The following is a 71,303-nucleotide window of genomic DNA, read 5'->3' on the forward strand; positions in this document are numbered from 1 at the left end:
AGGATCAAGGTCAAGTCTTGTCCTATTTGATTCTAATCAGTTTATGTTGTGTCCTTGGGCTATCTCATTCTTTCAAAACTTGTGCCCTGCCCCTTTCCCTCCTGTTACAGGTCTGCCCAGCCACAGGAGAGTGGCCAGGAGGGCTGGGCTGGGGGCTAAGGAGGGAGACACTGGCATGTGTGCATTTGTCAGTTCACAGCTGTGCATCTGGGACCAGAAGGAAGAAAGCACATCTCCACCACTCTCAGAATGAGTACCTGATCAAGTCTTTGTGTGAAGCAGTTGGTTTGTTAAGTCCTGTCTGACTCTTTGTGACCCCATGGACTGCAGCACGCCAGGCTTCCCTGTCCTTCAACATCTCCTGGAGCTTGCTCAAACTCATGTCCATTGAGTCAGTGATGCCATCCAACCATCTCATCCTCTGTCATCCCCTTCTCCCACTGCCCTCAATCTTTCCCAGCATCAGGGTCTTTTCCAGAGAGTGAGCTCTTTGCATCAGGTGGCCAAAGTACTGGAGCTTCAGCTTCCACATCAGTCCTTCCAAAGAATATTCAGGATTGATTTCCTTTAGGGTTGATTGGTTTGTTTGATCTTGCAGTCCAAGGAACTCTCAAGAGTCTTCTCCAACACCACAGTTCAAAAGCACCAATTATTTGGCACTCAGCCTTCTTTACGGTCCAACTCTCACATCTATACATGACTACTAGAAGGAGACAAACTTTTAAGTGAGGAATTGTAAATTATTGAACTCCAGGTCTGGGAACAGACCCTTGCCCTGTTAGACAGCTTCTTCTGACAGTGGGGAGTTGTAGGGCCTTGATTCAGCCACCACATGGTTCTGCCAGTCCTCCTACATACCTTGCATGGTTTTGAGAAGCTGTGTCACTTCTGAACATGTGGCGGTTGTGGAGTGGATCTAAGGTGCAGACCCTGGAGCTTTAACTTTAGAAAACAATGAGGAATAAAGTGTCTTAATCCTGTTTAGTTGTGATTAAAAAAAAAAAAAAATCCAGGAAGGGTGACAGCTGATCATCGCTCCAGCTCTTGTTACCACCAGTAACAATATCCTAGTAGTACCACTCAGGTTTAGGGCCCCCTTCCCTCTTCAGAAGCTGAAAATGCCACATCCTCATTTTCCAAGTCTCTTTTGCAGCTTGGGCCTGAGCACAGCCAAAGGTTCCATCAAGCCAAAGACTGAGCCCAGACTTTGATGCAGTGGAGCGTCGAAGCAGAAGGCGGGCAGCCACCTGCCTTGACTGGCTGGGCACAGAGGAGGTGGGTTTGTGTGGCCAAGCGGTGAGGTGACTCGCCCGCAATGGCTCAAGCATTGCCTCCTCCTTGGCTCCTTTTGGACTCGGACCATTTGTTCTGGTAGCTCAGCCTCGCTGCCTAGAACACTCTGGACCCAAGAACTCTTCTTGCAAATTTCTTTCACCCGCCCTTCCTAAGCCCTTCAGCAGTCAGCATCCTTGCCCCAGGGCAGCCTCTGCACTTAGTCAGTGCAGAGTCAGACACCGATGGCCCACATGTATACATCTGTTGCTTAGCGTTCACCATGCCAAAAACTATATGATGAACAAAGCACTTCTTATGAGAATCAGAAAATGAGCCAAGAGAGTTGAAGATGAAAGCGATCTTAGAGATTAGCTCTGCTTCAGAAATGAGGACTTCATGGTCCAGAATGATCCCACACTTTGCTTGAGGTTTCCCTTTATCATGATTTCTGCCACACCCCACTGCCTCTCGTCTTACTAAGGACATTTATTTGGCAAACACAGTAACTTATTGTAAAATTCAATGAAAAGTTCCTTGATCATTTGGAGTAATTGGAACTCTTAATTTGCTGCTAGTGGGAAGGTAAATTGGTACAATCACTTACCAAAACCATTGGCGGGATTTATTAAGCCATAGCCTATGACCCAGCAATTCCATTCTTGGCATTACCAACAGAAATGTGTACATGAGTGCATCAAAAGATGTGCACAGTGTTCATAGCAGGGTAATCCAACAGAACCCCAAAACCCTGGAAACCACCAGAATGTCCAGCAGAGGGACAAATACATTGTGGTGTATTCTCACAATGGAAAATTATACAGCAATGAAAATGAAGCACAGCTGCAGGACTGAACCTTTGAGTAGTGGGGAGTAGAAGGGGTTGGCAATGGGCATAAAACAGAGGGCTTTTAAGGCACTGATGATGTTCTACTTCTTGAATCAGATTGCCAAAATTCATCTTGCTGTACACTTAAGATCTGAGTAATTTTGGCATGTGAGTTATGCTTTAATAAAAATGCTCACTTTTATTTTAATCTCTCAAAACTCAGACAAACAGGATTAGCTAACTCATTTTAGAGATGAAGTCAAAAAAAAGTTACAAGACTTAAAAAAACAAAGTCCTTGATTCACCAAACGAAATCTCCAAAGTCCATACACCAAAGCACATGCCCTGGTCCATGAATGCTCACCCCGAGGCCTCTCGCACAGGCATCTGTGATGATTTTAGACATACTTCTAACACCTCTGGGGATCTGTCACTTTAGTCCACAGCATATTAAAAAGAGACAATCTGCTAAGCATATGGATGTGCTAGGAGAGAAATCTAAAGCCAACTCTTTAATGGCAGAAGTGAAAAACAGAAGGCGAGCACTCCAAGTGAGTATTGGTACAGGGCCATTCAGTGCAGGGAAAATGCCTTACACACCAGCTCCAACTCACGAGAAGTTCCTTGTCTCAAAGCGGCACACAAACGTTCAGATGCTCCATTCACACTGACGATTCCCAACCCTTACCAAAAGTTCAGATCCTTAGCGCAAGTAGGCGGGGAATCCAATGGACCATTTCAAAAACGGCTCCACAATGGGATCAGAGTTGCAAAGGTAAACGTGGGCTAAGGTGAGTGGTCAGGAGCCATTCTGCACTCAGATTCAGGGATGGACTCAGAGCAGCCACTTCAGGAGCTGGGGTGAGGTGGGGTGGTGGGGTTCCAGGAACCCTGAGATGAGCAAGATGGAGGCCAGGACAGCTGGACTTGGTCAGCACTCATTAAGAGTTAAAAAGAAAAGATAATGAGACTGGTCATAGGGCCTCGTAAGTAGTTCAAGACTTTACAGAATGAATAGTTTTCTAAAAAACTGTGAGCGACATCACATGTTCCATTTCTGTTCTTCCAAATAATGGCAGGTGGAAACCCCATCAGCTAGCCAGGCTTCCTTGGGCAAGGTGGGGGTGGGGGCTTCTGCGCCCCCACAGCTCTTGGGCCCTCCCAGAGTTCCACCAAGGAGGAAGGTGGCTGCTGTTGGCCCTTTGCCCAGAACGGGTCTCCCTTCCTCGGCCGGCCATGTGCTCTTCTGGCCCTGCCCCCATCCCCAAGCAGGGCACACTCTGGGAGCCCGGCTGGCCGGTTCACCGGCCTTGGAGCAGGAACAGCAGTGTCTTGTGAGGACGCAGAATGACCACCTGGGAGGAGACCTCAGCTCCTTAGCGTCTTCTGAGGATTTCTTTGCAAGCTTAGAAAATGAACATCTCTGGGCCTCTGTATCATCACTGTTTTATTCCACAACCAACTGTCCCCAAAACTTTTGGACTGACTGTCTCCACTGCTACCTCAAAGTACAAGTACAGCTGATGCTGATGGAAACAAAATGTCATGGGTCAGTAAAAACAAACAAAAACCAACAACATCGCAGCAGAATTAGGAACCATGACACATGGGAAAAACTGAAGCGGGCTGACATTAAGAAGGCAGGTGTTGCCACAGCCCAGGGATTAGCAAATTTGAGGTTTGCAGAGAGCAAAATAGGGAGGCAACCTCAGAGACACAGAATTATAGTAATCACAATTGTTTTCTTTCTCTATAATATGCACAAAGAGTAAATGTTAAAATGCTAAGTAATTCATTTTAAGTAATGGGTGGGGCCTCTGGTAAGAGACAAGGGCAGGACCAGCGCTCAGAGAAGGCGTATGGGGCTGATCAGGATGAGAAAATACCATCCCCAGAGCATGACACTGGCCCTCAGAATTAAAGGGAAGAACCCCACTATTTGGGGAGACATATGTCAGCGTTTCAGGTCATATTTGTAATGCTAAATTAGTGTTTATATAACATACATGGGTTTAAGGAGTAATTCCAGGAACCATGTTGTTGTTGTTATTTAGTCTCCGAGTCGTGTCCGACTCTTTGTGACCCCACGGACTGTAGCCCGCCAGACTCCTCTGTCCGTGGGATTGCCTAGGCCAGAGTACTGGAGTAGGTTGCCAATTCTTTCTCCACCAGTAAACACAGAGGCCCTTAAAACTATTTTCTCTCATTCCGACTTTGCAAAGCAATATTACCTATTGAGGTCAAAATCCAGAGAGGAGACTGCATGAGCCTGGGGCTGCCAGGTGTGACTGTGTGACAGGTGCAATGCCCGACTAGAGGGGCTGCCATCATCTCATAGTCGATATAAAAGGTGCATCCGGAGTTGAGCTCTGTGCAGCCTGCCCACGGGTACATGGCAACTAGGGCAGGCCCTCAGCAGATCATCACTGGGCTGTTGCGTGCAAAGCTCCGAAGACAGTGATGGAGAAGAAACTGTTTCTGCCCAAGTGAGCCTAAAATCCACACTACACAACGTGTCCTGTGATGGAAGAAACAGGCGGCTGGGAGCACGTCTTTCAGGGACATCTCACTTGGTTTAAAGGTGGGAACAGAGAGATCAGAGGTGATTCCTGGGAGCTGATGTCCAAAGAACAAATCCAGGTAAGACTGTGACCCTCTCCAAGGGGCTCCCTCCATTGACCTCTGGTAGCCCTGGGCTATTTTGGCCTGTATACCTCTATAGTCTGGGACAGGCACTGCACGCTCTGCTCCTCCCCTGGTGGCTGGGAGTTGGGGATTTTGAGGGTCTTGACTGCAACTTCAAGATTTGTGTCAAGGAGTCCCATACCAACTGGAGCAGCCACTGACCATACAGAGAGCAACACTGTACTTTACACAAGTTATCAAGAGAAGATGGATATCGTGTCCTCCATCCTATAGCATGATCCCAACACCCACCATTCTTCCTGAGACTCATGAGACGATTGAGTAGATAACATTATATCTCAGGTGAGATGGAGTAGCTTAAAAGCTCATTTAAGTTGCGCCTTGAACAACACGAGAGCTAGGGGGATGGGGTGTCCTACCCAAGCACCACTGAAAATCTGCATATAACTTTACAGGAAGCCCTCCAGATGCATGGTTCCACATCCGTAGATTCAATCAGCCTAGACTGTATTGTTTTGTTGTTTAGTTACTAAGAAGTGTTCGACTCTTTGCGACCTCATGAATGGCAGCACACCAGGCCTCCCTGTCCATCAACAACTCCCGGAGTTTACTCAAACTCATGTCCATCAAGTCAGAGATGCTATCCAACCATCTCATCCTCTGTCGTTCCCTTCTCCTTCTGCCCTCAGTCTTTCCCAGCATCAGGGTCTTTTCCAATGAGTCGGCTCTTCACATCAAGTGACCAAAGTATTGGAGTTTCAGCTTTAGCATCAGTCCTTCCAATGAATATCCAGGGTTGACTTCCTTTAGGATTGACTGGTTTGATCTCCTTGCTGTCCAAGGGACTCTCAAGGGTCTTCTCCAGCACTGCAGTTCGAGAGCATCAATTCTTCGCTGCTCAGCCTTACTACTGTAGTATATATTTATAAAAAAAAAAAAAAAAATCCTTGTGTAAGTGGCCCCACACAGTTCAAACCCATGTTGTTCAAGGTCAACTGTATTTATCCTTTTTACTTAACATTTACTAATTTGGCTCCGCTAGGTCTTAGTTGTGGCACACGGGATCTAGTTCCCTGACCAGCAATTCAACCCAGGCCCCCCGAATTGGGAGCATGGAGTCTTAGCCACTGGACCACTAAGGAAGTCCCAACTGTATTTATTCTTAATTATTATGTTTTAACTGGGATCGAGACTCTGGCTAAAGATCCTTAATTGGCAGCCACAGTGACAGTACGAGCAGCTTTCACCAAAAGGAAAGGTGGCATCAGTGAGGGACACAGGAGCCACGGGTACCAGCAAGACGGCTGCAGAGGAAGTCCATAGTGAGGCCTCACGCTACAGCAGATGTGCCCTGCAAGTTCTCAGGAATAACTGGGGAGGGGACTTAGGGAAGGCTGAGGTCCTGCCTCCACATGAAAGCTAGCAGAATACGGGTCATCAGTGTTCACACATCTCCTCTCCAGCATGTGTGAGTGACATCCAGGGGCTTCCCAGGCAGCTCAGTGGTAAAGAACCCACCTGCCAAAGCAAGGAGACACAGGTTCAATCCCTGGGTCAGGAAGAGCCCCTGGAGGAGGAAATGGCAACCCATTCCAGTATTCTTGACTGGAGAATCCCACGGACAGAGGAGCCTGGCCAATAACATTACATAGGGTGGGAAAGAGTTAGACATGACTGAGCACACACAGGAGCCACACCCACGGCAGGGCGTGGAGTCCCTGCACGTGCCCACGGTGTGCAGTGATGGCACTGCCAAGGTGGACGTGGGACCGGTTTCTCCCCAGTCTGAAACTTTTTGCTCCTGCATTTCTCTCCCTCTCCTGGCTCCTCATCATCTCCTGCTGCTCAGCCACTCGATACTTCATAGCTCAAATCACTGCCACAGGCAGCTTCTGTCCAGCTGAGAAGACAAATCTAAAGTCTGTTCCCCAGCTAGACTGGGGGATTCCTGAGGGCAGGGAGTACTCTTGTTTTGTTTGTCCTTATCTCCATCCGCAGGGCTGTACATATTACAAGCGCTTCATAGACACTGGATGACTAAGAGTGATGGGAACACAGAACAGAGCTTTTAACCAAGCCAGAGAGATGGGGAGGGCTAAAATAATAGAATGTCAGCCAAGACAGGAAGGGTGAGTGGAAAGAAATGAGGGTGGGGTGGGGAGAAAAGCAACTTCCAGGCAGAAGTAGTAGCAATGTGGGTGACGGCCCTGAGGGAGGAGGGTATACGGCTGACTGGTGGAACCGACAAAAAAGTGAAAACTGGACTGGAGGGTAGCAAGCTGGTGGGAGGCAAGGTTGGTGAGAGGCAAGGTTGGAGAGGCGGCTAGCTCCCTGAAGGCCTGTTAATCCATGCTGTGGACACTGGACTTCACTCTAGGGACCAGGGGAAGCCACCTAAGTGTTTCCAGCAGAGGGCATGATAACACATGCACATCTGTACTGTACAAAAGGTCAAGTGGAATTGCATGGGGGAATTGGGTTGAAGGGACCACAGGAATCCAAAAGATAAAAGGCAATATGGGAGTCCTAGAGAGAGAGAGAGGTGAAGGCAATGGCAACCCACTCCAGTACTCTTGCCTGGAAAATCCCATGGACGGAGGAGCCTGGTAGGCTACAATCTATGGGGTCACAAAGAGTCGGACATGACTGAGCAACTTCACTTTCACTTTTCATTTTCATGCATTGGAGAAAGAAATGGCAACCCACTCCAGTGTTCTTGCCTGGAGACTCCCAGGGATGGTGAGACCTGGTGGGCTGCCATCTATGGGATCGGACAGAGTTGGACATGACTGAAGCGACTCAGCAGAAGCAACAGCAGCAGAGAGAGGGGATGGTGGCTGGAATGGGGTTACAGTGTGGAGGTGCCCAAAGGGGAGGAGTCAAGGATGCTGTCCAGATTTCCAGTTTAAACAACTGGTAGATAATGTTGGCATTTATTGCGATAGGAAACAGTAGTATATTTTGGAGGAGCAGGGAGGAAGACAAATTCTTTTTGCTGTGTTGACTGTGAGATGACTGTAGGCATCCGAATTCATATCCAGGTGGGGAATTTTGTATCTGGATATGCATCTTTGAAGAAAGACCCAGATAAGAGAAGTAAATATTAAAGTCATCTTCATTTAGATGGCACCTGAATGCCCTGTGAGTTGGTGAAATGTCTGGGGAGAGTACAAAGTGTGGAGGGCAGAGGGCCTTTAACCAAGCAGTGAGGAACTATTAATATGTAAGGACTGAGCAGGAAGAGCTGATTCCAAACCTGACTGATCTTTAGAATCACCCAGGAAATTTTAAAAACCTATCTGTTGGAGGAGGAGTATGTCTAGCGTGGTGTACGTGTGCTCAGTTGTGTCTGACTCTTTGCGACCCGAAGGACTGCAGCCTGACAGGCTCCTCTGTCCATGGGATTCTTCAGGCAAGAATACCTGAGTAGGTTGCTATTTCCTTCTCCAGGGGAGCTTCCCAACCTAGGGATCAAGCCCGTGTCTTTGAAGCCTTCTGCTCCGGCAGGCAAATTCATTACCACTTGGGCCACCTGGGAAGTCCAGGGAGCATGTCTACATAACCTGTATTTTGAAAAAAGTATAGTGTGATTAGAAACCATTTGGTAAAAGAAAAAGACTGTCAAAGAAAGGATCAGCGGTTAGGAAAAAGGAAAAAAAAAAAAATGGATGGTGGTGTTTCAGAGTCCCAAGGGAAGGAATTCAGAAAGAAAGGAGGAGACAAAATCAGGACTGAATTTTGTGCTGGGAAGCCAGATGGTGAGGTACCCACTTGTCTGGAAGCAGGGGACAGGTGTTTGAACTCAGTAAACATTTATGATTATGAGGATTATGGGAAGGTGCCCAGCAGAGCACACTGTGCTCAATGCCCTCTGGGAGGCATGCACAGGGTGGGCACAAGGCACCCTAGGCAAGAGTTAGACCCAGTCAGAGCACAGAGAATTAAATGTTTGGTATGAAACAAGAGAAGCGGGCAGAGCCAGTTGTTAAGAACCGTATGTTGCTGCTCAGTTGTGTCCGACTCTTTGCAACCCCATGGACTGCAGCAAGCCAGGCTCCCCTGTCCATCACCAACTCCCAGAGCTTGCGCAAACTGATGTCCTGGAGTCGGTGATGCCATCCAATCATCTTGTCCTCTGTCACCCTCTTCTCCTCCTGCAGTCAATCTTTCCCAGCATCAGGGTCTTTTCCAATGAGCTGGTTCTTTGCATCAGGTGGCCAAAGTATTGGAGCTTCATCTTCAGCATCAGTCCTTCTAATGAATATTCAGGACTGATTTCCTTGAGGATGGACTGGTTGGATCTCCCTGCAGTTCAAGGGACTCTCAAGAATCTTCTCCAAAACCACAGTTCAAAAGCATCAATTCTTCAGCACTCAGCTTTGTTTATGGTCCAACTCTCATACCCATACATGACTACTGGAAAAACCATAGCTTTGACTAGATGGACCTTTGTCAACAACGTAATGTCTCTGCTTTTTAAAATGCTGTCTAGGTTGGTCATAACTTTTCTTCCAAGGAGCATCTTTTAATTTCATGGCTGCAGTCACCATCTGCAGTGACTTTGGAGCCCAAGAAAATAAAGTTTGTCACTGTTTCCATTGTTTCCCCATCTATCTGCCATGAAGTGATGGGACCAGATGCCATGATCTTAGTTTTCTGAATGTTGAGCTTTAAGCCAGCTTTTTCACTCTCCTCTTTCACTTTCATCAAGAGCTTCTTTAGTTCTTCTTTGCTTTCTGCCATAAGAGTAGATTCATCTGCATATCTGAGGTTATTGATATTTCTCCTGGCAATCTTGATTCCTGCTTGTGCTTCATCCAGCCCAGCATTTTGCATGATGTACTCTCCATATAAGTTAAATAAGCAGGGTGACAACATACAGCCTTGACATACTCCTTTCTGAATTTGGAACAAGCCCGTTTTTCCATATCTGGTTCTAACTATTGCTTCTTGACCCGTATACAGGTTTCTCTGGGGCAGGTAAGGTGGTCTGGTATTTCCATCTCTTTAAAAGCTTTCTGCACTTTGCTGTGATCCACACAGTCAAAGACTTTGGTGTAGTCAATGAAGCAAATGTTTTTCTGGAATTCCCTTGCTTTTTCTATGATCCAGTGGATGGTGGCAATTTGATCTCTGGTTCCTCTGCCTTTTCTAAATCCAGCTTGAACATATGGGAGTTCTCAGTTAATGTACTATTGAAGCCTTGCTTGGAGAATTTTGAGCATTACTTTGCTAGCATGTGAAATGAGTGCAGTTTGTGTGGTAGTTTGAATATTCTTTAGCATTGCCCTTCTTTGAGACTGGAATGAAAACTGACCTTTTCCAGTCCTGTGGCCACTGCTGAATTTTCCAAATTTGATGGTATATTGAGTGCAGCACTTTCACAGGATCATCTTTTTGGATCTGAAATAGCTCAGCTGGAATTCCATCACCCCCATAAGAACCTTATATGCCAAAGTAAAAGGCCCCTGAAGAACACAGGTGACGTGATTAGCTCTGTGATCTAGTTAGACCATTGTGGAAACCAGGATGAAGGGTGGTCTGTGGTCAGGGTGGTATCGGAAAAGACAAAAGTTCAAACTAACATAAAGGGACTTTGTAACACAACAGTGTAAATCCAATATAAAATAAAAATTAAATTAAAAAAAAGTTAAAACAAAACAAAGAGTGTGTGTGTTGCAAGGATCCAGATGAGGGTCAATGGATTCACCAGGATAGGAACAGAAGTGAGGGGGTCGTTACCCAGAATGAGAAGAGAATAGACCCAGGAGGCCAGGACAACCACCTAGGTTCTGGCTTAGGTGACTAGCAGGTTGGAGGTGTTAAGTTACTGAAATAAGGAATAAGGAAGACAAGATTTAGGTGAAGAGGGGGTGGAGACTGGAGCACAGAAGGGACCATTTCAACACTGGTAAGCTATTCATTTCTCTAAGGGAGAAAAGATGTCAACAACATGACTACTAGTTTCCTAACTGTTCTTTCTCTCACCTTTAAGTCATTCTGCAGTCTATTTCTTTCAAATATCCAGATTCACAAATACCTCTTTCCTGTATCAGGAAACAGCAGCTTCAACCAGTTACTACAAGGAGTTCATTCATTTTTTAATTACTTCATTACAAAAATACGTATAATGTAACAACGACCTGCAAGGTACTTGTGAACCTGGGAAAGAAAAGTGAGGAAAACATAACCGGTTTCCCCTCATACAGCTTATGTTCCAGCAGAGGCCAAATAAATTAGCCTACCAATTATAAATCAAGTAACTTATGTCACAAAACTTTGAAGAAATATAAAGTAGTACATGGCTAGTAACTGAGGGGGGCGGGGGTGGGGGTGGTGTTCCATTAAGTTTATAAATAGCAGATTTGTGAACTTTTTAATGTTTGATTGTAACTTGCATGAGGAGGTGCAGAGGGGGAGCTCGGATGCTCAGTGGGGTCCGTGACCCTTACAAGGTTAGGAGCCACTCTGCCCTTCAAGTTTATCTGGGCACCATGAAACACAAACTTCTGCGCAACAAGGCTGCGACTAAGGGGAGAGCCAGGAGCCTGGCAGTACTGGTCCACGGACAATGTCCTTACTTGTATACTTACAGACAACAAAAGGGATCAATCTTCTGACTTGAGAAGAGACAACGTGGTGATTAACTTTTTAAAAATCCACTTAATCAGAACAGATCGTGGGATGGTGGAGGTCCGATCCTCCAACCCTGGGGACGTCCAAGCACGTGCCCGGCGTCAGAGCGCGGGAGGAGCTGCACTCTGCCCTGGCAGACGCCGTCCCGCCCGGAAGGAACAGACTGCTCCGAGCTCCGCCTTTTAGATCTGGCTCAGAGAGAAGTAACGCACGCTTTCCGAGTCCGGGCCGGGTTTTCAAACCATCGAGACGGAAGTAACGGCAGGCCGGAAGTTCCAAGGCCTGCACCGGGACCCGAGTGGGGAGTGGGGGAGGAGCAAGGCTCAGGGTGGGAATGGCGGCCCAGATTCCCATTGTGGCCACCACGTCCACTCCGGGGATAGCCCGGAACAGCAAGAAGAGGCCGGCCAGTCCTTCCCACAACGGCAGCAGCGCTGGCGGATACAGCGCCGGCAAGAAGAAAAAGGTGTCCGCCTCCGGCTTTGCGCAGGTACGCTGTCACTCGCCTAACCTGCGCGTGCGCGGAAGCCCACCCCTCCCCCTCCCGGTAAGGGGCTCGAGAGCGCCTGCGTGGGCCCGAGTGGGTGGGGCTCAGCGAGGCTGGGCGTTTCGTGTGGGCGGGGCCGTACAGTCACACCTCTTTGGTAGCTGCTGTCTCTGGTGCAAGTGAAACTTTTTTCCCCACCCTCTTACTTTGGCTACGTGGGGTTTGATTAAAGAAGCACCCGCGTTCCATTGTCCAGAAGGAGAACAGGGGAGGTGGGGAGGCTGTTATTGCCTTAATCGTAGGGCCACCTCTTTCTGCCGAAGTCTCGTTTGGAGCGAGGCTCCGGACTTTTCTTTAATGTGAGTTTCAGTTAAGCAGAAGTTCGCGTGTGTCTCCCCTTGGTCCATTCTTAAGACATTTACCAGATGCCTGTGAGGTGCAGAGCGCCCTAATGAATCGTGTGGAGGAATATAAAGGTGTATTGCTACGGATGGTTTCCCTCATCCTCAGGAAAGTGCTTTTTTGACCTTTAGTGTCCCTGCCCCAGAGTGGGTTTGGTCTTACCTCATGGGGTTGTTATGAGGATTCAATGAGATCATGGTCGTAAAACTCTTGAGCACAGCGCCTGGCACGACTTCACCGCATCTGGGCGATCCGGGCTCCACGATTCCAGCAAAGCATTTGCAGCACAAGAGTAACTTGGTTAGATACGTGTTTTTCTTGGCTCCTGTATTTTAAAGCCGTGAGAGAGCAAAGATGAAGTGTGTTCCTTTGTGCTCTCCAACACAAGGTGTAGGTAGCATCCTTCACCCAGAAGGATAGTTTAGCGATATCAGCTGTCTCTGGTTTTCTCCATTGGTAATTGCTAGTGCAGATTTTTCCTTTTAAAATATTTATGTATGATTTGCATACTGTGACATGCCAAAATCTTAGAGAGTATAGACCAGTGACTTCACATATGTACCCACCTATGTGGCCACCATCCAGATTAGGATAGAGAGCATTTCTAAGAGCCCCGGAATATTCCTTGGTGACCTTTCCAGTGGGTACTCTTCCCTCCCAGCTGGAGGTAATTGCTACTCTGACCTCTCCCCCCATGGACTGACTTTCTCTTTTTGAGCAGAATATAAATGGAATCATACAAAGCATAGGGCTTCCCTGGTAGCTCAGATGGTGAAGAATCTGGCTGCAATGCAGGAGACCTGGGTTCGATCCCTGGGTTGGGAAGATCCCCTGGAGGAGGGCATGGCAAGCCCCTCCAGTATTCTTACCTGGAGAATCCCCATGGACAGAGGAGCCTGGTGAGCTGCAGTCCAGGGGTCCCAAAGAGTTGGACTTGACTGAGTGACTAACACTCTTTCTTTTCCTACAGAGCATATTCTTTTGTGTGTGTTTGGATTTCTCTGTGAAACAGTGTTTTTGAAACATTGTTTCCCCATTTCCTTCTCCAGGGGATCTTCCTGACCCAGGGATGGAACCTGAGCCTTCTGCATTGGCAAGCGGGTTCTTTACCACTGAGCCACCAGGGAACTAAAGGATAAGAGTTCTTTATATGTTCTTGGCTGGAAGAGGAAATGGCAATCCACTCCAGTGTTCTTGCCTGGAGAATCCCATGGACAGAGGAGCCTGGTGGGTTACAGTCCAAGGGGTTGCAATGAGTCGGACGCGACTGAAGCGATTTAGCATGCATGCACTAGCATGCACGGAGTTCTCGGCCAGATATGTGCATTGTGAGTACTTTCTCCCAGTATGTGCTCAGTGCATTTTGATATCCAGATGTGCCAAGACCAAAGAATGTAGTCAGTACCTATTGAGATGAATGATTGTTTTGACCTAAGGTAGCACTGCTCATCAACTCCCACCGCCACAGCAAGCTTCAGAAAGTGGATGAATGCCTTCAGAATGGAGGGATTTCCAGTAACCCCACTGGGTGGACATCACAACCTTGCTGGTCTTAGAGATCTCAGTAATGGGAAGGGCTGCCTAGGTTCTTCCTGTGGGTCTCCCCCATCTCAGCAGCCTCGGCCCAGTCTCTGGCTGGAAAGAGAAGGGTATTCCCCGGAATAGTGACTTCTTTGTTCACCTCTCCCCGGCTGGTGTTTAACTAATGAGGTGTGTAGCCAGTTACCTGACTCCCACCCTCAGCATCTCACGAAGGGAAAAAAAAAAATTGTCTTCTGTCTCCAGAAGTCTTAGATTTTCCTCCTGTTCTAACATAGCACTAGGGCTTCCCAAATGGCTCAGTGGTAAAGAATCTGCCTGCAAGGCAGGAGACGGGTTCAATCCCTGGGTCGGGAAAGATCCCCTGGCGGGGGTATGGCAACCCACTCCAGCATTCTTACCTGGACAATCCCTATGGACAGAGGAGCCTGGTGGGCTACAGTCCGTGGGGTCTCAAAGAGTCAGACATGACTGAGCGACTAAGCCACCATCGCCGTCACCAACATAATGCTGCATCCTCAATCCCTGGGCTGCAGCAAATGCAGGTATTAGCACAGAGCTGCCCTGAGGGCTGCCTAGAATCTTCCTAAATTGTCCTCAGCCTTCAGTTTAGTTTCTGTTGAGTTCAGTCAGCAAGTATTTATATCTGTTCTGTCTCCAGCATGCTTAAGTTATTTCAGTGGATTATCGCTTGTCTCTGCCCTCCCAAAAATCCTTCCAGGAGGAGAATGACCTACATATATTGCAGTAGTTTTCTTCTGCCATCATAACAGATGACCACAAGTTCTGTGGCTTAGATGACACCTGTTTATCAGTTCCTGGTTCTGTAGGTCAGGAGTCCAGGCACAAAAAGAGAGGTTTGGTTCCCTGTTCCCTGAAATCAAAGTGTTGGGCTGGGCTGGTTTGTTGGGTGGATGCTCTGAGAGAGAGCCTTTTTTGAGCCTTATGCAGACCATTGGCAGAATTCAGTTCTCTGCAGGGACTGAAGTCGCTGCCTCCTGGCTGTCTGTCCTCATCCCTGTCCTTGCCACATGGTCTCCTCCGTCTTTGAAGCCAGCTGTCGAGAATCTCTTTTGTGTCTAATCCCTCTCACTCCTCAAACGTCTCTGACTTCTCTTGTCTCTGACTCTGAGCCCAGCTTTAAAGAGCATATGGGATTAGGGCAGGCCCACCAGGATAGTCTCCTTTAAGATCAGCTGACCTGAGACCTTAATTTTATTTCAAATATAAGATATATGTTGCATTTCCCTTCAATGTATCACAGATCCCGTCACAGTGGTACACACATTAGCGTTTGCCTAAAAACGGGGTCAAGGTGTGTATACACCAGAGACCTGGAGTCTTAAGGGCCGTCTCTGAATTCTACCTGTCACATATCTGAAGTGGGAAAATCTCATCATTTCTAACCATGTCCCAAAGCCAATTATGGGTCTTTTCTGGTATTGGTGCCTCAGTGGCGGGACACAGGAAGATGAAGACTCAGAGCTGGAGGTGGTCACTAGAGAGGGAGAGGTGGGGAGAAGAGGGACTAGAGGCGGCCTCTGAGGAGTGGACGGTCTGACTGGGGAAGGCCTTCCAGAGGCGGAGCTGTGCCCAAGTGTCAGGATGCTCAAAGTGTCATCAGTGGGAAATGAGTGTTTTTCTATATAAATGATCATAGTTCTTGAGTTAAAAGGGACTTTACAGATCTTTCAGTATCCTAAATTTCCCTACTTAAGTCATTTCAGCTATTTTGTGTCTTACCAAAAAAAAAACCAGTCTCTGTTAACCTTTCACGGGATTTAAAAATTTACAGAGGACACTCACGTAGACGTTTGAGTGCTTTTTGAAATTAGTGAAAATAACTTGATGGATTCTTAAGGTTGGTTTTACTTTTCCAGAAGGTGCATGCTTTTTCTGAAGTAAGATTGAATGAATGGATGAAATATAAAGGGCTTACTGCTTGGAAATCCTCAGGGGTTGAAGGGAATATTTTTGACCTGAAAGTATTTGGAGCAAAGCATTTGTAGATGTCACATTTATGTCAGCCGTGTAAAATGATATTAAATACTTTGAGTACTAAAACAATTTTGTTTTATTATTTCATCAAGATGAATCTTTAGTTCAGCAGAAATCATTAGTGTTTTTGCTTGCTAAGTAGTACATCTGTCACAAAACTACAATTCTTCTGTTTGGATTTAGATTTTCAGTGTAACTAATATATTTATTGATTACTTACATTATAATTTGGAAAGTGCCACCTCCCATCCATTTTGGTCCTGATACTTTGAAAATGACTAGTGTTAAGTTGGGTTGAAAAACAGATACACTGTGCTAAAGTGAAAGAAATTGTGATAAATAATAATAGTTATATTTATTGGGCACTTACTATGTATACCAAGTACTGTTCTAAGTACTTTCTAATTGCTATCTCATTTAATTCTCAGAACAACCCTCTGAGAATCGTTATTCTACAGATAAAAAGACAGAAGTATAGAGAGGTTAAATAACTTTTCTGTGGTCACACAGCTGACAAGTGATAGAGTCGGTTCAGTTCAGTTCAGGGGCTCAGTTGTGTCCGACTCTTTGTGACCCCATGGACTGCAGCACACCAGGCCTCCCTGTCCATCACCAACTCCTGGAGTTTACCCAAACTCATGTCCATCGAGTTGGTGATGCCATCCAGCCATCTCATCCTCTGTCGTCCCCTTCTCCTGCATTCAATCTTTCCTAGCATCAGGGTCTTTTCCAGTGAGTCAACTCTTTGCATGAGGTGGCCAAAGTGTTGGAGTTTCAGCTTCAGCATCAGTCCTTCCAATGAACACGCAGGACTGATCTCCTTTAGGATGGACTGGTTGGATCTCCTTGCAGTCCAAGGGACTCTCAAGAGTCTTCTCCAACACCACAGTCCAAAAGCACCAATTCTTCGGCACTCAGCTTTCTTCACTGCCCAACTCTCACACCCATACATGACCACTGGAAAAACCATAGCCTTGACTAGATGACCTTTGTTGGCAAAGTAATGTCTCTGCTTTTAAATATGCTATCCAGGTTGGTCATAACTTTCCTTCCAAGGAGTAAGTGTCTTTTAATTTTATGGCTGCAATCACCATCTGCAGTGATTTTTGGAGCCCCCAAAAATAAAGTCTGACACTGTTTCCCCATCTATTTCCCATGAAGTGATGGGACCAGATGCCATGATAGAGTCAGTACTGAGACACAATTGGACTACCCAGAATCTACATTCTTTTTCTTTACTGCCTCTCTTAACATACTCTTATAGCTCTACATCTTAGAAGATATAATTAGATCTCTAATATAACCATATCCCAGGTGCAGAGAAATGCTTTGGGGTGGGGGGAAGATTTTATTAGATCAATACAGGGCATTTATTTAAACTGGAGAATTGCTTTACAATATCACCTTAGTTTCTGCTGTACAACAATGTGAATTGGCTATTTGTTGTTAAGTTGCTAAGTTGTGTCTGAATCTTTGCAACCCCATGGACTGCAGCATGCCAGGCTCCCCTGTCCTTCACTGTTTTCTGGGGTTTGTCTAAATTCATGTCCGTTGATTCAGTGATGCTATCTAACCATTTCATCCTCTGCCGTCCCCTTTTCCTCCTGCCCTCAATCTTTCCTAGCATCAGGGTCTTTTTCAATGAGTCCGCTCTTTGCAGCAGGTGGCCAAAGTATTGTAGCTTCAGCTTCAGCATCAGTCCTTCCAATGAATATTCAGGGTTGATTTCCTTTAGGATTGACTGGTTTGATCTCCTTGCAGTCCAAGGAACTCTCAAGAGTCTTCTTCATCACCACAATTTGAAAGCATCAATTCTTTGGCTCTCAACCTTCTTTATGGTCCAACTTTCACATCCATACATGAGTACTGGAAAAATCATAGCTTTGACTAGATGGACTTTTGTCGAACAAGTAATGTCTCTGCTTTTTAACATGCTTTTTAATCAGCTATAAGTATACATACCTCTCCTCCTCTTGAGGTTCCCTCCCATTCCTACCCCCATCCCACCCCTCCAGGTCATCACAGAGCACCTGAGCTGAGCTCCCTTTGTTATACAGTAAATTCCAACTAGCTGTCTATTTTACATATGGTAGTCTATGTGTGTGTGTGTTAGTCACTCAAGTCGTGTCTGACTCTTTGTGGCCCCATGGACTGTAGCCCGCCAGGCTCCTCTGTCCATGGGATTCTCCAGGAAAGAATACTGGAGTGGATTGCCATTCCCTTCTCCAGGGGTATCTTTCTGACTCAGGGATCCAATCCAAGTCTCTTGCATTGCTGGCAGTTTCTTTAACACCAAGCCACCAGGGAAGCCCCATGGTAGTCTATATATATGTCAATGACACTCTCTCAATTCGTCCCACCTTCTCCTCCCTCTGTGTCCGCAAGTCCTTCACTATGAACACAGAGCAGTTTATATTTTCCAAGTGGCTATTCAGGTTAATAAAATCTACAGAGAAACCTAATTGACCCACAGACTAATAGGTTTCCTAATTAGGTAATAGGTTACCTAATAGGCTGGTTTATGATGGTGAAGCAGTTATCATAATATCTATGTAAGTTGAGAGGCCCAGTTGCTTCTTTAGAAGGCTAGTGCAGAGTACAGGTGACAGTGGACTCTTCTGTCATTGGAGGCAGCTTGAGAACACTGTACTGACTTGCTTTATTCATTTAAGAAAGTAATCATTCTACCTTACCTTTTGAAAAAATCATATTGTTAGTTTTCTTGTTTCTATTTTTAAAGTGGCCATAAAACACCAGCCAGTCTTCCCCCACAGCTATGATAATTTGGGTTTTCTACATGTAGATACAGGTTTTCATAAACTGTATTTGGTGTATAACATTGTGGGCCCTGCTTTCCACTTAGCATTGTTTCCTGGCCCTTTCTCTATGTTGATAGTCTTCACAAGGAATTAAGTGCTCTTACTTAATTGACTTGATTGGACGTTAGATTGCATCTCACGTTTTTGCTGTTTCAAGTAATAACCCTACAGTAACCCTGCAGTTGTAGACTAGGCTCAGGTGTTTGAATCTAGGTTACTATTAGATAGATGCAACGCTGGGAGCTGCCCTGGAGACACGAAGCTGGGTGATTGGGTCCTCCAGGCAGGTGAGCTGAGGCCTGACTGATTTCTGGAGTCATTTAGGAGCCATCAGGTGTTCCTTTGTTGGCAGGCTGGGTTTCTCTTCCTTGGGATTTCAGTCCAGTTCAGTCGCTCAGTCGTGTCTGATTCTGTGACCCCATGGACGACAGCACACCAGGCTTCCGTGTCCATCACCAACTCCCAGAGCTTGCTCAAACTCATATCCATCAAGTCGGTGATGCCATCCAGCCGTCTCATTCTCTGTCGTCCCCTTCTCCTGCCCTCAATCTTTCCCAGCCTCAGGGTCTTTTTAGCTCTTTTTGTGTTGCAAAGAGTGGACACCCCTTAGGGCCAGTTGTCACTTCTTTGCTGATCGCAGGGTGGTCCTGTCCTCAACAGTTCAGCTCTTAAAAGTCTCTTAGCCTTAACAATGGTCTAGTCATATGGAAACTATCCATCATTTTGAAGTGTATTCATTGCAGCCCCACCTCACAGACTCAATGCGCCCCTGGACAGAAGGTCTGTCTCTCTCATCTCGTCACTAAGAGACCCAGGCATCCAGCTTGCCAGAAGCCCAGGGGAAGGGAAGACCGAGGGTGGAGTACCACAGAGGGTGGGCCTAAAGGGGAAAAAAGCGGAGCACCCAGCCCTGGCCCAGGGCCACGTGTTCTTTTGCACCTGCTCAGAGAGGGAAGCCAGCAGTCGCTGTTTCAGGGGCAGGAAGCGGCCCGGGTGGCCCAGTTGGTGTCAGGATGGTGTTCTTTCCTGTCCCCACCTCAGCTGCTGGAGGTCTGGCCTGAGGATGGGGAAGCGATGAGGATAAGGTGATCAGACAAACAGGAGGGCTCGGTTGGTTCTGGAGTCGGGGCTGGGGGCAGCATCTTCAATCCCTTCCTGCTGCTGGAGCGGCCCGCCGCAGACCCCCCCACCCTCTCCTCCCACTGCCTCCCTCCCTCTGGCCGCTGTCCGTCTCCCAGGTGGGGTCCCTGCCCTCCCGATCCACGTGGGCCGCAAGGCACCTCCTTCCCTTAGCAGCCCAAGTCCAGCGAGGCATTCCTGCCGCGTCCTCCTGGGCCTCCCAGGACCTGGGGGCAAACAACCCAAATCAAAGGGATGTTCTGTGTGCCCTCCCGGGATTTCACTGTGCACCCAGCACCTCTGAGCCTCCCCACTTAGGAGTCGGGGGCTTCCCAGGTCACGAACCCTGCTGCCAATGCAGGAGATATGAGAGACTCGGGTTTGATCCTTAGGTTGGGAAGACCCCTGGAGGAGGGCGTGGCATCCCACTCCAGCAGTCTTGCCTGGAGAATCCCACGGACAGAGGAGCCTGGCGGGCTACAGTCCTTGGGGTCGCACAGAGTTGGGCAGGACCGAAGCAGCTTAGCACACACTAGGGAGTCAGGGAAGAGCCGACATGGGGGGAGGCACGCAGGCTTCCAGCAGTTCTGGTCCAGAAGAAAAAGCTGACGCATCTGCTGAGGATGGTGCCCTGCGAGCTAGGCGTGTTCCGTGGATGGTTCCGGAAGCAGCAGCAGAGCCCTCTGGGCCTGGTTCTTCATTGCCCTCTAGTATCTCCTCTTTGCTTTTAAGCAGTTCCGTTTGTTTATTTTCTCCCAGGTGGAAACAGCATTATGTAAGCAGTCATTTTCTTTATGAAAAACTGAGTGAAGTTGAAACTTAAAGTGGATCTGGTCCCAGGAAACCTCTTTCACATTTCACCTGTTTTTCTCGAGTTGGCCCCAGCTGGCTGGGCTTTTCTGGTCTGACCTGATGCTCACCGCGTAGTTCTTAGAGTTGTTTTTCTCTCTCTCCCTTAACATGGGCCGCCCTATAGGCCCTGCGTCCTGACAGTCCACACCCACTGGCCTGCTTTCACTGGCGTCATGACCCCCAAAAGCAATGCCCTGCCCATTAGCAGCCACTCCCGGGTCCCCTGCTCTGCCAGCTCCTGACAACCCCTGACCTACTCTCTCTCTCTCTGAATTTGACTACTCTAGGTGCCTCAGCTAAATGCAGTCATACAATAGGTGGCTTTTTGTGGCTGGCTTCTTTCAGTTAGCATGATATACTCAGGGTTTATCCGTGTTGTACCATGCATCAGTAACTCGTCCCTTCTTAACAACTGTAGAATATTCCACTGTATGGATGAACCTCGTTTTGTTTATGCGCTCATTGGTTGATGGATATTTAGGTTGTTTGGACTTTTTGGCTATTATAAATAGTACTTCTATGAATATTTATGTATGAGTTTTTGCATAGACATTTGTTTTTAATTCTCTTAGCTAAGTACCTAGGACTTGAATTATTAGGTCATATGATAATTCTATGTTTAACTTTTGAAGACCCACCAGACTTTTTCAAAGTAACTGCACCTTTGTAGATTCTCACGAGCAGTGTGTGAGGGTTCTAGTTTCTCCACATCCTCACCAACACATGTTATTATGCCTTTGAGTAGAGCCATCCTGGTGAGTATGGAGTAATATCTCATTGTGGTTTTGATTTATATTTCCCTATTGACTAATGATGTTGAGCAAATTGTCCAGGTTTGGCTAGTGGGGACCTCTTCACACTGACTCATATGTCTTTTACTTTACCTCTGTCATTTTTTGAGTGCCATAATGGACTGAACTGTGTTCATTCAAGATTCATTTGTTAAAAGCCTAACCCCCAGCATGCCTCAGAAAGTTACTGTATTTGGAAATAGGGCCATTACGGAAGTAGTTAAGGTTAAATGAGGTCATAAGGGTGGAGCCCTAATCCGATTTGCCTGCTGTCCTCATAAGAAGAGGGCGTGTGTACACGGGAAAGAGGATGCAGTCAGGAGACAGTCATACGCAAATCAAAGAGATGGGTCTCAGGAAAACCCAGCCCTGCTGACATCTTGATCTTGAACTTATAGTGTCTAGAACCTTGTGTGTGTGTGTTAGTCACTCAGTCGTGCCAGACTCTTTGCAACCCCATGGACTGCAGCCCATCACTCTAGAACCTTAAGAAACTAAATTTCTCTTATTTAAACCACCCAGTCTGTGGTATTAATATTTTGTTACACAGCCCTAGCAAACTGATACAAGTAATTTCTTACCTTCTGGCACCCAAAAACTCACACTGTACTTTCTTGCCCCAGTCCTGGAATCAGCCGTTTCTTCAAAGATCGCTTGTTCTTGGAGAACAATATTTGGAAACCAGGATCTGAGCACCAGCGTGCCTGTTGTTTGTTGACTCAGAGAAGATGCACAATGTGAGAGTTGTGAGTTAAGTTTTATTTGGGACAAAATGAGGACCGCGGCCCGGGAGACAGCACCTCAAATAGGAGCTCTGAGAAACTGCTCCAGAGAGGTAGTGGGGGAAGGCCAATAAACAAGATTTTGGTGAAGAGGAGTTCCATGCAATCAAATACTTATCTTACAAAAGGTTTTCCAGTCAAGAGGAGCTGATGTCACCATGAAGAGATTTAGTGCTTTTCTAGATTGGAGGAGGTGCAAGGATTGGGACCATGAAATCAGTTCCTGAAAATATGTGTCTAAGGAGCTGTCCACCAGTCTTCTTGGAGCACAGAGGGCCTCGTTGTTCTCCACCCTGAGCTCCCTTCAGGGCATGTGCAGCCGCAGCAGCACTGGGTTCAATCCTGTGCAGAGGCAGATGGCAAATGCGCTTGGCAAGCACCAATTTGTGGTTGACATGTTCATTGTTTCTAGCCATCTGCATGGAAGAAATTAGGAAATGTAGGGGGTCATGTGTATGAGTGTGTGTATGACTGTCCCCCATGCCTCTGTATCCATTTCTTTTTATTATTATTATTTTTTTAAAAAATTTTGGCTGTCCTGGGTCTTCATTTCAGCATGTGGACTTTCTCTAGTGGTGATGTGCAGGCTTCTCTTGTTGCGGACCATGGGCCCTAGAGCACGCAGGTTTCAGTAGTTGCAGCTCTCGGACTCTCTACTCGTGGCGTGTGGGCTTAGTCACTCTGTGGAATGCAGGATCTTAGTTCCCTGACCAGGGATCAAACTCACGTCCCCTGCATTGGAAGGTGGATTCTAAACCACTGGACCACCAGGGAAGTCCCCATTTCCATGTTTATCTTTCTGTGTATATGTTAAACCCATGAATTCATATTGCTAACCTGTGATTTCAGTCCAGTAGCACGCGGTTCATTCTAGCTGTCCCTCATTCCTTATTTGCCTCATCTTAGAATGCATATTAAGTAGTTTCTAACTATTAACCTGTACTCTTGGGAGAAACAAACCTCCCAATTGTTCATGGTTCTTTTTGCCTCTCACCTTGAGTTATATGTTCGGAATACTGTGTTCATATCACTAACGTTATTTCTCCCTTCCTCCCTTTTAGTGTGTCTGTGTTATTCATTCAAACCTCAGGCTGATTTGGTTTCTTGTTTGCATTCCATTTTTTCTGTCTGCTGCCCCATGCTTGTTGGATTTGCCCGTCTATTTCTATGTGAAACTTTAACATGGCTCAAAAGGTCAAAGCTACAGACAGCTATACTCGGAGAAGTTTTCTCCTCTCTTTCTTCCACCCTGTTCCCTTGCACCCACAGGTAACCAAACCCAGTCATTTCTGAATTAGCCTTCCTGTGTTTCTTTGGGTTTGGCTGCTGCTTCCCATCCAGAGGCGCTTCCTTATGACAAACCCCTGAACATGTACATCTCAAAAACGGATACTGACAGAGTTATGCGGCGTTGTCTTCTTCCTTAGCGCCAATCAGCCAATCAGCCAGTGATTCTTTGGTGCTTCTCAGCGCTAGGTGCTGGGTTAGACGCAGGCATGGAAGACTGGGCCAGATGGTGAAGCCGGATGTCCAGGCCCGCGCCTTCTCTCGAATCTGCCCGTCTCCTCGTCTGTTCATCTCTCTCCTCTGTGTCTCCTTGTTCCGGTCTGTCGTTCCCTGCCTGTTTCACAAAGCTGCTATCATTCCAGTGACTACTTGCATGCTAAATCGCTTCAGTCGTGTCTGACTCTTTGCAACCCCGTGGACCGTAGCCCACCAGGCTCCTCTGTCCATGGGATTCTCCAGGCAAGAATATTGGAGTGGGTTGCCATTTCCTACTCCAGGGGATCTTCCCAACCCAGGTCTCTTACGTCTTCTGCGTTGGCAGATAGGTTCTTTACCACTCGCGCCACCTGCGAAGCCCTTCATTGACTAACCAAGACTTAAATACAGATGTTAATTATGTATCCAATTTATGATATTACTCTTACAAATAATCAACACAAAATAGCATTGACAACTGGCCAAAACTACACAAGGTAATGTTGGTTACTGATTAAATGTGATGGGAAAAAATCAAAGCTCCATCAAATTGGGTCCCCCAGGACACATATATTAATACCCGCAGAAATTTTAGGACCATGAAGGAAAAATCACAAGGGTAATAGAAGTTAGTTACATACAAAATGCTAGATCTAATCTTTCTTGTAAAATTAAAACTGACATGAGCTAATCCCGACGGAAATTTTTATGAAGCATAAATAAAAAATGGAAAACACTGAAGACTATTTATGCTGGCAGAAAATGACTCCATGGGTTTGGGGACCAGAAACTACAAAATCCAGGAGGGAGGGGGAGTGAGAGGGGAGGCTGGAGAGGAGGCCAGCATTTGTGCCTGATCCCAAGGGTGGTGGGAAGCCCTGGGCAGCTGTCAACAGGGGACAGACATCAAACTTCCATCTATCAGTGAGTTGCTGAGTGTGCTGCAGAGAATGGAGTGGGCCTCAGGCTTCATCTGAACCCCAGAGCTAAGGAAGGGCCAGATAAAGGAAGGACCATGGGAGGGAGGGGTGGAAAGGAGAAGAAAGAGAGAGAATATGGCTACAAATGGTGGGGAAAGGATGAGGAATTGGAGGGATCTTAGTTCTTAGAGAGTGGACATCTGAGCAGACCTTGGAGGGGAGAAAAGTTAGGAAAAGCTGTGAATGGGGGGACGGATGAGGGGAGGGGCCATCCGGATAGCAGGGGGGTGGTGAGCAGAGGAGAGGGTGCACAGGCCCAGGGTCGGGGGGAGGGGAGACCCTGGAAAGGAGTCTGGGAAGTGTCTGAGGAGGAGCCCTTCAGGGGACTATTGCAACAGAGTGAGTGGTCCCTGTCTTCCCCACCTTCCTTCCCCCACGTGGAGGCCATTTTAGGGGGGCCAGTAGGGGTGGAATCTATACATGCAACCAGAACTCTCCTACGCCGCTGCTAGGAGTGTGAAAGAGGGCAGCCCATTTGGGAAAGTGGTGTGCCAGTTTCTTGTCCCTGGGTTGGGAAGATCCCCTGGAGGAGGAAAATGGCAACTGACTCCAGTATTCTCACCTGAAAACCTAGTGGACAGAGGAGGCCAGCAGGTTACAGTCCAAAGGGTCACAAGGAATGGGACAGGACTGAGCAACTACACACGCATGACTGGTCAGTTTCTTATGAAGTCAAACATGTACTTACTGTATAACCTGACCATCCCACATGTAGGTATTTCCCCAGGAGAAATAAAGACATACATCCATGCAGAGGCCTGTACAGAATGTTGACAGCAGCTTTATTTATAATAGCTGAAGGCTGGTAGAGACCCACATTTCATCAGCAAGAAAATGGGTAAACATACTGTGGTACATCCGTAGCAGGGGAAGACTCTTCTTACGAGTGGTATACAAATTCTGTGAAACAAACCACCAGTCCATGTTGTGACGTGGATAAACCTCAAAAACTTTATGCCGGGCTAAAGAAGCCAAACACAACAAATAGCGCAAGATGTTGGATTCCACTCATAAAGTTCTAGAACAGGCCAAAGTAACGTGGGATTCAGAACAGTGGTGGACCATGAGAGCGGAAGATACTGACCAGGAGGGGGCCTGAGGGAACTTTCTGAGAAAGATGGAAATAGTCTGTCTCCACAGGGACCTGGGTTACACAAATGGAAACATTTGGCAAGACTCATGAAACCTACACTTAAGATCTGTGCGTTTCACTGTATATAAATTATGTATCTATTAAAAAACAGTTTATTGCAGTCTGGGAAGATTGGAAATTGCAATACAAATCAGAAGTGATTTGTTGCTTTGACTTGTTTTCTCTCTTCTTGATTCTTAGCTTAAAAAGGCTTTTTGTTTTAAAGTCCAGGAGCCTGCTTGTCAGGGCACTCTGCCACAGCCAGCTGACCCGAGGCCCCCTGCCTCCTCTCCTATTCTCCTCGCTCAGAATGCCCGCATTCTATTGTGCCCTGAAGTGTACCAGCACCAGCCTGGGTTCTCCAATTGGAGACCCTTCAAGGGGCTGAATCTTTTCGGTCTTAATGTTTCAAGACACAATTTAATAAGATCAGTAGGAATAGGGGCCACAGGTGGTAGGTATCACAGGGATGGTGGGGCTTTGGCATTGGCTCCAACTGGATTTGAATCCAGAGGCAATCACTGTGGGGCCTTGAATCTGTTCGCCTGAGCCTCAGTTTTCACCTCATAGTAGCAGGACTCCTGTGCTTGGCACACAGAGGAGCCAGGAAGTCTGGCAGCTGGGGTCCTGGCTGCCTCCACTGTGGCCTCTGCACAGACAGGCGCGGCTCCCAGCCTGGCAGGTTCTCCCCCCGACCCCACCCCATGCAGATCACCCGCTGGGGCTCCGGGCACCCTGTCTCCTCCCGTATGTCTGGTGCTGTCATCTTACATCTTGTTGAGAGCTGAGTTAGGGAGCTCAGCTAAAGGACACTGACCTCATATTATTCTTATTTTGTTTGAAGGGTATCAGCATGGACGGTGTGAGTGAGAATAAGATGGTGCCCTCTGATTTTAGCACAGGACCCATGGAGAAAGCTGCCAAACCTCTGCCATTTAAGGATCCCAACTTTGTGGTAAGCATCTAAAGTGAAAGTGTTCCTTGATCAGTCGTATCCAACTCTCTGCGACCCCATGGATTGTAGCCCACCAGGCTCCTCTGTCCGTGGAATCCTCCAGGCAAGAATACTGGAGTGGGTTGCCATTCCCTTCTCCAGGGTTTCCCCCCAACCCAGGGATTGAACCTGGGTCTCCTGCACCGTCAGGTGGGTTGATTACGCTCAGAGCCCCAGGGAGTCCCAGAAGCATCTAAGGTGTTTTATAAATAAAAAACCAAGCAACCGTGCCTCGGCCTGTGATCTCACTCACTCGGTCGGTCTGCAGCGCAGCAGCGCTGTGGCCATTCTCCTTCAGTCCGCGTCACCACGCCCTCCGCCGGGGACAGTGGTTTGAGGTCTGGGGCCAGGAGAGCCCTTCCTGTGGCTCCCCCAGTTCCCAAGGATTTTATGAAATTCATTCAGTGGTGCTGTTTTTAGGGTGTTTTTCCAGGATGATTGCTCTCGTTCCTTTTTTCATGAGGTTTAGATGAGGCGTGCAGTAATTAACTAAAGGAGGAATGCTCCTCGCTAGTTTCTTTAAGTACATCTCAGGTCTTGTGCTATCAAGTAGATATAGCCACCTCTTCCTTCTGTTCTTGAGGGGTAGGATAAATTACATTATTCTGATCATACCATTACAGTTTATTTTTCACTAATTACCTTTGAAAATACAGCATTAATAGTGCCTGTAGCTTTTGTGTTCTTTCCATTTCATTTTGTCATCTTCACAAGACAAAAAAGAAAAAAATTTCCGGAAGGCTTGCCATGTCATGAGGGAGGCTTCCTTGGGTTTTCCTGGAGCTCCAGTAATTTACAAGGTGGAGGCTGGCCCTCAGAAGGGAATTGAGAGATGTGGTCATGTGTTTAAATCTAACTTTGTAGTAAACTTGTTTTAAAGTAGTGAGAAATTCACGAGTGAATTCCATAAAGTTAGACCCAATAAAGGATGTGATTTTCTTTGTGCATATTAAAAGAATAACCCTTTATTTCTATTCCATCAGCAACTAACTCATGCATTTTAAAAATCCAAAGGCTATGTTTTTTTATAAGTAAGATTAAGGTATATGGTGTAATACATTTTTTTAAAGACTTAGGGTACACTGACTATTGATTGAATGAAAGGTTTATTATAGTTATGAATAAGCATAAATGTCAGATTCTGAAATGATCGTCTCCATTGATTTTTGTTTCTTCTAATCCACGCTTGCGCCTCGAGCATTCTGGCCATGGTGGTGCAGTGGCTGGCAAGAAGAACAGAACCTGGAAGAACCTGAAACAGATCCTGGCTTCTGAAAGGGCATTGCCATGGCAACTGAATGATCCCAACTGTGAGCTGTCTAGACCCTCCTATGTGTTCATAATGTTCAGACTAGGAACCTTCTTATAACAAACCCACGTTATCTTATTGTGTTTGTGTTCATGGAGAAACACTTTCTAGCTTAGGAATTTTACAGTGGTATCAATATAGGGAGATTATGTGTGTTATTTCCTCATAGCTTTGTACTGTGTGTTGAATCTGTGTGTGTTGGCGTTGTCATGGATGTGTGGTTTTTAATATCACTGTTAACATTTCAATCTGGAGAAGCAGGTCCAGATATGATTATATGGGTGTTGCTGTTAGACAAACTGCTTATTCAAAAGTCTACTCTTAAAATGTGTTTCCAAGTAAAAGGTTGCCCAAGCTTTAGGAGAGTTTCTCACCACCAGCTTAAAGGCCTGCTCTGTTTTACTCTCCGAGCCAGTGTTTTTCAGAGTTAACACTTTATACTACAGTATTTCCGAATGTCTGTTATACATTCTGCTCAACTTTAGTGGAAAGTACAGGTTCAAAGTTCCTTCCATCTCCTGCCCCACGGCATGTCTTTTGTGGGGGTGACTCAGACTGATGACAAATGAGCTAGTCAGATGCCTGGGTGTGGACATTCCGGTGTCCGGATGCTCGGATCCAATTAGTGGGTTGTTTGACACCTCATCACCATCAGCCCATGTAGCCGGAGACCATGAAAGCAGCTGGTGGGCAGTTGAGCTTTCTGGTGGTTCTGCTGAAGTGGAGGGTCCCCGGGAACAAGGCAGAGCTGTACTTGAAGCTTGTGCGTGGCTTATGGCATCCTGTATTATTTCCCCAGAGAATTCTCTGAGCACTTAATCACAAAGTAGAAAGTTTGGGAATATTATCAAGCAATATTTTTAGAGGAAAAGGGGAAGGGATCTGAATGCTTTAAAGCCAGTTTAGTTAGCTTCTTTTTTTGTTTTTTTCCAGACTTCAGTATTGATGCTCCTCCATCCTTTAAACCAGCCAAGAAGTATTCTGATGTTTCAGGTCTTCTTGTGAGTATCATCACATCTCTATGTCGTATAACACTGAACCGAAAAGGAGATTTCACTGTACCCTCTATTTAGACAGTGTTGAATAGCGACACTGGTCCTGCCTGGAGCCCATGTACTGGAAACAGGTGATGGGTTTGTACAGTAGCGTTTATGCAATTATTTAAGAGTGGCAGGGACCTAGGGCAGGGACTTCCCAGGTGGCTCGGTGGGAAAGAATCTGCTTGCCAAGCAGGAGACACGGGTTCTATCCCTGGGTCAGGAAGATCCCCAAGAGGAGGACATGGCCACCCCACTTTGAGTATTCTCGTCTGGAGAATCCCGTGGACGGAGGAGCCTGGTGGGCTATAGTCCATGGGTTTGCAAAGAGCTGGATATGACTGAGCGACTAAAAGGCAGCGGCAGCAACCTGGGGCATCCGTGTGGGCAGCCTGGGGCAGGCGTTGCTCCAGAAGGCAGGAGACCTGAGTATCACTCTCCTTTCCTCTCCTTGCTAACCATATGAGATAACGTGAAAGAAACTTTTTTTTTTTGGCTGATGTTTAAAAAATTCCCTGCATCTTAGAGATGATTGTACTTAAAATATTTAAACTTCTCTTAAGAGGCACTACAGTAAAGATAGTGATTTTCATATTTATTTTTAAGCATCAGAATCCCTTTTCCAAATGAAAGCTTTTACAGAATCTCCTGGAGCCCACCTGCTCACTGTGGCCCCGTGTGGATCTGGTCCTCTGTCCTGCCCACTCCCCACCACAGGGACCCCTGTGGTGCTTCTAGGGGACACAGTTTGAAAACCAGCGGTGTGGTTTGATGAGTGGGACTTGGGCAAGTCCATGAACCTCAGTGTACCCCAGAGAATCTTGTTTCCTTATTTTCAGAATGTGGATGAAGTATAGAAGTTTCTAGAACTTCTTCATGCTTTTTCATGATTATTAAATTTGGACGGTGGGCTTCTTCTCATAACTGTGGAAATAATGAGACACTTCATTTTTTGAAGCCCATATACCTCACTTAAATTCTTTACTTTTTTTTAATGAAAATATATGACTCCAACCGCTGTAACAAACTAAATTAATGATACACATTTTACACTAGGAAAGATTTTTTTTATTAGTTTTCCTCTCTGGATTAGTTGTATGTTTTTAGCGTGTCTTCCAGAGAGGAGCATATACTCTTCAGACTTGTTAACATAGACCTTGAATATAATGAACCTAAGAAACAGGGGGAGTAGAAGTGTGTGGGGGTGGGGGAAGGGAGTGCTGTGTGCGGGTCGTGTGTGTGGTGGGCTCTTCCTTTCGCCTCCTCATGGGCGTGTGTCTCTTCCGAAAGGTCCCCTGAGGGAGCTTCCATCTGAGAGAAATGTAGTTTTAGGCGATCTCTTGTCTCCTGCCAGAAAATAGTTGCCTTGTATATTTGACCCATTTTAATAGTTGTTTATGGAAGGAGAGCTAGTCTCGCACCAGTTATTCTGTTCTGGCCCAAAGTGGAACTTTCCCCCTGTTCCATTTTGTGCTGCTTGTAGCAGCCATGGCTTATGACTTGGAGGGTGGCCCCTTAGAGCACAGCCTTGTCCTCACCGTTACCAGGCAGCTCCTCCGCTGGTGCAGTGGTTTCTACATGTGAGGAGGCATTTTGTTCATGTTGAAAAGCATTGTTCCCTTTATGCCATCGGTAAAGGGCTTGTCATGTTATTCATAACCTTCTGCCCCACTGTATGTAAGAATTAAGACATTCTGAATATACAGAGAACTCTACTAAATCATTGAGGGGGGGCTTCCCTGGTGGTTCAGATGGGAAAGAATCTGCCTGCAATTTCAGGTTTGATCCCTGGGTCAGGAAGATCCCCTGGAGAAGGGAGCAATCCCATAGAAGAATCAGCTAAAAGATTATGAATAGACAATTACAAGGAGGAAATGCAGATGTTCAGTTTCACTGAAACTGATAAAAAGATGTTCAGTTTCACTGATAGTTAGAAAAAAGACCCATTGGATAGGAGAGAAATGAAGACATTTGCCTTGCCACCAACATACAGAAATGGACATCCTGCTATATGGTGGTTGTGAGGTGGGAGTTACATTGGGGCGTATTCTTGGGGAAACAAATGGCACTACCTAGGGAGACAGGCAAGGAGATCCAACCAGTCCATCCCAAAGGAGATCAGTCCTGCGTGCTCATTGGAAGGACTGATGCTGAAGCTGAAACTCCAACACTCTGGCCACCTCATGTGAAGAGTTGACTCATTGGAAAAGACCCTGATTCTGGGAGGGATTGGGGGCAGGAGGAGAAGGGGACGACAGAGGATGAGATGGCTGGATGGCATCACCGACTGGATGGACATGAGTTTGAGTAAACTCCAGGAGTTGGTGATGGACAGGGAGGCCTGGTGTGCTGTAGTCATGGGGTCACAAAGAGTCGGACACGACTGAGCGACTGAACTGAACCGACTGAGGGAGACAGAAAAGTAGAGGCCTACAATGTAACAACTTGTCTTTCAGCCAGTGCCTTAGAGAAATAGTGTGTACAAGGAGCTTCATGCAGAAATGCTCATGAGAAAACATGCAAGCAAAACATTGAAAACAACATAAAGGTCAACCAGAGGTGGGGTCGGGGGTGGGTGCTAGTGATAAAGAATGCACCTGCCAATGCAGGAGACTTAATAGTCGGAGTTCAACCCCTGGGTGGGGAAAATTCCCTGGAGGAGGGCACGGCAACCCACTCCAGTATTTCTTGCCTGGAGAATCCCATGGACAGAGGAGCCTGGTGGGCTACAGTCCATAGAGTCACAAAGAGTCAGACGTGACTGAAGTGACTGAGCACGCATTCAATGTGGGGTAGGGGTCAGGGGTTCATCCTGTTCTGTGAGCTTGCTGTATAGGTAAAAACAGGGATAAACTTTTAAGGTGTGGTACAAAGCAGCGTAAGTGCACTGTACTACCAAGTAAGAATCAATACCCAGTCACTGGGCACTTCTCTGGCGTGTGTGTGTGTGTGTGTGCATGTGCGTGTGCGTGCATGTAAGAGTATATATATAAACAAAGTCTGGAAGGGTGCCCATCTAGCAGTGGTTTCCTCAGGGGAAGATGAAGGACTTCTTCTTGTTGTTGTTTGGCCCTAAGTCATGTCCGACTCTTGGCAACTCCGTGGACTGTAGCCCCCAGGCTCCTCTGTTGATGGGATTGGCCAGGCAAGAACACTGGAGTGGGTTCCCATTTCTTTGGGGATCTTTCCAGTCCAGGGATCGAACCCAGTCTCCTGCTTGGCAGGCAGTTAGAGTTGTAAAAGACTTTAGTCTTATTGGCAATGTTTTTCTTTCTGTTTTTTTTTTTTAAGAGGAGAATATGTTCACCTGCTACTTGTATAAATTGAACTTACGTAATTAAAAAATAAAGCCGGGTTTGTGTTTACACTGACCCGTCTGTTCCAGTGAGGGGCTGTTTCCCTGTGAGGGGGCCTGGCCGGAAGGCCCGCAGGGTCACACCTGTGTCAAGCCCCGGTTACAAGGCTGCGGAAAGCGCTTCAGCCCTGGGGGAGGTGGGGGCCCGCGTTCGCTGCCTGGCTCCCTGCGACAAGGGAGGCATTAAAGCAGCTTGCTGCCTGCCCTCCGGGGAGGGGGACCTTGGCTTCATTCAGGCTGGAGGGACAGAGTCCAGAGGAGCACAGACCACAGGAGTCCAGCTCCCTGCTTGTTCATCTCTGAGGGGTCACTGGCCTCCTTCCCTCGATCAGGTCCGGTCTGTGCAAGTTTACGTCCACCTTCCTGTTGGTGCAGCGGTGCCCTGAGTCCCGCGGTATCGGTTCAGCAGCCTTCCTGGCACTAAGGCCTGAACTTGGGCGGGCCAGCTCGTTACAGCCTGGTGGTGGGAGTCAGGCAGCCGCAGAGAGGGAGGCAGGCCAGGGCTGGTTCATCCACCGAGGCCAGATGATCAAAGCCAGATGCGCTCGCCGGCACCTCTGCTGGGAACTGCTGAAGGAAATGTGGTACAAAGAGGCAGTCACTAGATTAAGCCAAAGGATCAAAGGTTTGTTTTGTTATAGAGCTTTAATTAATCTTAGCTTTTTAGGAATAATCTCAGTTTCCTGATATGCAGATTTTAAACACCTTAGGAAGCTCCTAAGGTGGTGGAACTGAGACTTTTTAGAGATTGAGAAACCCATGACTCAGTTCTCTTCAGCTTGTTGCCTCTTCATCCAGCCTCCCGCCCTCCTGAAATCATCACATCGCTGGGCGTCTGGGTCCATGCAGTCAACCAGCGCTGGCAGAGATAATCCACACTTGAGTAATTGGCTGTTATCTGTCTAGACGTTAGTGGCATCTTCTCTAATTTCTTAAAGGAACTCCAAATGACTCACCCTCGTGTTTTCTGTTTCAAAGTCTGTAGGAGCCGTGTGCCCTGAGGTAGACAGTGAGTGAGTATTTTCTCCACTTTGCACATGGGGAGAACAGACCGAAAGAGAAGGTTGATATGTCAGCGGAAACACTTCTCTTTTCTGTGCTTGTCCCAATTGTTCGTTTGTTTGTTCACCCACTCACGCCTCATTCGTGGGCCGAGCACTCGCCGTAGGCCCACTGTGTGCTCTGCATGGCGCCAGGAGACAGTGCAGCTGGGATCCAGTGATAAGCAAACTACGCGATTCTTGCCTCATGGAGCCTCACAGCCTAGACTTCAGTCAGAGTCAGGCAGATGATAAACGTAAAAGCAGCAGAGATAAGCGTTCCACCGGAGGCAGAGGTGCTGAGGTGAACGCCAGGGTGTGGTCCTGACCTACCTACGGGGGCAGATAAGGCTTCCCAGATGATATGACTTTGGGGGCTGAGCCCTGAGGTGATTACTGAGCAAGGAAGGGGCGAATGGGCAGGACAGGAAGGAGGGTGTCAGAGCCAGGGTAGCTGGAACAGAAAGTGGGGGACACGTGGCTGAGGAAGAGGCTCGGGAAGGTGGGGTTGGGGGATCCAGGCAGTGTCTGGGGAGCCGTGCTGTGGACTTGGGCCTTTGTCCTGAGAGCAGAGAGAAGAGCCATTGAGAGATTTCATGAGAAAAGATGATCAGAATTGCAGGTTGTGAAGGTGCCCCTGGCTGTGGGTGTTGATGGCAGTGCCTTCCAGTGGAAGGGGGTGGGGTGGCCATCCCAGCCCTGCAGGGGAGCTCTTCGGGGAGCCTTGGGAGAGGCCTGGGGCGGGGGGGCAGCAGGAGAGGAGCGCCCTTGGAGTAGGTGGAGTGGGGCGGGTGCAGTCTGGACTGTTGCCTGCCGCCCTGAGGCGCCAAGCAGAAGATTCCCCAGGTGTCTGCTGTGGTTATTCCCCTTCCTTCCTGTCCATACCCTGAAGCGTCTCTCAAGTCTGGGGAGATTAACGTGTCTTTCCCACAGTGAGCGATCTGGCGTTGTTGGTGACAGAGTCAGACATGATGAAGATACATTGATTGCACTTTGAGTAAAAGCCAGAAAACTAATTTTTAACTTGAACTTGAACCTCACTGCCAACAACACCTCTCTGCCCTTCTCTCTGCCTGTTTTGTCACCCAGGCCAACTACACGGACCCGCAGAGCAAGCTGCGCTTCAGCACCATCGAAGAGTTCTCCTACATCCGACGGCTGCCGTCCGACGTGGTCACGGGCTACCTGGCCCTGAGGAAAGCCACGAGCATCGTTCCCTGAGCCTGGAGAAACAGAGATGAGGTGGAAAACCATTTCAAAAGGCAGACTTTGGGCTCAAGATTTTGTTTTATGGAAACAAACTCCTGCTGTCAATCTGGAAATGTCAGTGCTGTGCCTTGGAAAGAATGTTTGGCTTTCATTGAAGGTTTTTTTTTTTCTGTTTTCCCTCCAAGTGTGATATTTCCTGTTGAATTAAATTATACTTCAGTTGTTGCCTCAAATAAAGTTGTTTGACAAGAAAGTAGAAAATTGTGCTTTTAGTTTAACCCAAGTAAGTCCTCGAATTTTGGCTTCAAAGCTATGGAGTCTCATAAAACACATTTAAAGACTCTACGATGCGTCCTGACAATGAGGCTGGATTATCCCTGATCCCTGTGACTCCTGCTTTGAGCACATTCATCTCTATCTCTGATCAGAATGCTTGGAAGAGGTCCAGAACTGAGGCTGGAGAAGAAAGCACAGAGGAGCTCACCCTGCCGCACTGGCTCAGTCCTCGCCTTGGGCCTTGGTCTCTGAATCAGCCTCTATTCTGGGCCTCCAGAACCTGTTAGTTAAGCCACTGACTGGTCTGCGGCATTTAAAGCAGCCTGAGCCGACTAAAACACTAGCCCTGGCCTGTTTCTGGAGGTGTGGGGTGTGACCCTTGTCACCCCTTCCATGAGGGCGTCTGTCTAGGCACAGGAAGCCACCCGCTTCCCCTCCTCCGAGAGGAAAGCACTCTGGGGCTGGGAGGAGACGGGCTCCGAGCCCCTCTGAGCTCCATTCCTGCAAATATCTGGCGGGGGACAGTGGAACCAGGCCTTGGGACTGGCTCTGCTTTGCCTTTTCTTTCTGAGGGAAAGCCCTTCCGGGTGGTGGTGTTTTTCAGTTGCTGAGTTGTGTCCAACTCTTCGCGGCCCTGTGGACCTCAGCACGCCAGGCTTCCCTGTCCATCACCAACTCTCGGAGTTTGCTCAAACTCATGTCCATCGAGTTGGTGATGCCATCCAACCATTTCATCCTCTGTCGCCCCCCTCTCCTGCCCTCCATCTTTCCCAGCATCAGGGTCTTTTCCAATGAGTTGGCCCTTCGCATCAGGTGGCCAAAGTGTTGGAGGAGAGAAAGGGAAAACAAGGCCGAGAGTCGGCTGGGGGCTGCCTGCGGGGCTGGTGGCAGCTGCCCAGAATCCTGTGTCATTCAGCCCCTGCCCCGCAGCTGGGGGGCTGGGGGGGTGGGAGGGGTGCTGTGTGCTTCCCCCTCCCCCATGAAAAGGGACTGGCTGATGGCCAGGAGAGCGGGGACCTTTCCTAAGCCTGTGAGCCCTGAAGCACTCAAGGCTTCGCTGAGGCACTCAAGCGCTAACAGAACCATCTGAGGCCTCAGGGTAACTTGGGGACCCCGCACCTCCACCTGGGCCAGCCCCCGTGTCTGAGCCATAGGTCAGGGGTGGGGCCTGAGAATCTTCATTTCTAACTAGTGAGACTGATGTTGCTGACCCAGAAACTGCACTTTGAAACCCACCGCCGACACAGATGTTCTCTGCAAGGCCAGAGACTCCTCCCTGGGTTTCCGCACTCAGCCTGGGAAAGCCACATTTCTGTTGAAAACGAGGAGCCAGTGAGTCACGGGACCTTCCTGCCCCACTTGCACTGTCTGATACACACAACACCTGGGTCAGGTGCACTTCTGTGCCAGGAAGGTCCCCATTTGGTTAGTGGCCCACTATCCAGTTCTAACCACGTCTAGAGATGGCAATCCTAATCATTTTTAACCCTGCTTGCTGGCCACTACCTCAGTCCTGACTTCAGACACTCCTGGGCAACATCCGGGGGGAAAGAGGACCCCCACCTGGCACATGTCCATGGCGGGGGCCACAGACCCCTGCGGGCCTCTCAAGATTGAGGATGGGCAGTGGGTGTGTGCCCCCAGCTCTCTGGAAGTCACCTGGGACCCATTAAATACAGATTCCTGGGCTACACCCTAGACTTCTAACCAATGCAGGCAGTGGGGCCCGGGCATCTGCATTTGACCAGTATCCCGCCGTGACTGTGACGCACAGGAGGGTGAGACCACCGCCTTCCGCAGCCAGAGGGGAAGCACGTGTGCCGGACACCTGGCTCCCTTCTTTCCTGTTCCCCTGCCAGGTCTTCCTTGCCAGCCCTTACTTAGGCCAGAGAGCTGAGTTCTGAAGGTCAGGTCACTTCTCTCACCCCAAGCGACGGGGATCCAGGCTGAGCCAAACTACACTTCGGGCTGTGGGCAGCTCCAAGGGGTCCTCCTACCAGTTCTGAACAGGCAGGTAACCTGGTGCCAAAACAGCCTGGTCCAGTGTTCTTAGTCCTGCTGCATGTTAGCATCACCTCTGCGGTGGGCAGGGGTCAAAGGACACAGGGATTGGGATTCAGCTGTTCTAAGCCAGAGGTAGGTAATACAGGAGGAGGGCTGGGCATGGTGTTTATTTTATAAAGAGAGTATTTCCATGAGATATGTTTTCTAATTCAGATCAGCTGTTTCTGTGTACCACAGGCCCATGGGCAGTTTGGAAGGGGGTTCCTATATATGTGTGTATGTCTGTTCATGATTCCCAGTCAATCTTCAAGGAAATCAATCCTTAATATTCTTTGGAAGGCCTGATGCTGAAGCTGAAGCTCCAATACTTTGGCCACCTGATTCAAAGAGCCTACTCATTGGAAAATACCCTGATGCTGGAAAAGATTGAAGGTGGGAGGAGAAGGGGATGACAGAGAATGAGATGGTTGGATGCATCACCAACTCAATGGACATGAGTTTGAGCAAGCTCTGGAAGTTGGTGATGGACAGGGAGGCCTTGTGCTGCAGTCCATGGGGTTGAAAAGAGTCAGACACAACTGAGCCACTGAACAACAACCAGCCCTGGAGTCAGAAACTTGAATGTCACTAAAGATTCCTCCCTCTTCCATATTTATTCCTCATGATCAGCTTGGATCCAAGCACAGATCCTTTTCTCACACTAATCCTTTCTCTCCTATCTGACCCGTTCCTACCCAACATCGCCTGTTGCCTGGCCAATTCTTGGTATCCTTTTAACTGCTTTTTCCAATAGTCTGACCCCCCTGCAGAGGGCCTTTCCACATCTTTGGATGACACGTGACTTTGTGCGTCACGGCACATCCACTGGTGATCAGTCTGAGATATCTTGTCAGTTCTGGCACTGGCCTGTAGTGTCCAAAGGATGAACTCAGTCCTTTAAAAGAGAAAACAAGTAGCTGAGAAAGCAGGTTGTTTTCATAAAACCAACCTAAGGTCCAGTCTGCTCTAAGTTTGATTCTTCCCGGTGTCTGACACTTGTCTTTGAGAAGAGAAGAAAGCTGTCTGTTACTGGACACAGTTTAGAATGACCTGGAATGTTGGGCAGATGCTTTCCAGAGCTGGGGGAAGTCTGTGTGGATGAGGGGGTACCCATTTCCCAAGTAAAGGCATGCATCATTCTGGATTTTGAATGTGTTTTGTAATTGGGCCAAAAGTACTATCAGTGAGATATCTGTCCCTTCTGAATCCGGACCATCAGAAAGCAACATCAGCAGTAGATGCTGTACCCAGCGACCTATAACTGTGACCTGGAGGTCTTAACTCTGCAAAACTAAAAAGGAAGGAAATAAACTGGGGTGTACAGAGTAAAGAAACCAGAACAAAGAGGACAGATACCCTTGGGTGAGACGGAAAATGTTGTCCTCTTACAAATGCAAGAAATGATTAGTGATTTTTAAAATAATGTTTTATCTGGTAGGAATGTTCAGGCCTCGTTTGGATTCTGATTCAAACAACAACAAAAAGATTTTTGAAACAATTGGAAATTTGATATTGAATAGCTTTTAGGAACAGTTACGAGTATTTTGAGTTGTGATTATGGTCTTGTAACGTTAAAAGAAAGGACTCATATCTTTTAGAAACATATACTGAAATATTTATGGATAGAATGATGTGCTATCTGGGACTTGCTTCAGGATAATTCAGGAGACAGGAAGGGGATGGGAGTAGTGTTGAAAGAAGATTGTCCAGGAGTCAGTAACTTGTTGAAGCTGAGTGGTAGGTATACTGAGGTTCATTATACTATTCAACTTTCATAGGTGTTTGAATTTCTTTATAATGAAAAGGTTTTTTTAAGAATGACATTTTTATTACTAAAAATTGTGATGTTTTACCTAAATTGGCCATCTGCATGAGCATAAAGGGGCTTATGGAAACTGAAAGTTTGAGAATCTCTGCTAAATGCTATACGGTCTTGAATAGAGGGAATACCCAGTTCTCAAAGCATTTCAAAAAGGATGGGTTGTAAGAAAAGAATCACAAGTCAGAGGAAGTTGTCCTCAAGATGTTGCTAATAGAGGTCTTTGTTGTGGGTTCCTGGCCTGAAAGGCTGTAAGAGTGTTTCCCATATAGGGGCAGGCGTGAGAGTGGAGAAACTATAGACACCAGCTTCTAGTTTCTTCCAGGGAATAAATAAAATATACTAGAGTGGGTTTGGGATGTGTTAAAATGACTATGGTTTGAGAAAGTAACTGTTGATAAACTTCCTGGTAGACTCTGCAATGTTTATACACCTATACAGAGATGGAAATTAAATCATCAGAGAACTAAGCACCTGAACAAACTGTTTTAGTTGAAGGAACTACTTCTACAGAATTTTAATGGCATTTATGCTTTTGTGCCTATATTTAGGAATTGTACTGAAAGAGGTGAGGAGACACAGTCCTACCAAAATCTTTATTGCATCTGTTGCAGAAATACCCCAAGGGCTCCCCACTGCCTTGGGTGAGCTTTCTAGTTTGGCACCCAAACATGGAGCCTCATAGGCTGGATTTGAATCTCATTTCCACAGTTCACTAACTCTCTGGTCTTGGGCAAATTACTAACTTATTCTCAAATTCTCAGTTTTGTTATCTGATCATTGTCATCCACCCGACATGATAACCAGATCAAATGAGAAAATGTCAGACGAGCATTTAACTCAGGGATTTCCCTAGTGGTCCATTGGCTAAGACTCCATGATCCCAAGGCAGGGGGCCTGGGTTCAAATCCTGGTCAGGGAACTAGATGTCACATGCCCCAAATGAAGAGCCCGCATGCCACAACAAAGATCGAGGATCCCAAGTGCCACAGCTAACACCAGGCATGGCCAAATAAATACTTTTTTATTTTTTTTAAAAAAGAGCATTTAACGCAGCCCCTGGCCTACATGCCCAGCAAGTGTGAATGATGGTCCTCACCTCCCCCTGGTCTCTGCATTAAAAAGGTGAATCTTTTCCTGACTTGTTGATGTGTGCACTCTCTGCCTGATTATTCTGTCTCTTTTCTTTGGCTACTAGGACTCTTGGACCCAAATTTGCAGCCCGCTTGCAGTAACTGAACTGCATCATCTGATAGACATTCCTGCGTCTTCATCTTATTACTCCTCCATCACTCTTTTCCTTGTTCTCTTCATTGCCTATCCTGGTCACTTCTTCCATCCTTTTTCTGTGTGGCTTAGCTTTTTAGTGGAGCAAGGGAAGGTAAGTAACTAAGTAAATAAGTGATCCATGGCTGAGGCCAGGGGAGGAGAAGAGTCACGGGAAGGGGGAAATGGAGAGGAGTCTGAAGGGCCAGCTCCTTAAGAAGGGGCAGGGGGCAATAGAAACTGTCCACAGGACCGCTTCGAAACCATTCTTGCTTTATGCCTTCCTTGATATTCACCATGTCTGCTGTCCCGGTGTATTGTAATACTGGGCCAGGAAACTCTTGAAAACAAAAAAGGGGGACTTCCCTGGCGATCCTTCAGGAACTTCATTCCTTCCAGTGGTTAAGAATCTGCCTTCCAAGGTAGGGGGATTGGGTTCGATCCCTAGTCAGGGAACCAAGATGACACATGCCGTGTGGTGCAGCCAATTAAAAAAAAAAGGGGTCAGGTTGCCTACTTGTTTCAGGATTCGGTGGGAAACTGCGGGCGCCTCTCTTCCCACTACAGACATGCAGCCCTGGATTCAGCCCGGTTTTCTTCCATGACTCGGTGGCCTCTGTCCGCTGGTGATTCTGTTCCAGCTGCAGACAAAGGCCTTCCCGGGAAGAGGCAGCGTTTTCCTGGCCAACAGGATGCTGATTGCTGACAGGCACACGGTGTGCACCAAACATGCCTCTCTCCTCCGCTGGGGCCAGGAAGATGAGTCAGCTCCACTGGCCCCGGACCTCAGAGTCTTGGGTCTTCCCAGTGAACTTGGAGGGCACAGCCTGGGCTTTTGCAACGTGAAATATTGCAGGGGCTTTTTTTTATGGGATCCAGCTGAGGCTTTGGTGACTGATATCTCCCCTAATAACAACCGGGGAGGAAACTGCTAGCAAGAGATAAAGATAAGAGAGCTTCTGGTGTTTTCAACACCAGACCTTGAAAATGAGGTGTCCCCAAAGCTCCCACTAGCAGAATTCCCCCAAACGCTTTGCTTGCCCCCCTGGAAGTTTCTGTTAAAGAGACAACAACCTAAGAATTAATATTTGTGTCCACTTGTCATTCTCTCTGAAATTTGATGCTGTTCTTTCTAGGCTTATGGAATGGCAGGAGGCCAACCTGTGCCTCGGCCTCAGAGGCAAACGTGGGTACAGGGTCAGAGGAGGAGGGCAAGGCGGGACTCCAGGGAGGGAAGGTGTCCATGGGGACTGGGGGCACACGGTGGGTCTAGGGGGGCAAAGGCAGCCTTGGCAGTAGCACTGCCCAGCCAGGGCCCTCTGCAGAGAACGCTGTGGGAACTCTCTCAGAAAGCTGATGTCTTGGGTCTACAGCTAGGTTCGTCCTTTATTTTGTAAAAAGCCTTTTTGTTTAATTTACTTTTTTCCCCCATTTTTAATCTTTTTTCTCTACTTTAATGAGGCAGGGGGGAACCCACTACACATGGGCTTCTCCAGTATCTCGGCAGTAAAGCATCTGCCTGCAATGCAGGAGACGTGAGTTCAGCCCTTGGGTCAGGAAGATCCCCTGGAGAAGGGCATGGCAACCCAGTCCAGTATTCTTGCCTGGAGAATCCCATGGACAGAGGAGCCTGGTGGGCTACAGTCCCCAGGGTGGTAAAGAGGCAGATATGATTGAGCGTGTACACATACAAAGAGTCAGATATGAGAAACCATGAATGGTATATTGCTAAGTGAATTTTAAAAATCACAAAGCCATAGACAAACCCCATTAAAAAAAAATGATTTATTTTTGGCTGTGCTGGGTCTTAGTTGCAGCATGCAGGAGCTTTAGCTGCTACAAGTGAACTCTTATTTTCAGCATGCGGGATCTAGTTCCCCGACCAGGAATGGAACCCGGGCCCCGTGCATTGGGAGCACAGAGTCTTAGCCACTGGACCAGCAGGGAAGTCCTCAAACTTCTTTTTTATAGTAACAGCAAAAAAAAAAAAAAAAATCAATGAGAAAGACTGTGAAATGATTCATGCCAACAACTTAACAGCTGCCTCCTTTGGAGAAGGGAGTGGATTTGGGGGAAGGAGTGATGAGGGAGAGGAAGTTTTTACTCTGAAATTTAGGAATTTTTGGAGAGAACACAAAATAATTTTAAAAGAGCAAAAAACTCAATTTAGGAGCTCTGGGTGGGGAGAATTCACTTTCCTGCAGAACGCAGGTTCGTCCTGGAGGTTGGGCGCTCCTTCCCAGGCTGCCTTGGTCCACAGGGAAAGCCCCCTCCCCGCCTGGGTGACGCAGGACCCTCTCTGCCCCCACTCTCTACTCCAAGGCAGGGAACGCTGGCTCTTTCTCACAGCACAATGACTGTACCTAACAGAGTACAAATGTTGTTTCCATTTCATGCCCATGACAATCCTATGAGGCCAGTAGAGAAGCACTCCCACTTCACACTGAGGAATCTGAAGTCCAAGATGAGAAACTGCTCAGCTCCCGGGAGTCAGCGAGGGCAGTGAGCCAGGCTCCTCTATCCACATGCAGAGTCCTTTCAGCCCTGCGTCCTCTGGCAGGAGAAGGTTGGCCTGGAGCTGCCTGAGGAGGGTGAAACGGAGCACAGAGACTGCCTGGGTGTACCACCAGAACGCCGGAATGACCAGGCCAGGACTGTTCTGTGCTGGTTAGCTCTCTGTGTAACATGCCTCAGCCACGGCGTGTGTGTGTGTGTGTGTGTGTGTGCACGCTCAGTCGTATCTAACTCTTTGCAACCCCATGGAGTGTAGCCCCTCCAGGCTCCTCCATCCCTGGAATTTTCCAGGCAAGAATACTAGCATGGGTTGCCATTTCCTCCTCCAGGGGATCTTCCCAACCCAGGGAACGAACCCACGTCTCCTGTATCTCCTGAACTGGTGGGCAGATTCTTTAGCACTGAGCCACCTGCGAAGCTCTCAACCACAGTGCTCAGATATTTAGTCAAACAGCAGTCAAGATGTCCCTATGAGGATATTTTTCAGATGAGATTAGCATTTAAACCAGTGAACATTGGATAAAGCACTTTACTCTCCTTAATATGGGTGGGACTCATCCAATCAGTTGAAGGCTGTAAGAGAAAAAGAAAGCAATCCTGGAAGAGAGAATTCTGCCTCCGGGCTGCCTTCGGACTCCAGTTGCAAGCTCAGTTCTTCCTTGGGTCTCCAGCCTGCTGGCCTGCCCTTCAAATTGCAGAATGGCCAGCTCCACAATCATGTGAAAGCGAAACTTGCTCAGTCGTGTCTGACTCTTTGCGACCCCATGGACTACACAGTCCATGGAATTCTCCAGGCCAGAATACTGGAGTAGGTAGCTGTTCCCTTCTCTAGGGGATCTTCCAAGCCCAGGGATTGAACCCAGGTTTCCCACATTGCAGGCGGATTCTTGACCAGCTGAGCCACCAGGGACGCCCAGTCATATGAGTCAATTCCTTAAAATCAATCTCTCTCTACATGTATATACACACATCCCACTGGCTCTGTGTCTCTGGAGAACTCTGACCAGCACACTTTCTCTAAAGGAGACTGGGTGGACACATGTCTTCTAAACTACCTTCCACGGGCATCAACACACTGGGCAGTGAGGCTTCTGAGACTCACACGCTTCATAAGTGATTGAGTGAAAACCAACAGCTAAGCTGAAAATGCTCAATGGCTTTGCCAGATAGGATATTTATTTAAACTGTTGTTTTGTTTCTGTCTGAGTCACTGAATCTAATGGAAAAGAACAGAAAAATCATCTTGATTAAATCAAGGGTGGGTGGGTAGGAGTGATGAGAGGTGAACTGCCTTCCTTTTCTGAAAAGTCTGTGACCCAGGATTATTCCAGAAACTATAGCTTCTGTTCTGTCTTTTAAATCAGAGTAAATGGGGACTGGTAGGGCCAGCAACAGATCTCCAAGGCTGGCGCTGTTTCCTTTCACCTCCCATCCTAGGTGCAGGTCCCTTCTGTAAGGAAGGGCCCAACTCCATTCTGTCTACACACCCCTCACCGCACAGGTCGAGGCTTCCTGTTACCATATACACAATGCTGAGACCAGCATGAACTCATTTAGGTGCCTAGCAGGGTTTGCATTTTATGAGAGTTGGAAGAAGAACCCAGAAACAGCTCCTAATCAGAAAGCATCACTGCTTCAATTTCAACTGTGATGGAAACTGAGGCCCAGGGACAATTGGGCTATCTGCCCAGGGCTGCACAGGAGTCATGGTCTGAGCTGGTCACGGGGCTGTGGGGAAGAAGAAAGGGGGCTGGGAGGATGTGCCCTGGCTTCTCTGGAATCGCCACTCACCAAGCCTCACCCCTTCTCAAGGAGCAAAGCCTGATGGAGGGATAGAGAATGGCATCCTGGCTTCTCCTCAGAGCTATGATCCGGATATGGAAGAGTGCTTCTTAATTCTTATTTGAATTTCTGGCCTAGTGTCTCCTTTCAAAAAAGTTGAGTCCAACACCACATTTCATCTCCCACAAAATGGTGAGCTCATTCCTTGTGCCCTGTGGCAGTGGTCCCCAATAATTTTGGAACCAGGGACTGTGCCAGTTTTTCCAGGCACCAGGGTTGGCGATGGTTTCGAGGTGATTCAAGCACATTACATTTATTGTCCACTTGATTTCTATTATTATTGCATCAGCTCCACCTCAGTTCTTCAGGTATGAGATCCTGGAGGTTGGGAAGTCCTACCCTATGACTTGGAGCATTCCCTTATCCCTCTGTACTCAGTTTAGCAGTTACCGCCACCGAAAGGTTCCTTGTGTCTTCCCTGCCCCCACCCCTCACAAGTGCCCCTTGGAGTCCTGGCAGCCCACAGGCTGAGCCCTTTCAGGGCATGGAGGCTGACACTGAGAGCATCTGACACATGATAGAGCTTGGTAAACATCTATCGACTAAACCGTGGGGATAGTAGAAATAAATACACTAGGAAATACTTCCTTTTAGGAAAAAATGACTAGAAATTCCTACTCATCTTGCCTGATACATAATGGGCATTCAGTGTTTATAGAATTAATCTCAAAAATAAGAAGGTTGTGCTCAGAATAAATAGCCCCTGAGACCAGCTGTGCTGTGGGGATAATAGGCAGTCTCACTGTCATTTCTGGGTAAAAACATCAATGGCCATGAACAGAATACTTTCAATTTTAAGTTTTCCTTCCATACATTTTCTAAAACCACCATAATGCCTTGTTGCTTATCTATAATCTAGTAATTAGCACAAAATTTAGCCCCACATTAGAGGGTATGAGGTATTTTAAACTTGAAATTAAATATGGCAGGATTCCGAGGGTCTGCCAATTATCTAGAAAAATAGGATCCACCTGGTCTCAAATTTTCCAGTTAATTCAACAAATTCAAAATCACTTGGTTTATATATTAGGCAACACCATGTTTGTTCCCTTTTCATTCATTCACCTGCTCCCGTGGGGAATGGAAGTCCCCCTGCTGCAGGAGGGTTGAAGGTGCTCAAGGAGATAAGACATCAATAAGCAAGGAGGAGAAGGTCAGAGGACTTCTCAGGTGGCTCAGCGGTAAAGAATCCACCTGCCAATGCAGGAGATGCAAGAGATGCGGGTTTGATCCCTGGGTCAGGAAGATCCCCTGGAGGAGGAAACGACAACCCACTCCAGTATTCTTGCCAGGAAAATCCCATGGACAGAGGAGCCTGGCGGGTTACCGTCCATGGGGTCACAAGAATCGGACACAACTGAGTACACACACACCCTGATGGCCTTTATGGGATCTCTCACCTCAGAAATTCAGAAGTCCGCCAGGGGCTGGATAGAGTGCACCAACCAAACCTAAAAGCATAGACTTTTGATCAAATGGTGCTGTAATAGTCAAGGAAACCTAGGTTAAAAACAACAATACAGATAATGCTATGATCAGGGCTGGGCCCCAGTAGGGATGGGATAGGCCTGATCTTGAGAAAGAGGCAGAAAGGGAAAAGGGCTAACTTAAGAATGGGAGATTTCCTTTGGCTAATAGCTGCCATTCCATATAGGCAGTAAGAATACATCTGCAGTACTCTTGACAAGTAAAGGGACAAGCAACAAGGCGGGATGGACGGGGGCTGGTCCCTAGGCCAAGCTGGAGGAAAGGCAGCCCGGGGCCTGGGGCCGTGACTCAGGCAAGAGGAATGCTGCCCAGGCCGCCTGCAGCTGTGATAAGGAGGACAGGATGGGACACAGCAGGGGACATCCTGGAGCAGCCTGGGGGACCTTCCAATCAGGAGCCACAGGCACAAGCCCCCGGCCCCAGAGAATTCCGGCCAGCGTGCCAGGCAGAGTCCTGGAGGGCGAGCAAGGGGAGAAGAGTGGAGATGGGACCATCCATCACCCAGGTGCAGTGGGCGGAAGGAAGGAATCGTGGCTGAGGCCCTGTGTGCTGTGCCCACAGCTTCTTTACAGACCCGCTGGCTCCGCCTTCCAGCCCTGCAGCCCCTGAGCTGCCCCGGACCCTTCCCAGCCTGCCCTCGGATGTCCCCCTGCTCTGCACCTTCTAACCCTTGGATTCAAACCTCAGGCCTGTTTCTCCTACCAGCCAGGTTTGTGCCACATCTTTGTAATGCTTGTGCCTTAATTTACTCCCTTCAGGGGCTCCCATTTTAAACATGGCCTCTGCCTGCTAAGCAAATACCCTTGTTCATAAATTACTCCCACCTCAACCACCTCTCCCTCCCTCCCCACCCTCCAACTCCACACAGAGGATCCCGGGGCTTCCTTGCAGCATAATCAAAACCCTTCCTGGGTATCCACTCACCAGACCGCTGGTGAGACCAGGCACAGTGTGCAACTTCTTCCCCCTAGGAAGCAATCTCATTAGTAGGCAGTTTAAACCACTTATGGGGGCTTCCCAGGTGGCGCTAGCGGTAAAGAACCCATCTGCCAGTGCAGGAGACATAAGAGACATGGGTTCTATCCCTGGGTCAGGAAGATCCCCTGGAGAGGGCATGGCAACCCAGTCCAGTATTCTTGCCTGGAGAATCCCATGGACAGAGGAGCCTGGTGGGCTACAGTCCATAGGGTCACAAAGAGCTGGACACGACTGTAGCGACTTAGCACGCATGCGTGTAAACCACCCATAGGTCCCTGTTTTGTCAGGTTTCTCTGGTTTTTTCCTTCTGTCATGGAGTCTGACGCTCAGGCCCCTTCCCCTTCAACCTCTCCTACAAACGCCTGGAGTTTCAGGTTCTGGCCCATGCTTCAGCGAGTTCCCTGCTTCCCCAGTAAAAGAAAACATCATCATGTTAAGACCCATGGTGGTAAGTCATGTTGATAGTGTGTACCTTGATATATGTGATGAGAATAACACTTCACCTCTGTCGTCTTCCTTCCAAAACCCAATAAGCTCACTCTAATTATGAGCAAAACCTCAGACAAATCCCAATTAAACAGCAGTCTCCAAAATAACTTACCAGCACTCCTAGAAACTGTCAAGGTCATCAAAAACAAAGGAAGTCTGAGAAATTGTCAGAGTCAGGAGGAGCCAAAGGAGACATGATGATGAAATGTAACACGGTGTCCTAAATGGGATCCTGGTGCAGAAAAGGACATTAAGCAAACAATTAGGGAAATCTGAATAAGTTTTGCTGTTCAGTCACTAAGTCACGTCCGACTCTTTGCAACCCCATGGACTGCAGCACGCCAGGCTTCCCTGTCCTTCACCATCTCTCTTAAGTTTGTTCAAATTCATGTCCATTGAGTTGGTGATGCTATCTAACCATCTCATCTTCTGTCACACTCCTCTCCTTTTGCCTTCAATCTTGCCCAACATCCGGGTCTTTTCCAATGAGTTGGCTCTTGTATGGAGGTTAGTTAATAATAATTCATCAATATAGGTTCATTAATTCTAGCAAATATATATAAATGTAACACACAAAGTTAATAGTCAGGGAAACAGCATGTGGGCTGTGTGGGAACTCTGTGTATGATCTTTGCATTTTTTTCTGTGAATCTAAGACTGTTTGAAAAGAGAAAGCTCATTTAAAAAAAACAAAGACTTTTTTGAAAAGTCATTCTACAACCCCTAATACAGCAGCAGCTGCTGAATCCTTTATTACTAAAGAAAATCTTACTTATAGATCCTAAATGCTGCCTTTCAAACTACTAAAGTGACACTTTATCATGCCTATATCAAAGATATTGTTTTTCCAGTAGTCATGTACGGATGTGAGAGTTGGACCATAAAGAAAGCTGAGTGCTGACGAACTGATGCTTTTGAACTGTGGTGTTGGAGAAGACTCTTGAGAGTCCCTTGGACTTCAAGGAGATCAAACCAGCCAATCCTGAAGGAAATCAGTCCTGAATATTAATTGGAAGGACTGATGCTGAAGCTGAAACTCCAATAGTTTGGCCACCTGATGGGAAGAGCTGACTCATTAGAAAAACCCTGATACTGGGAAAGATTGAAGGCAGGAAGAGGAGGGGACAACAAGGATGAGATGGTTGGATGGCATCACCAACTCAATGGACATGAGTTTGAGCAAACTTTGGGAGCTGGTGATGGACAGGGAAGCCTGGTGTGCTGCAGTCCATGGGGCCGCAAAGAGTCAGACACAACTGAGCAACTGAACTGAAAGTATCACTAGTACCAAATGAAAACTCACCTACTTTAGCCTTATTTGTTGTTTAGTCACCAAGTTTTATTCGACTGTTTTGCGACCCCATGGACAGTAGCCTGCCAACCTACTCTGCCCTACTCAGCCTATTCATGGGATTTCCCAGGCAAGAATACAGGAGTGGGCTGCCATTTCCTTCTCCAGGGAATCTTTCTGACCCAGGGTTCAAACCCTCATCTCCTGCATTGGCAGGCAGATTCTTTACCGCTGAGCCACCAGGGAAGCCCTTAGCTTTCTTTACTTCTATTTTAAGTATCTACTATATACTCCAAAAGAACTATTATTACTATGTCCTTTAAAACTTCTGGTTAGACTTATTTCTGATTCAGAAAGTAATATATTACTTGGTAAGACTTGAAAAGAAACTGTTGGCAAAATTGTTCCTCCCATAAAAAATAGTACTATTTGCAAACTTCTCTTAAAAGTATTTTTGGAAATGACTCAGAATGCTTCCTGACTCCACCACATTCTACCTTGTAGAAACTGTGATAACAAAGCAGTAATTTCCAGTAATAGCTGGGTGGCTTACATCCCAATAAGATGATTCCATATCTTATTGTGCAAATTTGAAATCTGTTCTCTTCTTTCTTGGAGCAATTTGTGAAGTTATGAAAGCATGTTATTATGATTTCATCCATCATATATTTCTTTTGCTGTTGTTGTCTTATGGAGAATGGGAGGATTTGAGAAGGGGAGAGAGGTGTTATCAAGTAGAAAATTGTAGAGAAGCTTTTCTTGTTCTCTGAAGAAATATCTCAAACATAGTATTAGTGCCTTGGTTTGCTTGAGAGTCCCTTGGACAGCAAGGAGATCAAACCAGTCAATCCTAAAGGAAATAGTCCTGAATATTCATTGGAAGGACTGATGCTGAAGCTGAAACTCCAATACTTTGGCCACCTGATGTGAAGAACTGAGTTGTTGGAAAAGACCGTGATGCTGGGAAAGATTGAAGGCAGGAGGAGAAGAGGGCAACAGAGGATGAGATGGTTGGATGGCATCACCGACTTGATGGACATGAGTTTGAGCAAGCTCCAGGAGTTGGTGATGGACAGGGAGGCCTGGCGAGCTGCAGTCAATGGGGTCACAAAAAGTCAAACATGACTGAGCGACTGAACTGCTTGCCTATGTGTGGCACAGAACACATTATCACACCACCATGAGATCAAGTTATGAAAGGCTTTGTAAAACAGAAAATAAATGGGCTGGCAAATGCCTTTGAAAAACTGCAGTATGGACCATGAACCCTGTCATACAGTCCTGCCCCACCACTGAAATCCCAGCATCTGCTGGTTTTGTTTCACCTGCCATCTTTTCAGCTCTCTTGTCTTTTGAGCAGTTTGCTCACGTCCCCTCCACTGGCAACTAGTGATCAAAGGAGTCCCAGTTTAAGCAAAATCTGCTCAGTCTGCTCATACTTGGAGTTCTTAGCACGGCTTACCTTCATGAAACAAAAGTCTTCAGTTGCCCAAAGCCTTCGGCGGCTCCACGTTGGCTGCTCACACGGCACAAGGTCATCCTGAGACAGGCTTGGTTCCACCACCGTTCTGTAAACTCTGCCAAATGTTTGCACACAGGTCCACTCCCATGGGGATCAAGCAGGGGGAGTGACTGAGACTATTTCCATCATGTCTCAGCACCAGGCCTGACACGGAAGTGAGAAGTCTAGACTTGCAGGCTGATGGTCGGGGTCTGAGCTCACACCTTTACTTACTAGACAGGGGAAGGACAGGTTACAGGAATGCTCAGAAACCTTAATGTGCTCATCTGAAAATGATGGTTATAATCCCTGTGTGTTGCAGAGCTTGTGTGCAGTTTTATGTAATTGTGATTTGTGAAGTGCTACAGATATGAATTGCCTTTAGTCCTCACAGTATAGTTTACACAAGATGCTTCCTGAGCAAGCTGAGGTAAGGTGCAAGCAGTTTCAGAACTGTTGGTTTCATCACGATAGTAAAAATGTAATTCTTCAGGCCTTTTGTGCCACTTGGCTCTACCAATTGAATATTAAAAAGGAGGTTGAGAAAACCATGGCTGATTGGCATTTGCAGAAATGTTACTGGAGATGTAGGCTTCACTGTTAGGCAAGAAAGCTCTTGAATTGGTCAGGGCCAGATGCAAAAGCTCTTGAATTGGTCAGGGCCAGACGCAAACTTCACAATCTGTCCACCTATCCATCGAAGAGAGAGTAGAGATGGGTAGGACTTGACAAGCTCTTTCAAAGGTCCAAGCCTCTGGGGCAGGAAGGTGGGAAGCTGGTAGAAGTGGTTGGGTCCCTCTGCCACTAACCAGTCTGTGGTTGTCACCAGAGCTGTTCAGTCTTTTCATTCTCTGAATGGTATCTTTCAATGAACTGAGCTTTAATTTTGCTTTTATTGATCACTATTTTTCTTGTACAGTTAGTGGGGTTTTGTGTGTGTGTCCTTAGAAATCTTTGCCTACCTTGAGGTCATGAAGATATTTTCCTATGCTCTCTGCTAAAAGCATTTTGGTTCCCTTTTTTATTCAGATTTGTTATCATCTTGAATTAATTACTTTGAGTATGATGGTGGGGTTTAGATAAACGACATGCACCCATCATTATGGTATCACACAGAGTATCTTTGTTGCCCTAAAACCCCTCTGTGCTATGCCTATTTGTCCCTCCCCTCCCCCACAACCCCTGGCAACCACTGGTCTTTTTCAATGTCTCCACAGTTTTGCCTTTTCTAGAATGTCATACAGATGGACTCACATGCATTATGCAGCCTTTTCCAGGTTGGCTTTTTTCACTTACTAATATGCATTTAAAGTCCCTTCATGTCTTTTTTTTTTTTGGCTGAGCTGAGTCTTCATTGTGGTATACAGGCTCTCTCTTTTTTGCTGCACACAGGCTTTTGTAAAAAATCATTTAGTCATCCTCATGGGTGTGAAGCGATACCCCATTGTGGTTTTGGTTTGCATTGCTCTAATGACTAACGATGCTGAGCACTTTTTCATTCACCCATTGGCCAATTGTATATCTTCGTTGGGAAACGTCTGTTCAAGTCCTCTGCCCATTTAAAAAATTGGGTTCTTATCTTTTTGTTGTTGAGTTATAAAGTTCTTTAGATATTCTGGTTGCTAGACTTTTATCAGATACATGATTTGCAAACATTTCCTCCCATTCTGTAGATGGTATTTTTCCTCTCTTGATAATGTTCTTTGGTGCACAGAACTTACAAAATTTTGATGAAGTTCAATTTATCTCTTTTGCTGTTGATGCCTGGGTTTTGGTGTCATATCCAAGAAATCACTGCCGAATCCAACATCATGAAACATTTCCTTTATGTTTTCTTCTAAGAGTTGTAAAGTTTTACTTCTTACATTTAGGTCTTTAATCCATTTTGAATTAATTTTTGTATATGATGTGAGGTAAAGGCCCAACTTTATTCCTTTGTATATGGATATAGTTTTTCTAACGCTAATTGTTAAAAGGGCTTCCCTGGTGGCTCAGTGGTAAAGAATCCGCCTGCCAATGCAGGAGACGCAGGTTCGATCCGTGGGTTGGGAAGATTGCCTGGAGGAGGAAATGGCGACCCACTCCAGTATACTTGCCTGGGAAATCCCATGGACAGAGGAGCCTGGTGGGCTACAGTTCATGGGGTCGCAAAGTCAGACACGACTTAGTGACTAAGCAACAACAATTGTTAAAAAGCCTGTCCTTTCCACATAAAGTGCCCTGACCCTTGTTGAAAATCAACTGACCATATATGCAAGGGTTTATTTCAGAACTTTCTACTCCATCCATTGGTGTACATATCTACTCTCATGTCAGTGCAACACTTTTGATTTCAATGGCTTTTTATTAGGTTTTGAAATCTGGAAATGTGAGTCCAGCTACTTTTATCAAGTGAGTTGGAATTCCTTAAGAATCCATCTGAACATTCAGCTGCATTTCTATTTCTGTAAAAAAAGAAAATGCATTGGGATTTTAATAGGGATTGTATTGAAACTATGTTGCTTTTGGGGAGTGCTGTCATGTTAACAATATTAAGTCTTCCAATACATGAAAATGAGATCTCTTTCCACTTATTTAGGTTCTTCCTTTCTTTGGACAATGTTTTATAGTTTTCAGTCTGTAAGTCTTATGCCTCCTTGGTTAAATTTATTTCTAAGTATGTTGTTCCATTTTATGCTACTTTAATGGAATTGCTTTCTTCGTTTTGTTTTCAGATCATTCATTATTACCTTGATAAGCATGATTCCAATACCCCCATAAACATAATTCCAACATCCCTCAATCTGACCCATTTTGTCAAATGGTATTTTTTAATTTCACTTTTAAATTTTGCACCATATAGAAATACAATTTATGTCTGACCTTGCCAAATTAGTTTATTATTAATTTATTGTAGTATACAGGTTTATTATTTATTTATTATTAGTTTATTGTTAAATTATTAATTTGACCTTGCCAAATTCACTCACTAGTTCCTGACAGCTTTAATTCTTTCTTTCCAGTTTATATGCCTGTAATTTTTTTGCCCCATTGCCCCAGTGAATAGTGATCTCCAGTGCCATGTTGAAGAGAAGTGAGAATGGACAGCTTTGCCTTGCTTTCCCTCTTAAGGTGAAAATTCCAATATTTCATCATTATGTATGGTGTTAGGTACAGGACTTTTAGTGGCGATAGTGGTAAAGAACCCACCTGCCAATGCAGACGACTCGAGAGACATGGGTTCGATCCCTGGGTCAGGAAGATTCCCTGGAGAAAGGCATGGCAACCCACTCCAGTATTCTTGCCTGGAGAATCCATGGACAGAGGAGCCTGGTGGGCTACAAAGAGTTGGACACGACTGAGACAATAGCATGCACACACGTCAGGCTGAGTTTTCTTTTATTCCTAGTATGCTGAGAGTTTTTATTATGAATAGGTATTGAATTTTGTAGACTGCTTTTCCTGTATCTACTGAGTCAGTCATATGATTTTTCCATTTTATTCTGATAATATGATGAATTATATCGATTAATATTTTAAAAATAAATAGCCTTACATTCCTGGGGGGAAAAAATCCTAGTTTTTGGTCATGCTGCATTATCCTTTAAAGAATGCTGGGTTCAGTTTGCTAATATTTTGTTAAGGATGTTTGTGTCTATGTTCAAGAGGAATATTGGTCTGTGGCTTTCTCTTCTTTTAATGTCTTTGTCTGGTTTTGGTATTAGAGCTGGCTGGCCAAAAATTTTAAAAACTGGGAAATGATTTTCTCCTCTATTCTCTGAAACAGTTTGTGTACAGTTGGCATAATTTCTTCCTTACAAGTTTGATAGAATTTACCAGTGAAACCATCTTTGACTGAAGTTTTCTTTACAAAAGGTTTTTAATTGCACATCCAATTTTTTAAACCAACATCAGATTTTCTATTTCTTCTTATGTCAGTTTTGGTAAATTGTGTTTTTCAAGAAATTTTTTCCTTTTAATCTAACTTAGTATTTGCTAATGATAGCCCCTCTTTATTCCTGTTGTTTGGAATGTGTGTTTTCTCTCTTGCTACCCTACTCAATCTGGTGTTATTTTCTATCAGCCTCAAGTAAATTGTTTAGCATTTCCTGTCATGTGAATTTGCTAGAGATGACTCAGCTCTTATTTATCAAAAAATGCTTTTATTTTGCTTTAATTTTACAAGATATTTTAGTATAGTTTATAGTTCTAAATTGCCAGAATTTTTCTTTCAACACTTAAAAGATCTCGTTCCTTTATCTTTTGGCCTTCATTATTTCTGATGAAATGTACAGCTTAATTGTGTGTGTATTATGTGTCTTTTTTCTTCTGGCTCTTTTTGAGATTTTTTTTTTTCCTTTAATTTATTGTCAGCATTTTGATTACAAAGTGACTGGGTGTGACTTTTTTATATTTATTTTGCTTATGACTTGCTCAGTTCTGGGTCTGTGGGTTTATATCTGTTTTCTTTGGTTCAATCATTTAAAAAGCTTGGCTGCCTCCTGCCCACATGGTCTTCCTCTATTGCAGGTCTGCTCTTCTATCTCCTACACCAGACTAGGTGTTTGCCTCACCTGGGGCTATTGGTTCAAAAGTGGGTGAGGGGTTCATTCCTACCTGAAATTCAGTGAATCAGGGCTTCCTTGCATCTACAACCTATTCACCAAATGATTCTTCACTCATGTAGATTTATTTTGCTCTTAGCATGGTAATGAAGGCCTTCTTCTTCTCATTCACCATAATCCTGAAAAAAAAATTCAGGATTAAAAAACTAATTTAAAAAATTATTCCTATTCCCTCATTCTCTATATTAATACATGAGAGATTATACTTCCTACCTCATAGAAGTGACGTGTGTCCATGTGACTTGATTGACCAATGAAATGTGAAGTGTGACTGTTGCTGGGTAGGATACTTAAGCCTGTGTGTGACTGGACACGGTCACTGCCCTCTGTGTGGTAAGCTGAATAACGTCCCTCCTCCCCAAAGACGTCCTCTTAGTGCCTGCATGGGTGCTGTGATAAGCCACTTCAGTCGTGCCGCCTGACTTTGTGCGACCCTGTGGACTGCAGCCCGCCAGGCTCCTCTGTCCAGGGGATTCTCCAGGCAAGAATACTGGAGTGGGTTGCTATTCCCTTCTCCAGGGGATCTTCCTGACTCAGGGATCGAACACGTGACTCCCGTGTCTCCTGCATTGCAGGCGGATTCTTTACCACTGACTACCAGGGTAAAGAATGCCTGGGGCATTCTTCCTCACAAGACAGAAAGGATGTTGCAAGTGTGATTAAGGTAAGGAACACGAGATAAGGAGATTATCACAATGTAATCACAGGATCCTGACGAGAGGGAGGGAGGAGAGGCAGAACGGGGCGAAGATGTGATGACAGGGCTGAGATAACAGAGAGATTTGAAAATGCCCCACTGCTGACTCAGAAGACAGGAAGGTGTGCGCAGGAAGCCTTGAGGAGCTGGGAGGGAGGGAAGCAGACACTTGCTCTAGAGTTTTGGGAAGATAAACAGTCTTGCCAACCCCTTGATTTTTAGCCTCGTGAGACCCATTTCAGACTGTGACCTTCGTTATGTAAGACAATAAATTTGCATTGCTTTCAGCCACTTAAGTTTCTGGTAGCTCTTTATAGTAGCAATTTCCAGATAGCTCAGTTGGTAAAGAATCTGCCTGTAATGTAGGAGACCCCGGTTCGATTCCTGGGTCAGGAAGATCCCCTGGAGAATGGAGAGGCTACCCACTCCAGTGTTCTGGCCTGGAGAATTCCATGGACTATATAGTCCATGGGGTCACAAAGAATTGGACACGACTGAGCGGCTTCCACTTTCCAAGAAACAAAGACATTCTGTCCCAACTACAGCAACACTCCAAGCTGAGGAGGCTGTCAGCCTGCCTTTCTGAGCAAGTGACACAGACCACAGCAGAGCCCCAGCTGATCGCGGCATGTCTGGAGAATGAGCAAGAAGTAAAATTCTGTCCTTTTAAACCTCAGAGTCTTTGCAGATATCTACTTTTACAGCAGACCTATGTGTCAGGACCAATCCCACTTAAAGAATGTAACTCTGTATGGTTTCGCTGTGGGACTTGAAAAGTTTTTTCAGTGGGGCCTGTGAGTTTAGGCCCCAAGGAGTGATGAAATATTGGGGCTACTCCGATGGGAACGTCAGGAATGGTTTAGAGTTAGTTCTGCTAAGGGCCTAGTTATGTCCTGGCTCCTCATACACAGAGGACACACACAGAGGTTCAGAATGCCTTGCTGTTTCTCCAACAGAGAGTAATTGAAAGGAAAATCTCTGTAGGCAGGAAACCCAGGGGACAATACAAGGTGTGAATGCAAGTGTACTTCAGGGAGTTTTGGCAAGAGCAAAGAAAAGTGACTATGGGGGAAGAAAACTGGTAGAGAGAATATAGCCTCTTTGAATCAGTAATGAGTTTTGCTGGATGATGCTGTTCAGAGGCAGAGAGCTGAGGTCTTCACTCTGCTTTTGTAAGAACCAGTCAAATGACAAGGGCAAAAACAAAACCCAAGCTGAAAGCATAGGTTTCTGTAAGCAGGTATGTTTCAGGGTCTCTCCTGGGACCCGCACACATATAATCTGATAATCCCTTTCCTTGTCTGTAGACAAGGACAACAAATATTCCCTAAAAGCAATTCCAAAATGTTAGGATTCTATACTGTGTAATGTAAATTATGACTCTGCAGTTTGCAGAAAGGATAAAATGTGTCTACTACTTCAGTTTCTAAGGCCGTAAGGAGTGTGTTATATTTTTAGAGATTTCTCTTCGGGTTGAGGAGTACCAGGCCTTGAAAATATCTAGTGAACCATCCAATCTAATGCCCTGTGAGGGCTGGATGATCTTGACACTGACTCTGGGTCCAGGAAGAACCCAGGGGTGGGAGTGCGTTTTCTAGGTTCTGAAGTGAAGAATTTGAGGATCTGGACTGAGTCTAGAGACCTTTCCTAGAGGTGGGGTTGAAGGCAGCCAAGCAGGGTGTAACTAGACAAGTGTGAACCAAGACCCTCAAAGGGGAGTGAAGGTGAAACAGACACAAAGGCAGAGCATCACCGTGATGGACAGGGGAGGAGCCACTGAGAAACACACTTGGGACTAAAGATAGGAAGCTGGAATCCAGCCTGGAGGCTGAGTGGGGCACCCAGTGCAATAAAGCCCATTTTCATGAAGTGCTGGTCTCTTGGCCTGGGGCTCAGAGAACCAGAGTTGAGGGGACTTCCTGAAGATGACTTGGAGGAGGACCCTGATCCCTGTGGGCATCTGTCATCTCTCCACTCTGCTTGTGGGTCCCTGAAAACTTTCACCCATGAACTCTTGCTTATCTTATCTGCCTCAGGGCCTTTGCACCAGCTCTTCTTGCTGGTGGGAAGGCTCTTACCCCACTTTCGACTTGACCCACTCCTGCTCTTCTGGCTTTTCTCAATGTCTCTTCCCCCAAGAAACCTTTTCTGACCACAGTTGTAACCTGCTCCACCCATCCTGTTGCTGCCCTTCTCTCCTTTTCTTTCTTTTTTTCCTTCTTTGACACCTATCTGACATCTGGTACACAGTGCAGTTTACTGATTTACTCTATTAGGGGCTCATGGTCTATTTCCTCCTGCTTAAGTGTGAGCTCCATCGATGGAACTAAGTCTGATTGGCTTACTGATGCATCTCTAGTGATGTTCTGGCCCAATGCAGCTGGGGGTCCTATGGATACCTGTTACATGGGTGCAAGGGGCTTCCCTGGTGTCTCAGATGGTGAAGAATCTGCTTGCAATGCAGTTCGATCCCTGGGTTGGAAGACCCTCCTGGAGAAAGGAATGGCAAACCACTCCAGTATTCTTGCCTGGAGAATTCTATGGACAGAGGAGCCTGGAGGGCTACAGTCCATGGGGTCGCAAAGAGTCAGACATGACTGAGACTAACATGTCCACTTCCACATGGGGGAAAAGGACATTTCCAAATATTATCCTGTTGAAAATAGCATATTCCAAGTCACAGGTCATTTAGGGCTCAGCTCTGCCTTATATAACACACGTTAGGGCTGCCAGCACTAAAGGGGAGCATCCTGACACCTATTTGTGGACTCCAGCTAAGTAATTTTTAATCTCCTTTTAAAATGCCATGACCTTCTCCCGGAGCGTGACTCCTCTTGCCCCTGTCCCACCAGGGGTGGAAGCAGAGGTCTGCTCCCGTGGCTGGGAGAGCTGGATGCAGAGGGGCAAGGGCAGCAGGCCTCTAATTTTTGTCACAAGGCACTTGATGACTCTTTCAGAGTCTAGGTTTAGAGACAAATACCAGGGAGGCAAGTACCAGGGAGAGAGAGATGGCTGTGAGGTGGCCAACCCAGAGGCCTGCTACCCCAGGGACCAGCTACCCCAGGGGCCGGCTAATCCAAGGGCTGGCTCCTGGAGGCATACAGAAAGGTGGGGAGGTTGGTCTCCTCGTGCCCCTTCCTCCTGAGAGCTCCTCCCTCCTTTTCAGGGCTCCACCCACATAAGCACATGCAAACAGCACACAACCCGTGGGTGCCCAGCGCTCACTGTGTATCCTCCTCAAAGGGCATGGGAAGTGGGGAGGGTACGCCTGGCTTCTCACAAGCAGGCCAGTTGGCTGTCAGAGATGCACCATGGCCCGCGCCTCCCTCCCATCCGGTTCTCGAGGCTGAGGACCAGCACACAGCTCCTGCATCTGCACTTTAGCTCAGTTTGGAAGGAACTTGTGCACCATAACTTTCCCCACTGTCAGCTGAGCTTCTGTATGACAGGCCACTCAGGGCACACTGATCCCATTAGGCCCCCACCCAGATCAGCAGACATGCTTCCTGAGCAGACATGGACCAAACTGATGCTGGGGAGTCCTGGCCTTCTTCCAGGTAGGGGAGTGAGACACCAGTCCCTGGGGTGCGGCTGTGAACTGAACTGTGACCCCCCCAAAAATTCATATGTTGAAGTCCTAACCCGCCATGTGATTATATTCAGAGATGGGGCCTGTGGGAAGGTACTAAGGTTACATGAGGTCATGAGGGTGGGTCCTGATCCCACAGGACTGATTTCCTACATGGAGACACACTAGAGAGTGGTTTCTGTGTGCATGCACTGAGGAAGGGCCATGTGAGGTCACAGCAGGAAGGTGGCTGTCTGCAAGCCCGGAAGAGAGCCCTCACCAGAAACTGGCCCTGCTGGACTTTGATCTTGGATAACTGGCCTCCAGAACTGTGACAAAATACATTTCTTGTGTGTAAGTCATCCACACGCTGGGTTTCTGTTATGGCAGCCTGGGCAGACTAATACAGGAGCCACCACGAGATTGCTGCAGTACAGCTTGATCCGTGGATCCAGGGCCTGGGGCCTCTGACTCTGAGGACAGTGGTCCTTCCCAGGGTTCCCTGACCTAGCGCTGCAGGCCTGGGCAGGCACTTGCCTGTTCTCACTTGCTGTGTTCACTGAGAATTTATATTTTGGTCTTTGAAGACTCTCTGGAAATGAGTTTTGCTTTTCTCCCACAAGCGGATAATCTTCCCTAGAGATCACGTTGCAGTCTGCAATAATACCTTCCTCAGAACCCTTCCTCCACCCCATGACACTGTTAGGAGACCACAGTGCTCGTCTCCTGTGGTTTCCACAGTCCCTTGGGGACCCTGAGCAAGTTCCGGGTGACCAGGTGGAACTTTCAGGGGGTGGGCTCGGGCAGGGGCAGGCTGGTCTGCTTGGAGAAGAACACTGAGGACTGCCCCCTGGCACAAGCCATGCCCAGGGCCTCCACACCTCCTTCCTGTTGCCCAGGGCAACTGGGGAGTCACAGTTCCCAGATGATGAAGGCAGATTATCTGCAGCTGTATTTCCATTATAGACACTTCGGGGCTGAGGCCGAGTTGGGTCAGTTGGTTAACTGAGTTGATTTAGCCTATACTGGGGGGAGGAGAGGGAAGAAAAAGAAGGATAAAATGGAGGAGGAAAAAGGGTCAGGAAGAAAAGTGGGGACTAGGAGTCACAGGATCAAAGCAGAGATGTCAGATCCTGCAGAGCCAGGCAGGGAGGGGACAGAGGCAGCTCTTGGACAAGTGACACCAGAGTCACCTCTCCAGGTGACACTTTGGATGACGAGACACCAGTTCCCAGAACTCAAGAGCTGCTGCACTCCCAACCCCCTCATGGGCCTAGTTGCGCAGGAGGATATTTATGGAGGAAAAGTCTTTGAGAGCCTGGACTCATTTTGGATTGTCTGTGAGGTTTTTTTTTTTTTTTTTCAGCCCCGTGTGTTTTTGAGAAAGAGGCACAATAGTCAGGCTGACATCATCTGGTGTTAAGGAGAACACTATAAACATTTCCACTTTGAGCCAAGCCAAAACATTATTTTACAATACTACTTAATCATTTCTTCCAGCATTCACCTAATCAGTACAGATGTCAAGTGAAGGTTCAAAATGAAAGAAACCAATGTAGTAAGAAAGAAGTGAATTTATGGTGATGATAATAATAACAACAACCTCCCCGTCCGGCTAAGTACACAAGGTTCTGGACTTCTTCCAAGGGCTTCCACAGGGCAGAGGAATGTTTTTGCTGTTGACTTACACAGCTGAGCTGGCCCGCTGCCATGACAGGCAGCTTTGTTTATTTGGTTTTCACTTTTCAGGCTGAAATACAGTTCTGTCTTGCTTCTCCTGCCTCTCGGGCTCTCTGATGTTTCTAACTAGACTCCTTTCTGCTCATTTGCAGAAAGACTCCTTCCCCTGGGACTAGTGATGCCAAGAAGCGCTGCTGGGGGGGCGGGGGGCGCAGGGCCTGTGTGGATCACAGGTCTGCTTGGTCAGGTCATAAATCAACAAGAGTTTCTGAGTTAAAACTTTGCCTGCAAGAAAGTTTTACTTCTGGAGAGCGCTAATTTGTTTTTTGAGCTCAATGTGATTTGCTTGTAAACCCAGCGGACTGCTTCAGCTGGGGAATGTGCACCCAGTCAGCCTCGTCATCACAGCCACATTATGTGGTTCATGGGCTCACTGGCCTCTGTATGCCCTCAAGATGTCAGTGAGCTTTCCCCAGTGGAGACGGCCAGTCAGAGAGCTGACTTCAGGTCTGTACCCACACGGGTGCTTCTTGTGCCTGCTCAGGCCCAGAACGACACTGTGGGGGAGGGGAGGGGTAAGACAGATCAAATGCAATACATCTAATAAATAAATAAGCCCAATATACTACCTGGGAAGTCCTGGTGGCTCAGCTGTTAGAAAATCTGCCTGCAATGCAGAAGATGCAGGTTCCATCCCTGGGTTGGGAAGATCCCCTGGAGAAGGAAATGGCAAGCCACTCCAGTGTTCTTGCCTGGGAAAACCTATGGACAGAGGAGCCTGGTGGGCTACAGTCCATGGGGTCGCAAAGAGACAGACACGACTGAGCGAATAAACAACAGCAAATGTTATACTAGAAAGAGAATTGCTGTGGAATAAGATACAAACAAAGCTGGGATAAAAGGTGTTGGATGTTTTGGGTGTGAGGAGGGAGCTTACAGATCAGGATAGAATGCCAGTTTCTTTACAACTTAAACATGCAATTAATATGCAATCTAGGGATTGTGCCCTCAGGCATTTCTCCTAGAGAAATGAAAACTTGTGGCCACACAAAAACCTATCCATGAATCTCCATGGCACCTTTACTTGTAAGAGCCCCAAGCTGGAAATAACACAGTTGCCTTTCATCGACTGAATGATCAAATGAACTGGCGCTTCCTCACTTTGGAACACTACTTATCAAGGAGAAGGGACTAACCGTTGATACCCACCAGGCACCTGGAGGAATCTCCAGAGCATTATTCCGAGTGAAAAAGTCAATCCCAAAAGGTTACATACTGTACAATTCCATATAAAGAACATTCTTGAAATGACAACGTTCTAGAAATGGGGCACAGATGAGTGGCTTCTAGGGATCTGGAGGGGGTGAGGCCAGAGGGGAGTGTGTGGGGCTATGAAAGGGACGGTAGGAGGATCCTGGCATGGCCAGAGTTGGTCTGTCCCTTGACTGTCGATGCCGGCGCCCCAGGTGTGTAAGATGTAGGTGTGTCAGCCGTCACCATGGCAGGTAAACAGGTTAAAGGCACAGATCTTCCTGTATGATTTCTTGTAACTACAAGTGAATCTACAACTGTCCCACAATAAAAAGTTTAATTAAAAAAATAGAGTGGCCCCAGTGGGCCCACTGAAAAGGTGACATTTGAACCAAGACTTGAAAGACTTGAGAGATGCATTTATCTGGTGGACACTCTCTCTGGCAGAGGCCCTATGGCAGAAGAGCATGTGGCATGCGGGGGTAGAGGGCAGGCCCCAAGGGACAGGGTACGGAAGTGAGTCAGAGAGGGAGCTAGGGTCTGCCGGGGACGGTGAGGTCCTGGGCTTTCACTCCTGGCGGTCAGGGGAGGTTCGGATGGTTCTGAGCAGCAGAATGATGTGGGCTGACTTCTCCTGTAATCCACTCCTCTGGCTGCTGCGTGGAGACCAGACTGGGGTAGCGGGGGTGGGGAGGTGGGTGGGAGGCAGGGAAGAAGCAGGGAGGCAATGAGGAGGCTGCTGCAGATACCCTGGATGAATCTGGTGTCCCCCCTGCTCTGGTGGGCCCTGTCTGTGACCCTCCTGGTCATGTGTATGTGCAGATCTTTGGTAACGTAAGCAGGAAATTCTTACGTTTCTTCTAAGAAAACCCCAAGTCTGCACTGGGAACCCACAGAGAGCATGTTGACAGTGGAGGATAAGGATCATGTGGGTAAAAATGAGGGGCCGCCTAAGGACAGGGACCATCAGGCTGTAACTTAATCATTAGCCTCCAGGGCCATGGGAGACAGGTCTGGGAGCCTAGCAGTTTAGAACAGTCAAAACAACCCCCCCCCCGCCCCGGATGGTCCAGTGTCTGCATATATGTCCCTGAGCCTTCCAGGTAGGAATGCATTCAATTAACAGGAGGTTTTGAGGGCCTGATACGTGTGGTGACTGGTGCTCAATATCAGAGGTAGAGTTGGGAGATAAAGCAGGCATAGCTCTTATACTCACTGTGGCAAAAAACAAGTACGCAGATGAATAAATAAAATAGTGACAAATCATAATGAAAGTTAGGAAGCAAGTAAAGAATGGGGGAGGGAGCATCACTGACTCAATGGACAGGAATCTGAGCAAACTCCAGGAGATGGTGAAGGACAGGGAAGCCTGGCGTGCTGCAGTCCACAGGGTCTCAAAGAGTCGGACATGACTTAACAACTGAACAACAGCAAATGTCAGGTAAGAAGGTGATGCTTGGGTTGAGACACATGGTGGGATGGGCAGCCAGGTAGCGTCCCCAGCAGAGGGAGCAGCCTTGCGAAGGCCCTGCAACAGGGAGGTGGGACCAGATCCAAAGACGAGGATGCCAGCATGACACCATCCAGCCCGGTCCCCGCCTGGCCTCTCCCTGGAACAGCACTCCGTACCCAGGACACCAGCCACATACTCTTGCCATTTCTCGTACGCAGGGTGTCAACTCGGCCTGGCTAGTTCTTCAGTAGTGCCCAAAAAACAGCTGTAATCTCACTGTGAGCATGACAGATACTTTCCTCTGCAACAGACCAGATGCTGGGAAGTGTGAGAAATTGTGGGAAAAAATAAAAAGAAGGCTGTCTCTTAAAAATCCAAGTCTATAAAATGAGCCTGCTTCCAAAGCCACTGACCCACACATGGCATGACCATGTGGTGCAGAAGAGAAACTGGCAGCCAGGCTGGTGTGCCAGGCTGGAAACAGGCGTGGGAACTGTGAAGACAGAGAGAAGCAAATTTGACCAAGGATGCACACCGCGTTTATCAGTTTGCTGGGCTTGCTGTAACCAAGTGCCACAAACTGAAGGGCTTAAAACAACAGAACTTTCCTCTCTCACAATTCTAGCGGTTAGAAGTCTGGAATCAAGCTGTCAGCAGAGGGTTTTTTCTCTCTGAAGTCTCCAGGGTCGGATCCCCGCTTGCTCGGCCCAGCTTCTCATGGCCCCAGGGGTTCCTTAGCTCCTGGTAGCAGCACTCTGCCTCCATCTTCATGCAGCTGTCTTCCCTCTGAGTCTGTCTGTCCTGTGCCTTCACATGCTGTCCTTCCTGTGTGTCTATCTGCACATCGTCTTCCAGTCATGTGGGACATGTGCGTGTGTGCCAAGTCCCTCAGTTGTGTCCGACTCTGTGTGACCCCGTGGACTGTAGCCCTCTAGGCTCCTCTGTCCATGGGATTCTCCAGGCAAGAATACTGGAGTGGGTTGCCATGCCCTCCTCCATGGGATCTTCCCGACCCAGGGATCAAACCCGCATCTCCTGTGACTCCTGCATTGCAGGCAGATTCTTTACCACTGAGCCACCAAGGAAGCTCCATACGGAATAGGACCCAAGTTAATGACCTCACCTAACTATATCCACAATGACCCTACTTTCAAATAGGTCAGATTCTGAGGCACCTGGAGTTGGGACTTCAGCATATCTTTTGGGGGCACAGTGCACTGCTCTGCCAGGAAAAGAAGAGAGCTTGGAAAGGACTGGGAAGCAGGACTGAGTCGTAGATTCTGCACCAGAGAGGCTGTCAGCTCATGTCCACACCCTGGAGCTGCTGACTCTGAATCACTCCCACCAATACCTTTAAAAACATGCTTTGCTCTCAGTGCTTCTGCTGCACGATTTCAAGTAAAAAAGAAGTTTCATGCTCCTAAGGCTGGGACGCTTTTGTTAGTGGTACGGGTACCGTCATGCAGGCCTCAGTGACTGGTCCTCTCCCTGGTCCTTACCCATGGCCATCACACGGTCTGGCCGGGCAGTCAGTGCAATAGGTAAGGCCAGACCAGGTCACGGAAGACCCAGAATCTGAACTAGCTTGGTAGGCAGTGCGTGCATGCATGCTCACTCGCTTCAGTCATGTCTAACTCTTTGCGACATTGTGGACTGTAGCCCGTCAGGCTCCTCTGCCCGTGGGAATCTCCAGGCAAGAACACTGGAGTGGGTTGCCATGCCCTCCTTCAGGGGACCTTCCCGACCCAGGGATCAAACCTGGGTCTCCTGCATTGCAAGCAGGTTCTTTACCATCTGAGCTACACCAGGGAAGCCCCTTGGGTATGTGGTAAGGAGCCATTCATTCCTGAGCAGGGCAGTGATGTGGGAAACAGAGAGTGTCTGGGACTGGGCAGGGCAGGATGAAGGGCACACACCAGGAGTCATCTGAAATTGAAGCAGAGGGGAAAGACCAACAACAGGGACTCATTGGACTTCCTTGGTGGTCCAGTGGTTGAAGATCCGCCTGCCAATGCAGAGGACACAGGTTTGATCTCTGGTCCAGGAAGATACCACATGCCGTGGAGCAACTAAGCCTGTGCGCCACAATTACTGAGCCTGCTTCCTGCAACGACTGAAGCCCAAGCACCCTAGAGCTGTGCTCCGCAAGAAGAGAAGCCACCGCAAGGAGAAGCCCGAGTTCTGCAACAGAGAGTAGCCCCGCTTGCCACAGCTGGATGAAAGCTCGTGCAGCCACGAAGACGCAGCACAGTCAAAAATAAATGAATAAATAACTTTAAAAAAGAATTAAAAGAAAAAAGAATAGGGAATCCTCCATGTGAGGGTGCAGATCATCTGATGGTCTGAGCCCAGGGAGATGAAGATGAACCTTGGAACTTCTCTTTAGGAGAGACTGAGACTTAAGGAAAGATGAGTCGGTTGGTGATGAAAACAGGAGCTTGAAAGAAAATCAGGGAAGAAGGGGACGATCAATGGCTTCAAACTTCACTGGAGACAAGCTTGTGGTGCTTCCAGTAGGAAAGCCTTTCCTTCCAGATGTCCCCCCATCCTTCTGAGGGATGACTCTTTGCCCTGCTTCCAGGGTCCCAGAATGTCTGTCTGCCCTGGGGACATTGTGGCTTCTGAGACCAAGGCTGGATGTCCCCCAGGCCCTCTCCCCATGTCCCCATCCAGAGCTGGGCAAGAGGAATGGGCTGAAAAGGAGGAGAGCAGGAAAGGACCCAGGGGAGATTGTCTAGCTGAACACTGAAATGGCCACAGTCCTGGTCCACAGGCTGACCACCACATTCTCCTGAGGCCATAGAATCCATTTAAAAGAGGATGGAAAATATATAAATCATGCCTGCCCTCACAGGACACCTGGAAAATATTTATACTAAGCCTCAATAACAACCAAGTCAGGAATACATTTGGACTTCTTCAGTTTAGACTCCAGTTCATTCATATGCTTGTTGCTAAATTAAAAATTTGAAATAATTTCCTGCTATAAAAATATGAGACATATTATTCAGAGAGATTTTTCAAATCCAAGACTTGAAAACTTAGGAATTATTTCAAAATGTCTTTTGCAAAGCTTTTCTGTTTCTGATCATATTAATAAAATATCAAAGTCACATTATTGTGAACTATGATTTTCCTACACTTGATCTTAGCCAAAAGATCAGTTTTTCTAAATTTGATTTTACTTACTAGCACTGATTCATAGCCAAAATGATAATATATCATGCTTAAAAATAATAAAATGCATTTCTTTAAACATAATTATATGTGGTTAGACTTTCAACTACAAAGGAGTAAGAGATCAACAAATCTTCCCCACTAAAATAAACCACAAAACTGGACACAACTGTAAAAAAACCCAATCATTTCAGGGCTCTGAAAATTTAACCACAGGCAAACCTGTGTGCTATGTCACTTCAGTCATGTCTGACTCTTTATGACCCTATGAACCATAGCCCTCCATCCATGGGATTCCCCATGTAAGAATACCGGAGTGGGTTGCCAAGCCCTCCTCTAGGGAATCTTCCAGACCCAGAGACGGAACCCACGTCTCTTGAGTCTCCTGCATTGGCAGGTGAGTTCTTTACCACTAGCACCACCTGGGAAATCCAAGCACACACACACATAGCCATGAAAAACTATGGACACACAGGTAAAAACAGTGGAGCTACACGGCCTTCTTGCCTGGGACTGACTCCATCTGCCATCCCAACCCAGTCAGCCTGTTCTTCCAGGATAGGACTGGTCTTCACTTGATCTGGAGTAGAGTAGAAACCCACAGGCTACAGCAAATGGGAAGAGTCTACAGATCTCTTAGTCTGAAAAAGCTGTGGTCTTGGTTGGGATGAGTTTATAAGACTGGCCAGAAATTGAATAGGGAAATTCTGGAAATGAGATAGCTACTGAGATCTTGGTAAGCATTTGACATAACTCTGGCTGTCTGGCGGCCTGTGTGCATACACAGTGGAGACCCAAGAGGACCTGGTGTTAAAGTAATAATAATTTGAAAATCGACAAATTTGAATACATCCCTCAATTCAAACACAGATCTACCAGCAGAGGGTGGTGTTTAAGCACAACTGCTGACCAATCATTGAGTGGCCGTTAAGATATACAAACACAGGTGACCCCAAAGAACCCAGGCCCCCAAAGGAAAAAATACAAATAAGAATTGGAAAACAGAACTGAATTGTCAACTGATGCATACTGTGGGGTGACAGATTCTGCAGATCAAGTTGCATGTTACAAACCAAAAGCAGTAAAACTAAGAATCTCAGAAGATGAAAAGAAAACCTAATCTAGATTTCTTATATTATCTATAATAGCCAATATTCAAGAAAAAATTCACAAGTCATGTGAAATTACAAGAAAGTGTGACCCATACTTTGAGGGGAAAAAAGTGAATGGAAACTTTCTTTGAGTGGCCCAGATGTTGGATTTAACAGACAGAGACTTCAAAGGTATTTTAAGTATTTAAAAAAACTACAGGAAACCATATTTAAAGAATTTCAGGAAAATATTATTAAAATGACTCAACAAGTAGGAACATCAATAAAAAAAATAAATTTTTTAAAAGGCCAAATGAAAATCCTAGAGTTGAAAAGTAGAATAACAAAATGAAAATTTTATTATATGGCATCAGTGGTAGATTTGAAACATCAGAAGAAGAAATCAGTGAATTTGAAGATGGATCAATAGAATGTTATCCAATCTGAATAACAGAGAAAAAAGATTGAAGAAAAACAATCAATCTCAGAGACCTATGAAGCAACATCAAGCATATCAACTGCAAAATGGGAGTCCCAGAAAAAGAGGAAAAAGAAATAGGAGCAGAAAAATAATTGAAGACATAATGGCTGAAAACCTCTCAAACTCATAGATCCTAACATACCACTGAATCCCAAGGAGGAAAAACACAAAGAGATCTTCACTTAATCATATCAAACTCTTCTAACCAAAAAACTAAGAGGAAATCTTGAAAGTAGCAAGAGAAAAACTAATCATATGTAGGGGAACAGCAATACAAATGATGGCTAAATCTCATCAGAAAAACTGGAGGCCACGAAGCAGCAGGATGACATATTCAAGGTGCTGAAGAAAGCAACTGTCAGCTAAGAATTCCATATCCAGCAAAACTACACTCAAAAGTGAAAGTGAAATGAAGATATTCTCAGAAACAGAAAGACTGAGATACTGTGATGCTAACAGACTTAAATTACAAAAAATACTAAAAGAAGTCCCTTAGGAGGGAAGAAAAGTACTTCAATTGGTACCTTGAATCCACAAGAAGAAATGAAGACTAGAAATGGTAAAAATGTGGGTAATTATAAAAGACCTAATGAATATACATTGTCTTTTTTCTTCTATTATTTCTTTAAATGAAATAAGATTATATAAAGCAAGTGTATTTTGCAGTTTACAATGTATATAGTTGTAGCAATATATATGTAACCCGAACAGCAGAAAAGTGAGGTAGGGAGAAAAAATACATTAAAAAAAGTTGCTATATTTTACTAGGTTGAGTTAATATTAACCTGGGATAGGTTGTGCTATGTTAAAATGCACCTTGTGATTCCTGGAGCAAATACTAAGACAATAACTGAAAAGTATACTTTAAAAAAATCGACCAAGGAATTAAAACATTATACAAAATTCTTTGTTGAATACAAAAGAAGGGAGTAAGAAGGAATAAAAAAGACACAAGGCATACAGAAAACAAATAGGAAAATAACACACATACAAATTCAACCATATTAGTAATTACAGTAATAATAAATATTCCAGTCAAACATCAGAGATAGTTAGACTAAATAAAAAGCAAAAACCAACCATATGTTGTCTCTAAGACACAGGCTTTCAAGTCAAAGTCACAAATAGGCTGAGAGGAAAAGGATATCTGTTCTCAGCATAATAATGAGGTTTTAGCCAGTACAATGAAATAAGAAAGATCAACTAAATGTATCATATGCATGTTGGAAAAGAAAAAGTAAAACAGTTTTTATCCACAGACAGCATCACTCAGAATGTAGAAAATCTCAGGATAAAAGATTGTTATACAATATATTAATTTTTCCTATAAATTCACAATGAACAGTCCAGAAAGTTAAGAAAATCCCATTCATGACAGCATCCTAAAGAATAAAATACTTAACGATAAATTTAACTAAGAAGTACAAGACTTGTACACTAAAAAGGGAATTTAAAGAGAATACAGGAGAAGTTAAAGATATAAATAGAGATATAGTCCATCTTCATGGACTGAAAGAAACAATATTATTAAGATGGCAGTTCTCCCCAGACTGGCCAATAGGATCATTATCTAAATCTCAAAGGAATTTCTTGTAGCAATTGATAAGTCAATCCTAAAATGTTTATGAGAATACAAAGGACCTAAAATAGTCAAAACAATTCTTTAAGAGGAGAACAAACTTGAAGGACTCACACTACCTGATTTAAAAACTTACTAAAGAGCCACATTAATCAAGAAAATGTTATATTGGCATAAAGATGAACATACAGACAACTGGAATAGAACTGAGAATTCAGCAATAAACCCTTATACTTATGTGTGCTGCACTTAGTCGCTCAGTCGTGTCTGATTCTTTGTGACCCCATCAACTGTAGCCCGCCAGGCTCCTCTGTCCATGGGATTCTCCAGGCAAGAATACTGGAGTGGGTTGCCATGCCCTCCTCCAGGGGATCTTCCCAACCCAGGGATCGAATCCAGGTCTTCCGCATTGCAGGCTGATTCATTACCATCTGAGCCACCAGGGAAGCCCTTATATTTATAGTCAATCAGTTTTCAACAAAAGTGCCACAGCAGTTCTGTTCAGAAAAATGACCTTCAACAAATGTTGCTGAGACAACTGGATATCCAAATGGACAGACAAGAACTTAGATCCTCAATTCATGACACATGCAAAAATTAACTCCCCAAATTAATTGCATGCTTAAAGTAAAAGCAAAACCTATGACTTCTAGGACAACATTGTATGAAATCTTTGTGACCTTGGGTTAGGTAAAGAGTTGTTAGATGAGCTTAGTCGCTCAGCCGTGTCCGACTCTTTGTGACCCCCTGGACTGTAGCCCACCAGGCTCCTCTGTCCATGGGGATTCTCTAGGCAAGAATACTGGAGTGGGTTGCATGCCCTCCTCCAGGGGATCTTTCCAATCCAGGGATCAAACCCAGGTCTCCCACATTGCAGGCATATTCTTTACTGTCTGAGCCACCAAGGAAGCCCAATTAGACTTCATCAAAATTGAAAACGTTTGCTCTTCAAAAAACACAATTAAGAAATTAAAAAGACAAACCACAGTCTATGAAAAAATAATTGCAATCTTTGATAAAAATTTTTTAATAGAATGATATAAAGGTGCTCTAACAATTCAATAAGTCAAAAAACTCAATTAAAAATGAGCAAAAAATTTTAACAGATATTTCACCAAAGAAGATATTCAAATAATTAATAAGCACATGAAAACACATGTCCACCCAAAGACTTGTACGTGGCTGTCTCTAACAGGTGGACACCAAGGGGCTGACTCTGTCCCTGTTCTTGCTTCTAGGGCTTCCTGAAAGGAGAATAGCATCCGGATGTCCTGTTCCTGAATGGATCTGACCTACACAAACTAAATCTGTCATGAGTTGTGGTAGTTACAGTGACAAGAATGACACTCTTACATAATCTATTTATTCCTGACAACCATGGTGTTCCGCTCCAGTACAGACTGCCATTTTCAAGGCACATTGATGAACACCATGTTATCTGAGCCTCATTCACCCAATAGGTAAAATTCTCCCCACAACTGGTCTTCTCTGGCCACCAAGTAAGC

General features: G+C 46.4%; 1 protein-coding gene and 1 long non-coding RNA gene across 4 annotated transcripts; one reads left to right on the top strand and one right to left on the bottom strand.

The window, feature by feature from the left end:
* Positions 1-11,577: 11,577 nt before the first annotated feature.
* Positions 11,578-34,959, top strand: INO80C (INO80 complex subunit C). 3 transcript variants are annotated; one of them, XM_043444221.1, is made up of 5 exons: positions 11,578-11,930; positions 26,611-26,721; positions 27,959-28,070; positions 29,003-29,070; positions 34,591-34,959. In XM_043444221.1, the coding sequence occupies exons 1-5, from the start codon at positions 11,718-11,720 to the stop codon at positions 34,720-34,722; spliced, it is 636 nt and encodes a 211-aa protein (XP_043300156.1). In that variant the 5' UTR covers positions 11,578-11,717; the 3' UTR covers positions 34,723-34,959. The 3 variants fall into 3 exon arrangements, with proteins under 3 accessions (XP_043300156.1, XP_043300157.1, XP_043300158.1); XM_043444222.1 differs by having other exon boundaries at positions 11,578-11,873; XM_043444223.1 differs by lacking the exon at positions 11,578-11,930 and adding an exon at positions 13,577-13,600.
* A 6,956-nt stretch (positions 34,960-41,915) lies between these two features.
* On the bottom strand, positions 41,916-50,270 carry LOC122425723. Its single transcript, XR_006264981.1, has 3 exons — positions 50,179-50,270; positions 47,538-47,657; positions 41,916-42,696 (listed from the first exon to the last, which is right to left on the bottom strand). It is a non-coding gene; the product is annotated as an uncharacterized LOC122425723 (long non-coding RNA).
* Positions 50,271-71,303: the final 21,033 nt, after the last annotated feature.

Source organism: Cervus canadensis, chromosome 23 (genome assembly GCF_019320065.1).
Source record: "Cervus canadensis isolate Bull #8, Minnesota chromosome 23, ASM1932006v1, whole genome shotgun sequence".
Lineage (NCBI taxonomy): Eukaryota > Metazoa > Chordata > Mammalia > Artiodactyla > Cervidae > Cervus > Cervus canadensis.

Excerpts from the sequence above, each read along its gene's own strand:
- INO80C (XM_043444221.1), top strand. The coding sequence starts at position 11,718 with ATGGCGGCCCAGATTCCCATTGTGGCCACCACGTCCACTCCGGGGATA. Across the intron at positions 11,931-26,610 it reads GCCCACCCCTCCCCCTCCCG|GGTATCAGCATGGACGGTGT; the intron begins GTAAGGGGCTCG and ends TTTTGTTTGAAG. Across the intron at positions 26,722-27,958 it reads TTAAGGATCCCAACTTTGTG|CATTCTGGCCATGGTGGTGC; the intron begins GTAAGCATCTAA and ends TTGCGCCTCGAG.